The sequence below is a fragment of the Bos grunniens genome, chromosome X (assembly GCF_055505025.1).
Source record: "Bos grunniens cultivar Pamir isolate PY7600 chromosome X, Bosgru_T2T1.0, whole genome shotgun sequence".
Lineage (NCBI taxonomy): Eukaryota > Metazoa > Chordata > Mammalia > Artiodactyla > Bovidae > Bos > Bos grunniens.
In genome coordinates, this window is record NC_141194.1 from 107,524,216 (window position 1) to 107,592,124 (window position 67,909).

Consider the following 67,909-nt stretch of genomic DNA (forward strand, 5'->3'; position numbering starts at 1 on the left):
ACCATTATATTTACTACTGTGGGCAAGAATCCCTTAGAAGAAATGGAGTAGCCCTCATAGTCAACAAAAGAGTCTGAAATGCAGTACTTGTGTGCAACCTTAAAAATGACAGAATGATCTCAGTTCGTTTCCAAGTAAACCATTCAACATCACAGTAATCCAAGTCTGTACCCTAACCACTGATGCCAAGTAAGTTGAAGTTGACTAGTTCTATGAAGACCTACAACACCTTCTAGACCTAACACCAAAAAAAAAAAAAAAAAGATGTTCTTTTCATCACAGGGGATAGGAATGCAAAAGTAGAAACTCAAAAGACACCTGAAATAACAGGCAAATTTGGCCTTAGTGTACAAGATGAAGCAGGGCAAAAGCAAAGAGAGTTTTGCCAAAGGAACACACTGGTCATAGCAAACATCCTCTTCCAACAACACATGAGATGACTCTACACACTGACATCATCAGATGGTAAATACTGAAATTAAATTGATTATACTTTTTGCAGCTAATGATGCAGAAACTCTGCATAGTCAGCAAAAACAAGATGTGGAGCTGACTGTGGCTCAGATCATGAGCTCCTTGTTGCAAAGTTATGCATAAATTGAACAATGTAGGGAAAACCAATAGGACATTCAGATATGAAAAAAGTGAAAGTGAAAGTGAAGTCGCTAAGTCATGTTCAACTCTTTGCAACTCCATGGATTGTAGCCCAAGGAATTTTCCAGGCAAGAGTACTGCAGTGGGTTGCCATTTCCTTCTCCAGGGGATCTTCCTGACCCAGGGATCAAACATGGGTCTCCTGCACTGCAGGCAGAGGCTTTACCTCTGAGCCACCAGGGAAGCCCCTAACCTAAATCAAATCCCTTATGATTATACAGTGGAGGTGATGAATAAATTCAAGGGATTAGATGTGGTACACAGAGTGCCTGAAGGACTATGGACGGAGGATCATAACATTGTACAGTAGGTGGTAACCAAAACTATCCCCCCAAAAAAGGAATGCAAAAAGGTGAAGTGGTTGTCTGAGGAGGTTTTACAAACATCTGAGAAAAGAAGACAAACAAAAGGCAAAGGAGAAAGGGAAAGATATACCCAACTGAATGCAGAGTTCCAGAGAATAGCAAGAAGAAACAAGGAAGACTTATTAAATGAACAGTGCAAATAGAGGAAAACCACAGACTGTGTGGATCACAGCAAACTGTGGAAAATTCTTAAAGTGATGGGAACACTAGACCACCTTACCTGTCTCCTGAGAAACCTGTATATAGGTCAAGAAGCAAGAGTTAGAGCCAGACATGGAACAACAGACTGACTCAGAATTGGGAAAGGAATGTGACAAGAATGTATATTGTCATTCTGCTTATTTAACTTATACGCAGAGTACATCATGTGAAATGCCAGGCTTGATGAATCACAAGCTGGAATCAAGATTGCTGGGAGACATGTCAACAACCTCAAATATGCAACTGATACCACTCTAATGGCAGAAAGCAAAAAGGAACTGAAGAGCTTCTTGATGATGGTGAAAGAAGAGGGTGAAAAAGCTGGCTTAAAAACTGACTTTGTAGCATCTGCTCCCATAATTTCATGGCAAATAGAAGGTGAAAAATGTGTATGTAGTGACAGTTTTCCTCTTGTTGGGCTCCAAAATCACTGTGGATGGTGAGTGCAGCCATGAATTTAAGAGATGCTTGCTCCTTGAAAGAAGAGCCATGGTAAACTTAGTTCAGTTCAGCTCAGTTCAGTCACTTAGTCGTGTCTGACTCTTTGCAACCCCATGAACCGCAGCACTCCAGGCCTCCCTATCACCAACTGACAGAGTCTACCCAAACCTATGACCACTGAGTCAGTGATGCCATACAACCATCTCATCCTCTGTCATCCCCTTCTCCTGCCCTCAATCTTTCCCAGCATCAGGGTCTTTTCCAATGAGTCAGTTCTTCACATCAGGTGGCCAAAGTATTGGCGTTTCAGCTTCAACAACAGTCCTTCCAATGAACACCCAGGACTGATCTCCTTTAGGATGGACTGGTTGGATCTCCTTGCAGTCCAAGTGACTCTCAAGAGTCTTCTCCAACACCACAGTTCAAAAGCATCAATTCTTTGGCGCTCAGCTTTCTTTATAGTCCAACTCTCACATCCATACACGACTACTGGAAATACCATAGGCTTTGACTAGACTGACCTTTGTTGACAAAGTAATGTCTCTGCTTTTTAATGTGCTGTCCAGGTTGATCATAACTTTCCTTCCAAGGAGTAAGCATCTTTTAATTTCATGGCTGCAATCACCATCTGCAGTGACTTTGGAGCCCCCAAAAATAAAGTCTGACACTGTTTCTACTGTTTCCCCATCTATTTGCCGTGAAGTGATGGGACTACTTGCTGAATGTTGAGCTTTAAGCCAACTTTTTCACTCTCCACTTTCACTTTAATCAAGAGGCTCTTTAATTCTTCTTCACTTTCTGCCATAATGGTGGTGTCATCTGCATATCTGAGGTTATTGATATTTCTCCCAGAAATCTTGATTCCACCTTGTGCTTCCTCCACCCAGCGTTTCTCATGATGTACTCTTCATGTAAGTTAAATAAGCAGGGTAAATATATACAGCCTTGCCGTACTCCTTTTCCTATTTGGAACCAGTCTGTTGTTCCATGTCCAGTTCTAACTGTTGCTTCTTGTCCTGCATACAGGTTTCTCAAGAGGCATGTCAGGTGTCTGGTATTCCCATCTCCTTCAGAATTTTCCACAGTTTATTGTGATCCACACAGTCAAAGGCTTTGGCATAGTCAATAAAGCAGAAATAGATGTTTTTTCTGAAACTCTCTTGCTTTTTTGATGATCCAGCGGATGTTGGAAATTTGATCTCTGGTTCCTCTGCCTTTTCTAAAACCAGCTTGAGCATCTGAAAATTCATGGTTCACATATTGCTGAGACAGTGTATTAAAAAGCAGAGACATCACTTCGCTAAGGTGGGTATAGTCAAAGATATGGTTTTTCCAGTGGTCATGTACAGATGTGAGAGTTGGACCCCAAAGAAGGCTTAGTGCTGAAGAACTGATGCTTTCAAAATTTTGTTGATGGGGAAGACTCTTGAGAATGTTTTGGACTGCACGGAGATCAAACAATTGAATTCTACAGGAAATAAACCATGAATATTGATTAGACTGCAGCCGTGAAATTAAAAACGCTTGCTCCTTAGAAGAAAAGCTACGACCAACCTAGACAGCATATTAAAAAGCAGAGACATTACTTTGCCAACAAAAGTCCTTCTAGGCAAAGCTAGGGTTTTTCCAGTCATAGTCATAGTCACATATGGATGTGAGAGTTGGACTATAAAGAAAGCTGAGCTCCAAAGAATTGATGCTTTTGAAGTGCGGTGTTGGAGAAGACTCTTGAGAGTCCCTTGGACTGCAAGGAGATCCAACCAGTCCATCCTAAAAGAGATCAGTCCAGGGTGTTCATCAGAAGGACTGATGTTGAAGCTGAAACTCCAATACTTTAGCCACCTGATGCAAAGAACTGACTCATTGGAAAAGGCCCTGATCCTGGAAAAGATTGAAGGCAGGAGGAGAAGGGGTGAACAGAGGATGAGATGGTTGGATGGCATCACCGACTCAACGGACATGAGCTTGAGTAAACTGTGGGAGTTGGTGATGGACAGGGAGGCCTCATGTGCTGCAGTCCATGGGGTCACAAAGAGTCAGACACGACTGAGTGACTGAACTGAACTGAACTGAACTGATTCATTAGAACGACTGATGCTGAAGCTGAAACGCCAATGTTTTGGCCACCTGATGGGAAGAGCAAACTCACTAGAAGAGACCCTGGTGCTGGGAAAGGCTGAGGGCAGGAGAAGAGGGTGGCAGAGATGGTTAGGTAGTGCCGGAGCCAGCCGGCAAAGTCGATCAGGTCCCGAGAACGTGCACGGCGGGGCTAAGAAAGAAACTAAAGCAAGAGACTACAAAGATGGGGTCGAGAGGTTCAGACACGTCACCACGAAGGGACGCAGTCTGACACCAACTTTATTCAACATCTCATATTTATACAGAAAAGCGTGAGAGAGACAAAACAGTTGACATTTTTTCTTGGTTAGCCTATACATCTTACAAACAGTCACAAGAAATCTTGAGAGCATGGGAATGGCTCCCTGTTATTATTTCTTACACCAGATAACATTTCTCTGTGTGTGAGAAGTTTGCACAGAACTCCAGGTGCCTGCAGTAAATAAGCGCCTAATCTCTGGGGTGGCGGGACAGAGAGCTATGTTTGCAAGCAAACCCTCAAGGACTGAGGCAGCTCCCAGAGCTGTGTCCTTCGGACAAAGGACCCCGTTCTCACGGGCAGCTCCCCGCATCTCCCCCTTTCTTTTTATATAGGCACACGCTTATGTTCCTTTAACCGCAGACCATTTTCATAGATGGAAGCCTTTATGATCCATAGATCATCAATCAGTTTTTTAATTAAACAAGGTGCAAGAAATAAAACAGTTTTATTAGTGTATATGGGAATAGACCGACCCTCCCAGTCCACGGGTTGGAGAAGGGGAGGATCGGGAAAATAAGCCCAGTAAGCATTTGAATATTCTTCAGAGTGTGCAGTGTTAATCTGATTTAAGATAATTAATAAGGTTATCAGGAAGCTTAAAGGCGATATCGGATCGCCCTGCACCGCAACACGATTCTGTGCCTCTCGCATCAATGCCTGAAGTTGTTGCCGAGATGGTAATTCATCATGCTCTTGAATTGTCAATCTCCTCATCTGATTTGCTAGAGACTGTCTCCGCCGTGCGTACCAACCTTTCCGGCAGCCAGCGCGGCGCTTCGGCATCCTGTGGGAAAACACAAACATGCCCTCGTCCCCAGATTAGTACTGGATCTGGTCCATACCATTTTCCTACAAGTGGGTCTTTCCAAAAGACTTTAGGTCTTATTGTTTGTGCATCAAAGTTCCAAAATCGCTGTGCTGCTGAACGGCCACTTATATCCAATTGTAAAAAATTTAGAACAAATAAAGCATAGTTTAGAGAGTTGGAGGGGGTATTGGGATACAATTCCCCCTTCTTTAGTTTTTGCAATTGATGTTTGAGAGTTTGATGTGCCCATTCAGTAATTTTTTGACCTTGAGGATTATAAGGGATACCTGTTTTATGTGAGATAGACAATCGCGTACAAAATAATTGAAAAATTTTTTCAGTGTATCCTGGACCATTGTCTGTTTTTATGGTTTTAGGGGTTCCCATAACAGCAAAACATTTAATGCAATGAGCTATACAATGTTTGCTAGCTTCTCCGGATTGTAGAGAGGCATGTAAAAAGCCGGAGAAGATGTCAATAGTAACATGAACAAATTTTTGTTTACCAAATTCAGGAATATGGGTAACATCCATTTGCCATATATCGTTTGGCAACAATCCTCGAGGATTAACTCCATAGTGGGGGACGCTAAAAAATTGAGGACATGTTTGACATTGCTTAACAATCTGTCTGGCAGCTTCTCGAGTAATGCCAAATTGAAGTCTTAAGCTATTGTTGTTTTGATGGTGTAAGCTGTGGGAAGTTTTTGCCATTTGTTCCAGTGAAGGAAATATCATATGTGTAGCTTCATCAGCCAAAGCATTGCCTCGTGCTAAAGGTCCAGGAAGTCCAGAGTGAGCACGAATATGACCAAAATAGCATTTATTAACTCTGGAGCAAATTAAATGTTGTATATCACGAAAAAGAGTTTGGATAGTAGAATTCAGGGTACCAATAAATGGAACAGTCTCAATAGTGTTTAAGGCTCTTATGATATATTGACTGTCAGAATATAAATTAAATGGAGCAGAAATTTGTAATAAAGCCTGAAAAACGGCAAATAGTTCTACTTCTTGAGCAGACTTATAATTAGTATGCCAGGTGGTAGTATTGTCCTGTATAATCAAACTAGCTATTCCATTAGAAGAGCCATCAGTAAATACAGTTAGGACGTCAGCAAGGGGCTGAGAAACAATGATTTTTGGGAAGAGAAATTGGTGATAATGAGCAAATTGCAAAATTTTATCTGAGGGATAATGATTATCAAGCCGTCCACTAAAACCAGCTAAGGCAATAACCCTTGTAATGTCGTGGCCAAAGTTATGCCTTGAATGTACGAAGGGCTGATATCGGCACAAATTTGTACATAATCGGATAAGCCTCCTTTTTTCTTGTAAGGTCTCAGGGCAGCTTGACAAGCCGAATTGGCATTTTCATAAGCAAGCTGTTTAGTCAACACCATCTCCGCCTGCTCATCTTCTATCATTTTACCAATTGTCTCAAGCAGGCGGGCAACAAAATCCTGATATGGCTCATCTGGCCCCTGGCGAATTTTAGATAAATCTTCAGTCTTTTTATCAGAATTTGGAAGCTTTTTCCATGCTTGTAGAGCCGCAGCACTAATCTGAGGGTAGGCTCCAGGTAAATAATTAAGTTGACTATTAGTGTCTCGATATTCTCCCTCTCCCACCATCATTTCATAAGTGGTGTTCAGTCCCTGTCGCCGGTTGATATCGGCTGTGATCCCACATTGCTCAGCAAACTCAGATTTCCATAGTAAATAATCTCCTCCAGATAAACAAGCTCGAGCAACCTGTTTCCAATCATTAGGTGGCAGATTTTGATTTCCTAAAGCCTCTATAATAGCCTGAGTAAACGGCGCAGTCGGGCCATATTGTGCACAAGCCATTTTTAACTCTTTCAGTTGCTTAAAGGGCAGCGGCTCATAATACCTCTGCTGTTGAGCATTTTCAAACACTGGATAGATTCCTGAAAACCCGGGAATATGTTCTCCTTCTTCATTAGCTCGCTTAATTGCTTGTTGAAGAGGAGATAATAATATCTCACTTTTAATTTTTATGTTTTCACCGGGAAAAGAAGCAGGGATAGATATAAGCTCTCGCGGTTCTACGAAAGGCGGAGGTGGATCGAGTCCAGCAAGAACCGAGGGAGGATATGCTGGAGGCGCAGGCTGGCTGGAGTGGGAGTCTCCCTGTGCATCCTTTTTTACTGCTATAACAATCTTCTGAATTAAATTCTCCAGCTGTTCTTCAGAAAGCCCTGAATGCTTTAATTCCCCTTTTCCTGAGGGGGATTCCATGTTAACCATCATCTCCCAAGGCATATCCTCTCTATGGTTCTGAGCCGCTTGTTCATTTAACTCTTTCTGTTCATCAGAGCTTAACACATCATCACTCCCTCCAGCCTTATAAGCTGTTCCCTCAGGCACAGCATAAAGCGGCTCAGGTGATGGGGCAGAAGGCTCTGTAACTTCGGGTCCTGTGGAATCCCTGAGAGCCGTTTGAATTTTATGTCCCTCATGTTCAGGATCCAGGCAGTCTCTTATGAGAGTCCACAAAGAAAAAGCATCCACAGGAACACGATTGGGACCATGTAAGGAATAATATGTCTGCAATTGTTTTCCTACTTTTTTCCAAGTTTCCAGACTAACTGTTCCTTCCTCTGGAAACCAAGGACAAACCTCCTCAATAAAAAGTAAAAACTTTTCTAGCTGTAACTTATTTACATGAATTCCCCTACCTTTTAACATAGTTTTCAACATATGTACAAATAACTGGCGGCTATTGCCTTGTCCCATGATTTATTACTCTCGACAATCACCCTCTCTGCCCTTTACTTTTAATTACTTAGGAATTCCTCTTTACTTACCTCAATCTTGGCGGGCAGCGGCCGTCGTAGCACTCCGATTCTCGGGTCCCTGTTCGGGCGCCACCTGCCGGAGCCAGCCGGCAAAGTCGATCAGGTCCCGAGAACGGCTAAGAAAGAAACTAAAGCAAGAGACTACAAAGATGGGGTCGAGAGGTTCAGACACGTCACCACGAAGGGACGCAGTCTGACACCAACTTTATTCAACATCTCATATTTATACAGAAAAGCGTGAGAGAGACAAAACAGTTGACATTTTTTCTTGGTTAGCCTATACATCTTACAAACAGTCACAAGAAATCTTGAGAGCATGGGAATGGCTCCCTGTTATTATTTCTTACACCAGATAACATTTCTCTGTGCGTGAGAAGTTTGCACAGAACTCCAGGTGCCTGCAGTAAATAAGCGCCTAATCTCTGGGGTGGCGGGACAGAGAGCTATGTTTGCAAGCAAACCCTCAAGGACTGAGGCAGCTCCCAGAGCTGCGTCCTTCGGACAAAGGACCCCGTTCTCACGGGCAGCTCCCCGCAAGGTAGTATCACTGACTCAATGCCCATGAGTTTGAACAAACTCCTGGAGATAGTGGAAGACAGGGAAGTCGGGAATGCTGCAGCCTATGGGGTCACAAACAGTCGGGCACAACTTAGTGACTAAACAACAGCAACAACTACAGTGCTACCAGTATGGACCTACTTAGCTAACAAGTGCCTTTTTCTCCATCAGAGATCAGATCAGATCAGTCGCTCAGTCGTGTCCGACTCCTTGTGACCCCATGAATTGCAGCACGCCAGGCCTCCCTGGCCATCACCAACTCCCGGAGTTCACCCAGACTCAACGTCCATCGAGTCAGTGATGCTATCCAGCCATCTCATTCTCTGCCGTCCCCTTCTCCTCCTGCCCCCAATCCCTCCCAGCATCAGAGTCTTTTCCAATGAGTCAACTCTTTGCATGAGGTGGCCAAAGTACTGGAGTTTCAGCTTTAGCATCATTCCTTCCAAAGAAATCCCAGGGCTGATCTCCTTCAGAATGGACTGGCTGGATCTCCTTGCAGTCCAAGGGACTCTCAAGAGTTTTCTCCAACACCACAGTTTAAAAGCATCAATTCTTCGGCGCTCAGCCTTCTTCACAGTCCAACTCTCACATCCATACATGACCACAGGAAAAACCATAGCCTTGACTAGATGGACATTTGTTGGCAAAGTAATGGCTCTGCTTTTGAAGATGCTATCTAGGTTGGTCATAACTTTCCTTCCAAGGAGTAAGTGTTTTTAAATTTCATGGCTGCAGTCACCATCTGCAGTGATTTTGGAGCCCAGAAAAATAAAGTCTGACACTGTTTCCACTGTTTCCCCATCTATTTCCCATGAAGTGATGGGACCAGATGCCATGATCTTCGTTTTCTGAATGTTGAGCTTTAAGCCAACTTTTTCACTCTCCACTTTCACTTTCATCAAGAGGCTTTTTAGTTCCTCTTCACTTTCTGCCATAAGGGTGGCGTCATCTGCGTATCTGAGGTTATTGATATTTCTCCCGGTGATCTTGATTCCAGCTTGTGTTTCTTCCAGTCCAGCGTTTCTCATGATGTACTCTGCATGGAAGTTAAATAATCAGGGTGACAATATACAGCCTTGACCTACTCCTTTTCCTATTTGGAACGAGTCTGTTGTTCCATGTCCAGTTCTAACTGTTGCTTCCTGACCTGCATACAAATTTCTCAAGAGGCAGATCAGGTGGTCTGGTATTCCCATCTCTTTCAGAATTTTCCACAGTTGATTGTGATCCACACAGTCAAAGGCTTTGGCATAGTCAATAAAGCAGAAATAGATGTTTTTCTGGAACTCTCGTGCTTTTTCAATCATCCAGTGGATGTTGGCAATTTGATCTCTGGTTCCTCTGCCTTTTCTAAAACCAGCTTGAACTTCAGGAAGTTCACGGTTCACATATTGCTGAAGCCTGGCTTGGAGAATTTTGAGCATTACTTTACTAGTGTGTGAGATGAGTGTAATTGTGTGGTAGTTTGAGCATTCTTTGGCATTGCCTTTCTTTGGGATTGGAATGAAAACTGACCTTTTCCATTCCTGTGGCCACTGCTGAGTTTTGCAAATTTGCTGGCATATTGAGTGCAGCACTTTCACAGCATCATCTTTCAGGATTTGGACTAGCTCAACGGGAATTCTATCACCTCCACTGGCTTTGTTCGTAGTGATGTTTTCTAAGGCCCACTTGACTTCACATTCCAGGATGTCTGGCTCTAGGTCAGTGATCACACCATCGTGATTATCTGGGACGTGGAGATCTTTTTTGTACAGTTCTTCTGTGTATTCTTGCCACCTCTCCTTAATATCTTCTGCTTCTGTTAGGTCCATACCATTTCTGTCCTTTATCTAGCCCATCTTTGCACGAAATGTTCCTTTGGTATCTCTGACTTTCTTGAAGAGATCTCTAGTCTTTCCCATTCTGTTGTTTTCCTCTATTTCTTTGCATTGATCGCTGAAGAAGGCTTTCTTATCTCTTCTTGCTATTCTTTGGAACTCTGCATTCAGATGTTTATATCTTTCCTTTTCTCCTTTTCTTTTGGCTTCTCTTCTTTTCACAGCTATTTGTAAGGCCTCCCCAGACAGCCGTTTTGCTTTTTTGCATTTCTTTTCCATGGGGATGGTCTTGATCCCTGTCTCCTGTACAATGTCACGAACCTCAGTCCATAGTTCATCAGGCACTCTATCTATCAGATCTAGTCCCTTAAATCTATTTCTCACTTCCACTGTATAATCATAAGGGATTTGATTTAGGTAATACCTGAATGGTCTAGTGGTTTTCCCTACTGTCTTCAATTTCAGTCTGAATTTGGCAATAAAGAGTTCATGATCTGAGCCACAGTCAGCTCCTGGTCTTGTTTTTGCTGACTGTATAGAGCTTCTCCATCTTTGGCTGCAAAGAATATAATCAATCTGATTTCGGTGTTGACCATCTGGTGATGTCCATGTGTAGAGTCTTCTCTTGTGTTGTTGGAAGAGGGTGTTTGTTATGACCAGTGCATTTTCTTGGCAAAACTCTATTAGTCTTTGCCCTGCTTCATTCCGTTTTCCAAGGCCAAATTTGCCTGTTACTCCAGGTGTTTCTTGACTTCCTACTTTTGCATTCCAGTCCCCTATAATGAAAAGGACATCTTTTTTTAAATCTGTCCCTAAGTCCCACCACATGCAGTTTGTTTTCAGCTTGCACGAGCTGCAGTATACCTTCCTTAGGGATATATTATCTCTCCATCCCTACATCATCATTTAGTTAGCAACAATGTTGATCACCTTGTCCTTCCACGAGGAGGAATACATTATAATACATTGTTGACGTTATAATACATTGATGACGTTATGCTAATTGGACCTAGTGAGCAAGAAGTAGCATCTTCTCTGAAAGTGAAAGTGTTAGTTGCTCAGTTGTGCCTAACTCTTTTCAACCCCATGGACTGCAGCCCACCATGCTCCTCTGTCCATGGGATTTTCCAGGCAAGGATACTGGAGTGGATTGCCATTTCCTTCTCCAACTTTCATCGACTTACTGATAAGATATCTACATGCATGAGATGGGAATAAATCCAATTAAAGTTCAGGGCTCTTCTATCTTGGTGGAATAGCTAGGTGTCCCGTGTGGGGCATGTGGAGATATCCCTTCTAAGATGAGGAATACGTTGTTGCATCTGGCCACTACTACAACCACAAGAGAGGCACAACACCTAGTGGGCCACGTTGGAGTTTGGAGGTAACGTTCCTCATTTGGTTGGTTATTCTAGGCATTTCCGAGCGACTCAGAAACTGCTAATTTTGAGTAGCACTCAGAACCAGAGACGGCTTGGCAAGAGGTCCTTGAACATACAATTCAGCAGACCTAGTACTGCTTGAAAGTGTCAGTGGCACATGGGGCTGGTGTTTGGAGCCTTTGATAGGACAGTACTGGGTTTTGGAATAAGGCCTTGCCATCTTTTCTAGATGACTACTCTTCTTTTGAGAAACAGCTTTTGGCCAGATACCAGACCTTAGTAGAGGCTGAATGCTTAGCCATGGGCCACCAGGTTACCGTGTAACTTGAGCTGCCCATCATAAACTGGGTGACGTCTGACCCACCAAGCCAAAAATTTGGGGGTACACAGAGCACTCCATCATCCAAAGGAAGTGGTCCAAATTCTCATGGTCCCTACTTTTGTTATACTACCTTCTCTACCCCAGTTTGCACCTGTGGCCTTGTGCAGTGTTCTCTATGATCAGTTGTCAGACCAAGAAAAGACTTGGGCCTGGTTTATAGATGGTTCTGCATGATATACAGGCACCACCCACATATGGACAGCTGTAGCACAAGAGCCTCTCTCTGGAGCATCTATGAAGGAGATGGTGAAAGAAAATCCTCCCAGAACTTAAAGGAATGCACCTGGCTGTTTGCTTGGGAGGAGAACTGGCTAGATGTGTGGTTATATACCAGTCCATGGGCCCTGGCCAATGATTTAGCTGGACGATCAGGGACTTGGGAGGAATATGATTGGAAAATTGGCAACAAAGTAATTTGGGGAAGAGGTGTGTGGATAGACCTCTCTGAATGGGCAAAAACTGTGCAGATTTTTGTGTCCCATGTGACCATTCACCAAAGAGTAACTTCAGAGGAGGAGGACGTTAATAATCAAGTAGATAGGATGACCCGTTCTGTGGATTCCAATTGGCCTCTTTCCCCAGTCACAAAGTGTCCTGTTTGCTGCAGGAAGTGTTCATGGTAGCAGGTTTGGAGGTGGTACATGCTTGGGTGCCCACTCATCAAGTCCAACCCAGCTATGGTCACTGCTGAGTGCCCAGTCTGCCAGCAACAGAGACCAGTACTGACTCCCAACATGATACCAATCCCCTGATTGATCAGACAGCTCCCTGATGGCAGGTTAGTGTTAGGACCCCTTCCCTTGTGGAAAAGGCAGTGAAGAGTTTTGTCCTTACTGCAATGGACACTCAGTGTGGCCACAGATTTGCCTCCTCTGCACACAAGGCTTCTGCTCAAACTGCCCTCTGTGGCCTCACAGAGCACCTCGTCTGCCTTCACGGCCTTCCAGGCAGCACTGTTCTGACAAGGAAGTTGCTTCACAGCACAGGAGGTGCAGCAATGGGTCCCTGCCCATGGAATTGACTGGTGTTACCATCCAGCGTGAAGGAGCTGGCTTGGGGGGTAGAAGGGTGGCAGGCCCTCTTTCAGGCTCAGTTGTCATGTCAGCTGGGTGGTAGAAGGGTGGCAGGCCCTCTTTCAGGCTCAGTTGTCATGTCAGCTGGGTGGTGACACCTCTGAGGCGAGGCCAGGGTCTCTAGAAGGCTATGCACACAAGGTTGTGCACACAAGGCTGTATACGTTCTGACTCAGCGTTCGGTGTACGGAGCTGTTTCTCTAGCAGCCATGATTCGCGGATGCGGGCATCAGGGGCTGGAAATGGGGGTGGCACCAGTCTCCATTATCGCCAGTGGCCCACGAGAAAAAGCTCTGCTTCCTGTCTCCGCAGCATTCTGCTCCACTGGCTTTGAGGTCTTAGTTCCGAGGGGAGAGTGCTTCCACGAGGAAACACCACAATGATTCCATTGAACCGGAAGTAAAAATTGTCACTCAACTTCTTTGGGCTTCTCATGCCTCTGAATCAACAGGCAAGGGACAGAGTTCCTGCACTGGCTGGGGTGATAGCTCCTGACCACCAATGGGAAATTGAACTGCTGCTCCACACTGAAGGTAAGGAAGATGATGTCTGGATTATGGGACATCCCCTAGGGTGTCTCTGAGTATCACTTACCATGCCGTATGATTAAAGTCAAAGGAAAGCTATAATAACCCAATTCAGGCAGGACTACCAATGGCCCATATCCTAGAGGAATGAAGTCATCCTACCAGCTAAAGAACCACAGTCAGTTGACGTGCTTGATGAGGGCAAATGGAATATGGAAGAGATAATGAAAGAAAGTAAACATGAATACCAGCAATGAACATATGACCAGTTACAGAAGCAAGGATTATAATTGTCACAAGTATTTCCTCCTCATTTTGTTATGAATATGTTTGTGTGTATATATGCATATATTCAGAAAATATCTTTATTTTTATTACTCTTCTATTGCTTTATTATGTAACCTGTATCATATAGAGGTTATTGAGTTTATATCATAGTATTTTAGTATCATTAACTTTCCATCATATTATTCAAGTTAAGGATACCAGGGGAAGAGTTAACATTACTTGAAGGCTTTACATCCTCTTCTAGGGAAGAGTGTGTTTTAGTTTGCATTGCAGAATACTTATATCATGTTATTAATAGATGGAATTAAGATCTGTTGTTGTCTTTACTTGGAGATTAAGTATGATCTAAGGTAATTGTGTATAAGTGGGAGGGAGGCTCAGGATGGGGAACACGTGTACACCCGTGGCAGATTCATGTTGATGTATGGCAAAACCAATACAATATTGAAAAAAAAATCATTTAATCCAAACAAACAAAAAAGAAAACAAACAAACAAAAAAGTGCCAAGTAGAAAAGGGGTGGAATTGTGATGGATAATTTTATGTGTCAAGTTGACGGGGATAAGGGACACCAAAGAAGTGGTAAACCATTATTTCTGGGTGTCACTATGAAAATGTTTTGGTTGTATTTGAATGGCAAACTGAGTAAAGATTTGCCCTCACCAACATGGTGGGCATCATTCAATCCTTTAAGTGCCCAAATAGAATAAAAAGTCAAAAAAAGGACCAATTTCCTTTCTTTTTGAGCAGGGACGCCTATCTTTGCCTGTGTTTGTATATTGGAGGTCATGGTTCTAGGGCCTTCAGCCTCTGATGGTTTTACCAGTCAGGACCTTCTACTTCAGTGAAGTGAAGTGAAAGTCACTCAGTCATGTCCAACTCTTTGAGACCCAATGGACTATACAGTCCATGGAATTCTCCAGGCCAGACCACTGGAGTGGGTAGCCTTTCCCATCTCCAGGGGATCTTCCCAACCCAGGATCGAATCCAGGTCTCTCACATTGCAGGAGGATTCTTTACCAGCTGAGCCACAGGGGAATTGTACCACCAGCTTTGCTGGTTCTCCAGCTTGCAGATGGTAGTTTGTGGAATTTCTCAGCCTCAATAAACTATGTGAGCAAATATCTGTATTTATCTAATTGTGTTTGTTTTTTTCTGGAGAACCCTGAAAAATACACTTGTTTTGAGGTGCTGTTAAGCTTCTCCACTGTAAAGTTACTCCCCTCCACCCCGACTTTCATACTCTTTGGAAGCAATTCACTCTAGGACTGGGGAGTTAAGCTCCACTTCCTTGAGAGGGGACTAGCTCATAAATTATTTGGAATTCTTCTGTATGGGAGATCTGCCTCTTCTCTATGTATTTATTTATTTGTATCCATATGGAATCATGTATATTTATTTTATACTTTGGGTTATAATCCAATACAATAACGTTTGTGTTGCTCAAATTGTTCCAACTTTGGGAGTTCTTTCACATTGACTCCTCTGTCCATTTGCCGTGCACTCATATTTTGTTTTTTTGAGCACTTCCTCACTTTCTGATTCTACAGAATGCTCCAGGCTCATTTTGTATTTGTCCCTGCCCCAACACTTCTCCAATGAATCCTGGTTCTTTTCTTTGGAGAATAATGTGAAACCAGTATCTTGCTACTGGGTGTATTTGTTACTATTGGGGTACCATTGCTCCTGGACAGAGCTAGGAAAGTTACTCGTGTATATACACCTATCTAATTTTTGTATTTATTCATCTTTCTATGTATTAATCTAAATATAAGTACATACTGATGTCTCTGAATCTAATCCAGTGCCACATGGTACATTGTAGCCTCCCCCCTTTTTTATTTGTAACTTTTCTCAGACAATGAGAAACTTGGCTTGTTTCATCCAGCATCCATTTCCTTATTTTTCAGTCCTAGTATACGTATATTGGAGAAGGCAATGGCACCCCACTCCAGTACTCTTGCCTGGAGAATCCCATGGACCGAGGAGCCTGGTGGGCTGCAGTCCATCGGGTCGCAAAGAGTCGGACACGACTGAGCAACTTCACTTTCACTTTTCACTTTCATGCATTGGAGAAGGAAGTGGCAACCCACTTCAGTGTTTTTGCCTGGAGAATCCCAGGGACAGGGAAACCTGGTGGGCTGCCATCTATGGGGTCGCACAGGGTCAGACACGACTGATGTGACTTAGCAGCAACAGCAGCAGCAGTATACATATATGGCTGTTTCAATATTGCTTAACCATATTCCCTTGAGAAACAAATTTGCCAACTAGATACAGTGTTTACATAGTTTCTTTTGTCTTTAGTTTTATATTTTCCAGTGAAAGCAAGATTTTCCAGAGTTACTGTTGCCAATTCCTTTCTTCCTTCACCTTGTTTGGCCAACAAATGAGCCACTGGCTAGTTTATTTTGATTTTGGCCTTTTTCAATTTTTGTGATGAAATTATGTTGTTATATTTCAATTTAAATCTAAGTTTTCTGACTGTTGCTTTCCCGCGAGTTAAGAATATTGAGACAAGTGCTTAGTCTGATGATGTCCGTGTATGTTGGACTTGTTTAGCACAGCTATAGTCTCAGGAGATAATAAGCACACTACTTTGCCATCTATTTTGATAACAAATTAATCCACACTATACTGTGCTTGGAGAAGGAAATGGCAACCCACTCCAGTATTCATGCCTGGAAAATCCCATGGACCGAGGAGCCTGGTGGGCTACAATCCATGGGGTCGCAAAGAGTCAGACATGACTGAGCAACTTCTGTGTGTATACTGTGCTTTAAGTGTGCAACATTTGAACTCAACTTTTCTGCTTTCATTTTGTTTTGATATGATGGATATGCACTAGTGTTAATAAATACAATTAAATGGCCTGCTATAGAGTGTGCCACACACATGGCATGTGTGGCACTGAAAATGCTATAGAATTATAACTGTGTCACTGTGCTTTGTAGTGTGCTGTGCTGCAGTGCAAAGTAGTAAGAGCATCAAATCTGGTCTCTGTTACAGCTACTCAAATCTGCTATTGTAGCATGAAAGCACCTGTAGGCAAAATGTAAACATATCAGTGTGGTTATGTTCCAATAAAACTTTATTTATGGGTATTGAAATTTTAATTTTGTATAGTTTTCACATTTCACAAAATATTCTTTTATTTTTATTTTTTCCAACTATTAAAAGATGCAAAAGTAGGCAGTGGGTGAATTTGGCTTGTGGGCCCAGTTTTCTGACCCCTACTCTACAATTTTAAAGATATACTCTCATATCATATGTAAACAGAGGTCATTTTACTTCTTTTCTAGTTCTTATGCCTTTTATTTCTCTTGAATAATTTCTACCTAGAAGTTTAATAGTAGTAGTAGTTAGAGAATATTGATGCCTGTTGCTCATCTTAGTGAAAAGATTTATAGTCATTCCCCGTTAAGTAAGATGCTTGTTTTAGGACTGAAGTACAGTTGATCCTTGAACAACACAGGTTTCCACTGCATGGGTCCACTTTTTTGGAGATTTGCAACAACTTGTAAAAATTTATAGACAAACCACATAGCCTAGAAATAATAGAAAAATTAAGAAAAAGTTAGGTATATCCTGAATTCATAAAATATATGTGGAAACTAGTCTATTTTGTCATTTACTACCATGTAACCAAATGGAAAAGAAAGTGTTAGTCACTCAGTCATGTCTGACTCTTTGTGACAACATGGACTGTAGCCCACCAGGCTCCTCTGTCCATGAGATTCTCCAGGCAAGAATACTGGAGTGGGTTGCCATTCCCTTCTCCAGGGGATCTTCCTGACCCAAGGACTGAACCCATGTCTCCTGAATTGCAGGCAGGTTCTTTACCACTGAGCTACCAGGGAATCCATAAAATGTATTCATAAACTATATGTAGATACTAGTCTATTTTGTCATTTACCACCATATAACATACACGAATCTACTACAAAATGTTAAAATTCATCAAAACTTATACATACAGACACTAAGAGAACATATGTGGTACCATTCACAGTCCTGAGAAATGTAAACAAGTGTATATATGCAATATTAAGTTCATAAATGCATAAATTAACTGTATCACATACTGTGCTGCTCTAATAATTTCATAGCAACTGTTGCTGTTGCGGTGAGCTCTAGTGTTGTGAATATCCACTTAAAACACTGTGCAACACGGATCATCTCCACATTAACAGTTCATCTCTACGGTAACTTTCATATCACAGTAAAAAGTGATAGCTCTGGTTTTCAGGTTTTTTTCATGTTTAGTGCAACATGATAAACCCTGAATAACACCATGAGGCTCATACATACAGTGTGCCACTGGTGATGCTGGAAGTGCTCCTAAGAAGCAGAGAAAAGTCATACTGTTACAAGGAAAAGTTGAATTGCTTGATATGTACTGTAGATTGAGGTCTGCAGCTGTAGTAGTCTTCCATTTCAAGATAAATGAATCCAGCATAAGGACTGTTGTAAAAAAAAAAAAGAAAAAAAGAAAAGGAAATTCGTGAAGCTATCACTGCAGCTATGCCAGCAGGCATGAAAACCTTGCACTTTTTGCAAAATACCCTGTCATCTTTTTTGAAAATGCAGCTTTTTAAGTCGGTGTAGGATTGCTATAAGAAAAGCATACCTATGGACTCTAATATGATTCAAGAAAAAGCAAAGTCATTATATGACAACTTAAAGCAAATGGAAGGTGAAGACTTTAATGCCAGCAAAGAATGGTTTGATAATTTTAGAAAGATTTATTAATAAAAAGGTCATGGTAACAGGAGAAGCAACTTCTACCGAGATAGACTAACTCTACTGTTTGGAGCAGGTGCAGTTGGCTTTCTGACCAGGACTTCCCTTATACATAAAGCTGGTAACTGCTGAGCCTAAAAAAAGATAAGTACCAGCTGCCAGTCTTTTGGTTGTACAACAAGGAGGCCTGGACAATAACACTTTTTCTGGAAAAATTCTACTGATGCTTTTTTTTTTAAATTTAATTTTATTTTTAAACTTTACATAATTGTATTAGTTTTGCCAAATATCAAAATGAATCCACCACAGGTATACATGTGTTCCCCATTCTGAACCCTCCTCCCTCCTCCCTCCCCATACCATCCCTCTGGGTCTTCCCAGTGCACTAGGCCCAAGCATCCAGTATCGTCCACTGATGCTTTGTCCCTGAAGTCAGGAAGTACTTTACCAGTAGAGGACTGCCTTTTAAAGTTCTCTTGCTATTTGACAATGTCTCTGACCAACCAGAACCCCATGAGTTCAATACTGAAGGTGTCAGAGTGGTATGCTTGGCCCCAGACACAATGTCTCTAATTCAGCCTTTAGATGAGGGAATTATAAGAACCTTTAAGGCCCATTATACATAGTACTCTATGGACAGAATTGTCAATATTATGGAAGAGAACTCTGGCAGAGAGACCATCATGAAAGTCTGGAAGGATTACACCATTGTAGATGCCACTGTCGCTATAGAAAAAGCTGTGAAAGCCATCAAGCCTGGAATAGCAAATTCCTGTGGGAGAAAACTGACCAGATGTTGTGCATGACATCACAGGATTTACAACAGAGCCAGTCAAGGAAATCATGATAGAGTTTGTGGATGTGGCAAAACAAAACAGAAGAAAAATAACACTGGGGAATGAAGGGTTTTAAGATACAGATCTTGGAGAGATTAGAAAGCTAATTGATACCACCCCAGAGGAATTCACAAGAGGAATTCATGGAGATGAGTACCTCTGAACCAGTGACAGACAGTGAAGAAGAAGACGAAATAAAAATGGTGCCAGAAAACAAATTGACATCAGACAGTCTTGCAGAAGGGTTCCAATTATGCAGCATTGCTTTTGACTGTTTTTACATTATGAATACTTCTATGATACGGGCCCTGAAACTAAAGTAATCAGTGAAACGATGATGATATACAAACATTATTCAATAAATGAGAAGACAAGAATATCAGAATCTATAATGTATTTCCATAAGGTTACACCAAGTATGCCTGCCTCTCACCAGTAATTCTTCTGGTGTGGTGTCAATTAGCTTTTGAATCTCTCCAAGATCCTTCCTTTCCAACTTCTGTGCCACCCAAGATGGCAAGAGCAAGGGCCTCCTCCTCCGCCCCAGTGTGGAGACGTGAGAATGAAGATAAATTTGCATTTAATGAATAATAAATAATCATTATGCCATACACTTAATAAACTTATCTGCTGGGGGCACATGTCTTCATATGAAAATCTAATTACTGTATGACAAGAACTGTGTAGACTTTTTTCTATCATCATTGCCCAGTGGTTCATTGTGTAGAACATTATATGCAAGACTTGTACTGAAGTGGGCAGCCCATCCTGACATAAGTGTGAAGTGACTGATATTTAATATAAATTTTTTTTCATGTTTCTCATTGCCTCTTTGTTCAGGTCTTTATTCAAAATTAGCTGTCCAAAATGATTTGGCATTTATGGAATAAACAAATTTAAGTTTATGCAGCAGCCTTCTTTTCCTCTGAGGTGGGTTTCTTTTCTACGGGCTTCTTTTCAGCTGCTGGTTTCTTGGTCCTTGCAGCCTCTTTTCCTACCACAGGCTTCTTCAGCTTCTTATCACCAACAGCCTTCTTTTCTTTGTTTCCCACCACATGCTTCTTGCCCTGAACCCCCTTCTGATCTGATTTGGCTTCTAGTGCTGCTGCTGCATTATCCATGCAGATTTTGTGGTTATTGGCCTGTCGAAGAATGGTGTTCCAGTGCATGGTCTTTGCATATGGGTTAAGCTTCAACATGATTCTCAGGTTTTTCAGTGGATTCTTCTTCAGGACTCTGCAATGAATCTTCTTGTGTGATGCTCGGAGTGCTCTTTGGATTTCTGGGCTTTTCAAGATTCTGCTAAGGTCTGTATTGAGCATCTTGTGCATGAGGAGGTTGTAGTTACTCTTGAGGGAGGCTGCTTTATGCCAAGTGCCATACAGCTCATCTAACTTTTGGAAAGCACTTTCAGTCCAAATGCAGAAACGTCCCACATGACCACCAGGAGCAAGTTTCAAAATGTTCAGCTTGCTTACTAAATTAAGCAGAGTAATTCCAGGGATGTTTCTGAAGGCCTTGATGATACCATTGTCCTCATTATAGGTGATACAGGGTCCCCTGTGCTGGATATGGCGATGGTTTCTCATTTTGCCTTTGCCAGGTCTCATTTGCTGAGAGGCATAGACCTTTTTAATATCATTCCAGGCCTTAAGTTTCTTCAGAAGCAAAACAGCCTCCTTGGTCTTCTTGTAGCCTTCAACTTTATCTTCCACCACCAAAGGAAGTTCAGGAACTTCCTCTATATGATGACCTTTAGACATGACCAGCACTGGTAAGGCTGAGGCAGCCAGTGCAGAGCAGATGGCGTATCGCTTCTGCGTTGTATTCACTCTGCGGTGCCAAAGTCGCCAGGTCTTGGTTGGTGCAAACATGCGGCCCCCACGACACATATTTCCAAAAACACCCTGACCAGAACGGTGAGTCCCACCACCTTGAACCCTGGGAATTCGAGCCACAGCTCTGCTGGTACCTCAAGACTCAGCACTGGTTTGATGACCTGCTAATTCACTGACAGCATAGGGCTGTCTGTTGTTTTTGCACAAGTTGATGTGAACACAGTTAACAATATCGGGTCGAATGGGAGCCTTGAACACAGCAGGCAAAGTGACATTTTTGCCAGAGGACTCCCCCTTTTCAGAGTACACTGATATCAGTGGACGAGCACACGCCATGGTGGGGAGAGGAGAAGGCCATGCTCCTCTCAACCCGGCGACTCCCACAGGAAAAGCTTAATATAAAATTAATGTGCTAGTTGGCTTACTATTTTATAACTTTGCTTTCAAAGAATTATATTACTGTACAGTATAGCTTTCTTGCAACTGGAGAAAGTTGTGTATAAGCCTATAATAACAGGGAAGTGATCTTTATTTATTTTTTTATTGAATGATTTTTTTAATTTTTTAAAATATAAATTTATTTATTTTCACTGGAGGCCAATTACTTTATAATATTGTATTGGTTTTGCCATACATCAACATGAATCTGCCACGGGTGTACATGTGTTCTCCATCCTGAACCCCTCTCCCACCTCCCTCCCCATACCATACCTCTGGGTCATCCCAGTGCATCAGCCCCGAGCATCCTGTATCAGGTATCGAACCTGGACTGGCAATGCGTTTCACATAGGATATTATACATGTTTCAATGCCATTCTCCAAAATCATCCCATCCTTGCCCTCTCCCACAGAGACCAAAAGACTGTTCTATACATCTGTGTCTCTTTTGCTGTCTCGCATTCAGGGTTATAGTTACCATCTTTCTAAATTCCATATTTATGCATTAAGTTCAGTTCAGTTCAGTCGCTCAGTTCTGTCTGACTCTTTGTGACCCCATGAATCGCAGCATACCAGGCCTCCCTGGCCATCACCAACTCCTGGAGTTCACTCAGACTCACGTCCATCGAGTCAGTGATGCTATCCAGCCATCTCATCCTCTGTTGTCCCCTTCTCCTTCTGCCCCCAATCCCTCCCAGCATCAGAGTCTTTTCCAATGAGTCAACTCATCGCATGAGGTGGCCAAAGTACTGGAGTTTCAGCTTCAGCATCATTCCTTCCAAAGAAATCCCAGGGCTGATCTCCTTCAGAATGGACTGGTTGGATCTCCTTGCAGTCCAAGGGACTCTCAAGAGTTTTCTCCAACACCACAGTTTAAAAGCATCAATTCTTTGGCGCTCAGCCTTCTTCACAGTCCAACTCTCACATCCATACATGACCACAGGAAAAAACATAGCCTTGACTAGATGGACCTTTGTTGGCAAAGTAATGTCTCTGCTTTTGAAGATGCTATCTAGGTTGGTCATAACTTTCCTTCCAAGGAGTAAGTGTCTTTTAATTTCATGGCTGCAGTCACCATCTGCAGTGATTTTGGAGCCCAAAAAACAAAGTCTGACACTGTTTCCCCATCTATTTCCCATGAAGTGATGGGACCGGATGCCATGATCTTCGTTTTCTGAATGTTGAGCTTTAAGCCAACTTTTTCACTCTCCACTTTCACTTTCATCAAGAGGCTTTTGAGTTCCTCTTCACTTTCTGCCATAAGGGTGGTGTCATCTGCATATCTGAGGTTATTGATATTTCTCCCGGCAATCTTGATTCCAGCTTGTGTTTCTTCCAGTCCAGCATTTCTCATGATGTACTCTGCATATAAGTTAAATAATCAGGGTGACAATATACAGCCTTGACCTACTCCTTTTCCTATTTGGAACCAGTCTGTTGTTCCATGTCCAGTTCTAACTGTTGCTTCCTGACTAGCATACAGATTTCTCAAGAGGCAGGTCAGGTGGTCTGGTATTCCCATCTCTTTCAGAATTTTCCACAGTTGATTGTGATCCACACAGTCAAAGGCTTTGGCATAGTCAATAAAGCAGAAATGGATGTTTTTCTGGAACTCTTTTGCTTTTTCCATGATCCTTGTGGCAATTTGATCTCTGGTTCCCCTGCCTTTTCTGAAACCAGCTTGAACATCTGGAAGTTCACGGTTCATGTATTGCTGAAGCCAGGCTTGGAGAATTTTGAGCATTACTTTACTAGCATATGAGATGAGTGCAATTGTGCGGTAGTTTGAGCATTCTTCGGCATTGCCTTTCTTTGGGATTGGAATGAAAACTGACCTTTTCCATTCCTGTGGCCACTGCTGAGTTTTGCAGATTTGCTGGCATATTGAGTGCAGCACTTTCACAGCATCATCTTTCAGGATTTGAAATAGGTCAACTGGAATTCCATCACCTCCACTAGCTTTGTTTGTAGTGATGCTTTCTAAGGCCCACTTGACTTCACATTCCAGGATGTCTGGCTCTAGGTCAGTGATCACAGCATCATGATTAGCTGGGTTGTGAAGATCTTTTTTGTACAGTTCTTCTGTGTATTCTTGCCACCTCTCCTTAATATCTTTTGCTTCTGTTAGGTCCATACCATTTCTGTCCTTTATCTAGCCCATCTTTGCAGGAAATATTCCCTTGGTATCTCTAATTTTCTTGAAGAGATCTCTAGTCTTTCCCATTATGTTGTTTTCCTCTATTTCTTTGCATTGATCACTGAAGAAGGCTTTCTTATCTCTTCTTGCTATTCTTTGGAACTCTGCATTCAGATGCCTATATCTTTCCTTTTCTCCTTTGCTTTTGGCTTCTCTTCTTTTCACAGCTATTTGTAAGGCCTCCCCAGACAGCCATTTTGCTTTTTTGCATTTCTTTTCCATGGGGATGGTCTTGATCCCTGTCTCCTGTACAATGTCACGAACCTCAGTCCATAGTTCATCAGGCACTCTATCTATCAGATCTAGTCCCTTAAATCTATTTCTCACTTCCACTGTATAATCATAAGGGATTTGATTTAGGTAATACCTGAATGGTCTAGTGGTTTTCCCTACTTTCTTCAATTTCAGTCTGAATTTGGCAATAAGGAGTTAGTATACTGTATTGGTGTTTTTCTTTCTGGCTTACTTCACTCTGTATAATAGGCTCCAGTTTCATCCACCTCATTAGAACTGATTCAAATGTATTATTTTTAATGGCTGAGTAATATTCCATTGTGTATATGTACCACAGCTTTCTTATCCATTTATCTGCTTATGGACATCTTGGTTGCTTCCACATTCTGGCTATTATAAACAGTGCTGCAATGAACGTTGGGGTACACCTGTCTCTTTCAATTCTGGTTTCCTCAGTGTGTATGCCCAGCAGTAGGATTGTTTGGTCATAAGGCAGTTCTATTTCCAGTTTTTTAAAGGGATCTCCACACTGTTCTCCATAGTGGCTGTACTAGTTTGCATTCCCACCAACAATGTAAGAGGGTTCCCCTTTGTCCACACCCTCTCCAGAATTTATTGCTTGTAGACTTTTGGATAGCAGCCATTCTGACTGGCGTGAAATGGTACCTCATTGTCGTTTTGATTTGCATTTCTCTGATAATGAGTGATGTTGAGCATCTTTTCATGTGTTTGTTAGCCATCTGTATGTCTTCTTTGGAGAAATGTCTGTTTAGTTCTTTGGCCCATTTTTTTGATTGGGTCGTTTATTTTTCTGGAATTGAGCTGCAGGAGTTGCTTGTGTATTTTTGAGATTAGTTGTTTGTCAGTTGCTTCATTTGCTATTATTTTCTCCCATTCTGAAGGCTGTCTTTTCACCTTGCTTATAGTTTCCTTTGTTGTGAAGAAACTTTTAATTTTAATTAGGTCCCATTTGTTTATTTTTGCTTTTATTTCCAATATTCTGGGAGGTGGATCACAGAAGATCCTGCTGTGATGTATGTTGGAGAGTGTTTTGCCTATGTTCTCCTCTAAGAGTTTTATAGTTTCTGGTCTTACATTTAGATCTTTAATCCATTTTCAGTTTATTTTTGTGTATGGTGTTAGAAAGTATTCTAGTTTCATTCTTTTCCAAGTGGTTGACCAGTTTTCCCAGCACCACTTGTTAAAGAGATTGTCTTTTCTCCATAGTATATTCCTTCCTCCCTTGTCAAAGATAAGGTGTCCATAGGTGCGTGGCTTTATCTCTGGGCTTTCTATTTTGTTCCAGTGATCTATATTTCTGTCTTTGTGCCAGTACCATACTGTCTTGATGACGGTGGCTTTGTAGGAGAGCCTGAAGTCAGGCAGATTGAGTCAAGAAGTTCCATTCTTCTTTCTCAAGATTGCTTTGGTATTCGAGTTTTTTTGTATTTCCATACAAATTGTGAAATTATTTGTTCTAGCTCTGTGAAGAATACCATTGGTAGCTTGATAGGTATTGCATTGAATCTATAGATTGCTTTGGGTAATATACTCATTTTCACTATATTGATTCTTGCGATCCATGAACATGGTATATTTCTCCATCTATTAGTGTCCTCTTTGATTTCTTTCACCAGTGTTTTATAGTTTTCTATATATAGGTCTTTAGTTTCTTTAGGTAGATATATTCCTAAGTAGTTTATTCTTTTCGTTGCAATGGTTGAGAGGGTAACAGGCAGGAAGGCCAGGGGTCTCCAAATAGAGGAAATAGCCTGCAAGTGTCAGACATTTTTATCTCTCTTAAGGGGCTGGAGGAAACAAACTAGCAATATTTTTTCCTTCTCTATACAAATTTAAAGGGAGGTTTCTCTTAAAATACTGTGTTGCCATAATGACACCTGGTTTCACCTGAAGTTAGCTATTCTTGAGCCTAGAGATAACCAATGCCTTTTTCTTATGGAAATGTTTGTCTTAAGCTATGCTAATGTACTACGCTTTTACCCCAAACTCTGTCTCCAAGTCGGTTCCGCCTCTTGGCCCAGAACCTACTTGACAAACCAGTATGTTATACTCAGATATTGTTCCCCTAATCTATGTAAATGAAACTATTTGTATGGTGATCTGCCCTTCTTCAAGATTCAAGTTAATCGTTTTATGGCCCAGGATAAACCATTTGGTGCCAAGATTATCCCAAAATGCATCTTATGGGTGAGGGGCTTGGTGCCATTCTGAATTTTAAGACATTCCTTTCTTTCATTAACAGACTGCTAGTGACTATATAACATCCAGCTAAAGACTAGCAGGGGGGTACTCTTTCTACCCCCTTCTGATGCCTATGTCAGAAGCTTTCTCTGTCTCCTTTATACTTTAATAAAACTTTATTACACAAAAGCTCTGAGCGATCAAGCCTCGTCTCTGGCCCCGGATTGAATTCTTCTCCTTCGGGGGCCAAGAATCCTGGTGTATTCACGTGATTCAACTGGTGAACAGAATTGTTTCTTTAATTTCTCTTTCTATTTTCTCATTATTAGTGTATAGGAATGCAAGGGATTTCTGTGTGTTGATTTTATATCCTACAAATTTACTATGTTCATTGATTAGCTCTATTAATTTTCTGCTGGAGTCTTTAGGGTTTTCTATGTAGAAGATCATGTCATCTGCAAACAATGTGAGTTTTACTTCTTCTTTTCCAGTTTGGATTCCTTTTATTTCTTTTTCTGCTCTGATTGCTGTGGCCAAAACTTCCAAAATTATGTTGAATAGTAGTGGTCAGAGTGGGCACCCTTGTCTTGTTCCTGACTTTAGGGGAAATGCTTTCAATTTTTCACCATTGAGGATAATGTTTGCTGTGGGTTTTTCATATACAGCTTTTATAATGTTGAGGTATGTTCCTTCTATTCCTTCTTTCTGGAGACTTTTTATCATAAATGGATGTTGAATTTTGTCAAAGGCTTTCTCTGCATCTATTGAGATAATCATATGGCTTTTATTTTTCAGTTTGTTCAGTTCAGTTCAGTTCAGTTGCTCAGTCGTGTCCAACTCTTTGCAACCCCATGAATTGCAGCACGCCAGGCCTCCCTGTCCATCACCAACTCCCGGAGTTCACTCAGACTCACGTCCATCGAGTCAGTGATGCCATCCAGCCATCTCATCCTCTGTCGTCCCCTTCTCCTCCTGCCCCCAATCCCTCCCAGCATCAGAGTCTTTTCCATTGAGTCAACTCTTTGCATGAGGTGGCCAAAGTACTGAAGTTTCAGCTTTAGCATCATTCTTTCCAAAGAAATTCCAGGGCTGATCTCCTTTAGAATGGACTGGTTGGATCTCCTTGCAGTCCAATGGACTCCCAAAAGTCTTCTCCAACCCCACAGTTCAAAATGTTTGTTAATGTGGTGTATTACATTGATTGATTTGCGGATATTGAAGAATCCTTGCATCCCCGGGATAAAGCCCACTTGATCATGATGTATGATCTTTTAATGTGTTGTTGGATTCTGATTCCTATAATTTTGTTAAGGATTTTTACATCTATGTTCATCAGTGATATTGGCCTGTAGTTTGCTTTTTTTTTTTTTTTTTGAATCTTTGTCAGGTTTTGGTATTAGGGTGATGGTGGCCTCATAGAATGAGTTTGGAAGTTTACCTTCCTCTGCAACTTTCTGGAAGAGTTTGAGTAGGATAGGTGTTAGCTCTTTTCTAACTTTTTGGTAGAATTCAGCTGTGAAGCTGTCTGGTCCTGGGCTTTTGTTTGCTAGAAGATTTCTGATTACAGTTTCAATTTATGTGCTTTTGATGGATCTGTTAAGATTTTCCATTTCTTCCTGGTTAGTTTTGGAAAGTTGTACTTTTCTAAGAATTTGTCCATTTCTTCCAAGTTGTCCATTTTATTGGCATATAGTTGCTGATAGTAATCTCTTAGGATCCTTTGTATTTCTGTATTGTCTGTTGTGATCTCTCCATTTTCATTTCTAATTTTATTGATTGGATTTTTCTCCCTTTGTTTCTTCATGAGTCTGGCTAATGGTTTGTCAATTTTATTTATCTTCTCAAAGAACCAGCTTTTGGCTTTGTTGATTTTTGCTATGGTCTCTTTTGTTTCTTTTGCATTTATTTCTGCCCTAATTTTTAAGATTTCTTTCCTTCTACTAACCCTGGGGTTCTTCATTTCTTCCTTTTCTAGTTGCTTTAGGTGTAGAGTTAGGTTATTTATTTGATTTTTCTCTTGTTTCTTGAGGTATGCCTGTATTGCTATGAACCTTCCCCTTAGCACTGCTTTTACAGTATTCCACAGGCTTTGGATTGTTGTGTTTTCATTTTCATTCGTTTCTATGCATATTTTGATTTCTTTTTTGATTTCTTCTGTGATTTGTTGGTTATTCAGCAGCGTGTTGTTCAGCCTCCATATGTTGGAATTTTTAATAGTTTTTCTCCTGTAATTGAGATCTAATCTTACTGCATTGTGGTCAGAAAAGATGCTTGGAATGATTTCAATTTTTTTGAATTTACCAAGGCTAGATTTATGGCCCAGGATGTGATCTACCCTGGAGAAGGTTCTGTGTGTGCTTGAGAAAAAGGTGAAGTTCATTGTTGTTGGGTGAAATGTCCTATAGATATCAATTAGGTCTAATTGGTCTATTGTATAATTTAAAGTTTGTGTTTCCTTCTTAATTTTCTGTTTAGTTGATCTATCCATAGGTGTGAATGGGGTATTAAAGTCTCCCACTATTATTGTGTTATTGTTAATTTCCCCTTTCATACTTCTTAGCATTTTTCTTACACATTGCGGTGCTCTTATGTTGGGTGCATATATATTTATAATTGTTATATCTTCTTCTTGGATTGATCCTTTGATCATTATGTAGTGTCCTTCTTTGACTCTTTTCACAGCCTTTCTTTTAAAGTCTATTTTATCTGATATGAGTATTGCTACTCCTGCTTTCTTTTGGTCTCTATTTGCATGGAATATCTTTTTCCAGCCCTTCACTTTCAGTCTGTATGTGTCCCTTGTTTTGAGGTAGGTCTCCTGTAGACAACATATATAGGGGTCTTGTTTTTGTATCCATTCATCCAGTCTTCGTCTATTGGTTGAGGCATTCAACCCATTTACGTTTAAGGTAATTACTGATAAGTATGATCCCGCTGCCATTTACTTTATTGTTTTGGGTTCGAGTTTATACACCCTTTTTGTGTTTCCTGTCTAGAGAAGATCCTTTAGCATTTGTTGGAGAGCTGATTTGGTGGTGTTTGAGACCTAAGTCAAATCCCTTATGATTATACAGTGGAAGTGAGAAATAGATTTAAGGGCCTAGATCTGACAGATAGAGTGCCTGATGAACTATGAACTGAGGTTCGTGACATTGTACAGGAGACAGGGATCAAGACCATCCCCATGGAAAAGAAATGCAAAAAAGCAAAATGGCTGTCTGGGGAGGCCTTACAAATAGCTGTGAAAAGAAGAGAAGCCAAAAGCAAAGGAGAAAAGGAAAGATATAGGCATCTGAATGCAGAGTTCCAAAGAATAGCTAGAAGAGATAAGAAAGCCTTCTTCAGCAATCAATGCAAAGAAATAGAGGAAAACAACAGAATGGGAAAGACTAGGGATCTCTTCAAGAAAATCAGAGATACCAAAGGAACATTTCATGCAAAGATGGGCTCGATAAAGGACAGAAATGGTGTGGACCTAACAGAAGCAGAAGATATTAAGAAGAGATGGCAAGAATACACAGAAGAACTGTACAAAAAAGATCTTCACGACCGAGCTAATCATGATCATTGACCTAGAGCCAGACATCCTGGAATGTGAAGTCAAGTGGGCCTTAGGAAGCATCATTACGAACAAAGCTAGTGAAGGTGATGGAATTCCAGTTGAGCTATTCCAAATCCCGAAAGATGATGCTGTGAAAGTGCTGCACTCAATATGCCAGCAAATTTGGAAAACTCAGCAGTGGCCACAGGACTGGAAAAGGTCAGTTTTCATTCCAATCCCAAAGAAAGGCAATGCCAAAGAATGCTCAAACTACCGCACAATTGCACTCATCTCATATGCTAGTAAAGTAATGCTCAAAATTCTCCAAGCCAGGCTTCAGCAATTTGTGAACCGTGAACTTCCTGATGTCCAAGCTGGTTTTAGAAAAGGCAGAGGAACCAGAGATCAAGTTGCCAACATCCACTGGATCATACAAAAAGCAAGAGAATTCCAGAAAAACATCCATTTCTGCTTTATTGACTATGCCAAAGCCTTTGACTGTGTGGATCACAATAAACTTTGGAAAATTCTGAAAGAGATGGGAATACCAGACCACCTGACCTGCCTCTTGAGAAATCTGTATGCAGGTCAGGAAGCAACAGTTAGAACTGGACATGGAACAACAGACTGGTTCCAAATAGGAAAATGAGTTCGTCAAGGCTGTATATTGTCACGCTGTTTATTTAACTTCTATGCAGAGTACATCATGAGAAAGGCTGGGCTGGAAGAAACACAAACTGGAATCCAGATTGCCGGGAGAAATATCAATAGACTCAGATATGCAGATGACACCACCCTTATGGCAGAAAGTGAAGAGGAACTCAAAAGCCTCTTGATGAAAGTGAAAGTGGAGAGTGAAAAAGTTGGCTTGAAGCTCAACATTCAGAAAACGAAGATTATGGTATCCGGTCCCATCACTTCATGGGAAATAGATGGGTAAACAGTGGAAACAGTGTCAGACTTTATTTTTCTGGGCTCCAAAATCACTGCAGATGGTGACTGCAGCCATGAAATTAAAAGACACTTACTCCTTTGAAGGAAGGTTATGACCAACCTAGATAGCATCTTCAAAAGCAGAGACATTACTTTGCCAACAAAGATTCGTCTAGTCAAGGCTATGGTTTTTCCTGTGGTCATGTATGGATGTGAGAGTTGGACTGTGAAGAAGGCTGAGCACCGAAGAATTGATGCTTTTGAACTGTGGTGTTGGAGAAGACTCTTGAGAGTCCCTTGGACTGCAAGGAGATCCAACCAGTCCATTCTGAAGGAGATCAGCCCTGGGATTTCTTTGGAAGGAATGATGCTAAAGCTGAAACTCCAGTACTTTGGCCACTTCATGCGAAGAGTTGACTCACTGGAAAAAACTCTGATGCTGGGAGGGATTAGGGGCAGGAGGAGAAAGGGACGACAGAGGATAAGATGGCTGGATGGCATCACTGACTCGATGGACGTGAGTCTGAGTGAACTCTGGGAGTTGGTGATGGGCAGGGAGGCCTGGGGTGCTGCAATTCATGGGGTCACAAAGCGTTGGACACGACTGAACTACTGATCTGATCTGGGTACAGTAATCTGGGGTGTAGATTATTTTCTTTCATCACTTTAAGTATGTCCTGCCATTCCATCCTGGCCTGAAGAGTTTCTGTTGAAAGATCAGCTGTTATCCTTATGGGAATCCCCTTGTGTGTTATTTGTTGTTTTTCCCTTGCTGCTTTTGATATATGTTCTTTGTGTTTGATCTTTGTTAATGTGATTAATATGTGTCTTGGGGTGTTTCACCTTGGGTTTATCCTGTTTGGGACTTTCTTGGTTTCTTGGACTTGGGTGATTATTTCCTTCCTCATTTTAGGGACGTTTTCAACTATTATCTCCTCAAATATTTTCTCATGGTGTTTCTTTTTGTCTTCTTCTTCTGGGACTCCTATGATTCGAATGTTGGGGCGTTTAATATTGTCCCAGAGGTCTCTGAGATTGTCCTCATTTCTTTTAATTCGTTTTTCTTTTTTCCTCTCTTCTTCATTTATTTCTACCATTCTATCTTCTATCTCACTTATCCTATCTTCTGCCTCCATTATTCTACTGTTGTTTCCCTCCAGAGTGTTTTTGATATCATTTATTGCATTATTTATTATGTATTGACTCTTTTTTATTTCTTCTAGGTACTTATTAAACCTTTCTTGCCTCTTCTCAGTCCTTGCCTCCAGGCTATTTATCTGTGATTCCATTTTGTTTTCAAGATTTTGGATCATTTTCACTATCATTATTCAGAATTATTTATCAGGTAGATGCCCTATCCCTTCCTCTTTTGTTTGGTTTGATGGGCATTTATCCTGTTCCTTTACCTGTTGGCTATTCCTCTGTCTCTTCATCTTGTTTATATTGCTGTGTTTGGGGTGGCCTTTCGGTATTCTGGCAGTTTGTGGAGTTCTTTTATTGTGGAGGTTCCTCACTGTGGGTGGGGTTGTATGGGTGGCTTGTCAAGGTTTCCTGGTTAGGGAAGCTTGTGTCGGTGTTCTGGTGGGTGGAGCTGGATTTCTTCTCTCTGGAGTGCAATGAAGTGTCCAGTAATGAGTTATGAGATGTCAATGGGTTTGGGGTGACTTTTGGCAGCCTGTATATTGAAGCTCAGGGCTATGTTGCTGTGTTGCTGGAGAATTTGCGTGGTATGTCTTGCTCTAGAACTTGTTGGCCCTTGGGTGGTGCTTGGTTTCAGATGAGCTCCTGTGGATTAATGTTCCCTTGAGTCAGGAGTTCTCTGGTGTTCTCAGGATTTGTACTTAAGCCTCCTGCTTCTGGTTTTCAGTTGTATTTTCACAGTAACCTCAAGACTTCTCCATCTCCTTTCGAAGACAATGGGCTGCTTTTCTGGGTGCCTGATGTCCTCTGCTGGCATTCAGACGTTGTTTTGTGGAATTTACTCAGCATTCAAATGTTCTTTTGATGAATTTGTGGGGGAGAAAGTGGTCTCCCCGCCCTATTCCTCCGCCATCTTAGGACCACAGGAAGTGATCTTTTAAAAAATGTATCAGTGTTTCTAATACTGGCTGTAATCTTTTACACCATAGAATTTTTATAATGATTCATTCCTTAGTGTATAGATAGGCTAAGTTACCATAAAGCAATCATATTACTGCTTCTACATTATCAAAGCATGAATTGTTATAGCTGTAAATAAATGTGTATTTCTCTTTAACATTGTCTTTCTTTTTAAATTACTTTTTATTGGGGAATAGTTGCTTTATGAGGTTGTGTTAGTTTTTTGCTGTACAGCAAAGTGAGTCAGTGCTGCTGCTGCTGCTTAATCACTTCAGTCATGTCTGACTCTGTGCGACCCTGTGCACTGCAGCCCACCAGGCTCCTCTCTCCAGGCAAGAATACTGGAGTGGGTTGCCATGCCCTCCTCCAGGGGATCTTCCTGACCCAGGGGTTGAACTGGGATCTCCTGCATTACAGGCAGATTCTATACTGCTGAGCCACCAGGGAAGCCTGAATCAGTGATATATATATATAAATATATAATCTCCACTCTTTTCTGGATTTCCTTCCCATTTAGATCACCACAGAGGATTGAATAGAGTTCCCTGTGCTCTACAGTAGATTCTAATTAGTTATCCTATTTTACATATAGTATCAATAGTGTATATATGTCAATCCCAGCCTCCCAATTCATCCCACCCCTCCTTTTGTCTCCATGGTAACTGTAAGCTTGTTTTCTACAGTCTATGTTTCTATTTCTGCTTTACAAATAAGTTAATCTCTACCATTACACCATCTTTCATTTTTATGTCTAGTGTTAGTAATACAAATAACATTTATAGTGTTATATCAGATAATGCAATATTGATGTAGATACTGACATGCAGATGATTCATGTTATAAACAGACGATGTACACCGATGGTATTGATAAATGCAGTACAGTACTGTAAATGTATTTCCCCTTCATTATGGCTTTCTTAACAACATTTTGTTTTCTCTAACTCACTTTATTCTAAGAGCACTTTATGTATAAGTATGTAATACATATAACATACAAAATATGTGTTGATCAGCTTTTTATGTTATTGGTAAGGATTCCAGGCAAAAGTATTGCTATTTGGGGGAGTCAAAAGTTATACATGAATTATTAACTCCATGGGAGGTTGGATGCCTTAACCCCCATAATGCTATATGTTTATATATATATATATATATATATATATATATATATATATATATATATAACAGTAGAAAACAAACTAAAGAGCCTCTTGATAAAAGTGAAAGAGGAGAGTGAAAAAGTTGGCTTAAAACTCAACATTCAGAAAACTGAGATCATGGCATCTGGTTCCATCACTTCATGTCAAATAGATAGGGAAACAATGGAAACAGAGACTTTATTTTCTTGGGCTCCAAAATCACTGCAGATGGTGACTGCAGCAATGAAATTAAGAGACAGTTTCTCCTTGGAAGAAAAGCTATGACCTACCTAGACAGCATATTAAAAAGCAGAGACATTACTTTGCCAAAAAAGGTCCCTCTAGTCAAGGCTATGGTTTTTCCAGTAGTCATGTACCGATGTAAGAGTTGTACTATAAAGAAAGCCGAGGGCTGAAGAATTGATGCTTTTACACTGTGGTGTTGGAGAAGACTATTGAGAGTCCCTTGGACTGCAAGGAGACCCAACCAGTCCATCCTAAAGGAGATCAGTCCTGAATATTCATTGGAAAGACTGATGCTGAAGCTGAATACTTTGGCCACCTGATCCAAAGAACTGACTCATTGGAAAAACCCTGATACCGGGAAAGATTGAAGGCAGGAGGAGAAGGGGACGACAGAGGATGAGATGGTTGGATGGCATCACCGACTCAATGGATATGAGTTTGGATAAACTCTGGGAGTTGGTGATGGACAGGGAAGCTTGGCATGCTGCAGTCCATGGGGCAGCAGAGTCGTGCACGATTGAGCGACTGAACTGATATATAATTTATTATGATAAGAATATAACCATTGACTTCTTCTTCCTTAACTGTTTGTACCAGGTATTGTATGTGTCTAAGGCTTTTTCAGGATTTGTGATGATAATCATATATGTGTTAATATTATATACCATATTAATAAGTAATATATGCATATATTTACTATTATTACTATTACTATTATTATCTGTTATGTATTATTATCACTAATATTAAAACAACCTTTTATTCTTGGAATAAATTCTACTTGTGATTGGATGCTGATAATATTTTATTTAGTACTTTTATATCAACACTTAAAGGTAATATTGGTCTCTATTTCTTCTGTGAGATGGTCTTTAAATTTTTTTTTAATCTATAATGGAGTTATTTTTGGTAATCTTTGCTTACCTAGGAAATTATTCCTATCATCTAGGTTTTGAAGTTTATTTGCATGAGGTCTGCAAAGTAGTCTGTTTTTTAATAATTAATTTTTATTGGAGTATATTTAGTATACAATGATTTGTTAGTTTCAGGTGTACAGCAAAGTGAATCAGTTATACATATATTCACTCTTTTTTTGGATTCTTTCCCCATATAGGTCTTTACTGAGTATTAAGTTGAGTTTCTTGTACAGTAGGTCTTTATAGTTATTTTATATATAGTAGTGTGCATGTGTCAAGGCCATCCCATGTGGCACTACTGGTAAAGAACCCACCTGCCAATGCAAGAAACATAAAAGAGTCATGTTCGATTCCTGGGTCGGGAAGACCCCCCGGAGGAGGGCATGACAACCCACTCCAGTATTCTTGCCTGGAGAATCCCATGGCGTGAGAAGCCTGGCAGGCTACAGTCCGTAGGGTCACAAAGGGTCAGACACGACTGAAGCAACTTAGCATACCACACACACACACACACACACACACATCATATCTTCTTTATCCATTCATCTGTTGATGGACATTTAGGCTGTTTCAGTGTCTTGGCTATTGTAAATAATGCTGCTATGAACATATGGGTGGATGTATCTTTTCAAATTATAGTTCTAAATATATGCCCAGGAATTGGATTGCAGGGTCATATGGTAGCTCCACTTTTAGTTTTTTGAGGAACCTCCATACTGTTCTCTGTAGTGGCTACACAAGTTTACATTCCCACCAGCAGTGTAGGAGGGTTCTCTTTTCTCCACACCCTATCCAGCATTTGTTATTTGTAGACTTTTAAATGATGGTCATTCTGACCAGTGTGGGCTGGTACCTCACTGCAGTTTTGATTTGTATTTCTCTAATAATTGGCGATAGTGAGCATCTTTTCATGTGCCTATTTCATGTACCTGTTAACTCTGTACTCATTGCCTTACTTTTGTTTGAACCTATTAAAACACTGCTTCATTGAGATTTTTTTCTAGGGAATTCCCTAGTGGTGAAGACTCAGCGCTTCCACTGTAAGGGGCATGGTTTCCATCCCTGGTTGGGGAACTGAACTGAGATCCCACATGCCCTGGGGTTGGCCATAAATAAATAAATTTTATCTAACTCCCACCAAGACATATAATAGCACCTGTATTTCTTTTTTGAAGCTGAACTTTGTTTCTTCTCTGAAGGACCATGAGTAAAGTTCAGTTTTTGTTTTCAGATTTGAGTGATTTGATTGCATTTTAAGGTGGACATCTGAGTACATTTAATAATGGAACAGTTTAAAATTCTGTAGAAAAATTTATGATTATTCTCTAAGAATGGTTTACTTTACCCTTTAGTGAATAGCAAGAAGACCTTTTGGTCAGTCAGATGTCTTAGTAAAATTGTTTTAATGATTTAGGTGGAAATGTCTCTAAGGGACAGTTTGAAACCATGACTATATGTCATTTGTAACTTTAGCCATCGGTTGAGCTTGCACACATGATACCTTCTAGGATTTCAGTCAAATGGTAAAAGATATTGACACTTTTCATATAATTTAAAATTGCAGTGGTTGTGCCATGGGAATTAAAAAATGAAATATGAAGACCTGTAAAATACACAGTAAGCAGATAGTTTGGATTAACTAGGTACAGAAAATACAGTATTCTTTTTCATAAGAAAGTTGAATAGAGGAAACAGCATTTTCCATATTCTTATTTCTAAAAGACTTTCTAGTATGATAGCAAGTGAAAAGAGAGATTTTTCTACTGAAAGGGCTGTCCTAACTCTTCTGTTTAGCCACACTTGCATAGGTATTTTCAATTTCTTTGTCTTCTGGACATGTGTGGGTAAATTCTTCACGGGCATAGGCATTGTGGAGATAGCGCCAGACTCCTGAGAATTCTACTGGAATGTCAAAGTCACGGTATTTCTTTGCAGCAACCTAGGGTTTTGGGAAAAAAAAAAAAAAAGAGGAAAAGCAGTTGGTAGTGAGGGGCATCAGTAACATGCCAACTGTGTAAAAATATATCTCAAAGGTCCAGATCATTGAGGACATATTATCTACACAAAAAGTACAAAATAAACTTAAAGAATCTTGGATTTACTACTTTAATGTTCTTTTTCTACATATGTAAACAAAACGTCATGTTTGTAATTATTTTTATATTTATGCTATATTTAATTATAAATATATTTAGAAGAAGGAAGCACAGATAAAGAGCTTGTATCTCTTTACTGGACTAAGAGTTTGTTTAGGGTTCCAACAGTGTCTTACTCCTCAACAATTCTGTGCAATATGTACCCTTGTTTTATAGACAAGACAGTAGGAAAACACCTTCTGATTTAGGAAGAAAGAAGCAAGAAGTGTTTATGTTTTCCAGTGGAGATCATTATGGATTTTTCCTCTGAGGAGGAAAGGAGACATACACTATGCATAACAATGATGAAAAATCAATAATATAAAAACCTCACACTGAATGGTCACTGTGCTTCCTGCTGGCGACTCCCCAGACCCTTCTCAATCATTCAGCCCACCCCGTAAAGACTTACTTTAATAATGTGCAGTTTGGGTAACAAACTACAGTCAGCCAGGGTCAGTTGATTGCCATCCAAGAACAATCTTCTGGAGACTGTGAGTTCCTCAGTACTGTCTGGATCAATTTCATCCAGAAGTGGGGTGTTCAAATAGTCATCCAGACGCTTAAATTCCTTAAGCAGAGATTTTTCAAAGGCTGAGGCAATGAAATAATAGGGTTACATATACATTTGTTGTCTTCATGACTGAATACATTCTCAATACACTTTTCACACATTTAGATATCTCTGTCTTTTCATATTGCTTACACTGACTCTTCAAAATCTATATATTTAACCAAAATGCTCAACTACACACTGATAAGACAGAGGCAGATGTTTAATCAAATGGCAAGTGGAAATATTTTTGGACTTTTCTTGAGGAAGTACATTGGGAGGAGAGTCAAAGAAAGAAAGGTGATGCATATTATCACTAAAGGAGAGTCAGAAAGTGGGAAAAGAGACTCATAGCTCTTCTGATTCAGAGAATAGTAAACCTGTTCAAGAGTGTTTGTGGGAAATGGTAGCTGCTATGGTTTAAGAAACCTTAAAGGTACACACAGCTGGGAGAGTTGGAGGGTTAAGAAATACAATCCTGTAGTTAGTTCACATCTGGCATGCCAATGTTCGAGTTGAGCTAAGTTGGTGATTACTATATTGAATATTAGGTTCTAAATCCAATAAAACTTCATTCAAGGGAATTTCGGAAGAGAGAAAAGAGAACAAGATGAAGAGTATTTCCCAATATATATTATATATTCAGGAAAACCCTATTTTAGTTGAGTCAGAATGTGATTGTGACAATGTGAGAAAAACAAAAAGATTTAAATAAAGATGTCTTACTCTTATTGGCCTCCTTTTGTGTATTCTTAATGTATGCAGAAAACTTGGCAAAGAGATTACAGCCCACATCAAAGGACTCCTTGTTCCTGGGACTCAAGTGAGGATACCTTAAAAAGAAATATCACTGCACATGACATTCACATATAACAAGGCATACACCAGGTGTCCTAGCTTGCACTCTACTGAGAATAGAAGTTTTGGAAAATCGTGCTGGAAACTGAAGGTCCTGAGAAACCTTTCATTGAAAATGTGTCTTTTTTCCAGTCTGAGAATACTTTAGTGGTTAAAATTCACTGGGAAACCAGCTATTTGGAATTTAAAGTTCCTTTATCTGTGAAAACAATGTTTCAAATGACTGTTGGGTCCCCATGGTGGTGGTTTAGTCACTAAGTCATGTCCAACTATTGTGACCCCATGGACTGTAGCCCACCAGGCTCCTCTGTCCATGGGATTTTTTCCAGGCAGGAATACTGGAGTGGATTTCCATTTCCTTCTCCAGGGGATCTTCCTGACCCAGGAATCGAACCCAGGTTTCCTGCATTTCAGGCAAATTCTTTACCGCCTGAGCTATGAGGGAAACCCCACATACTTGATCTTAAAAACCTGTTTGGCAGAAGATAAGTAGTACAAAAAACATGGATTCAAATAACAAAACACATAAAAGTGTAGAGGAGAGGGTGGGGAAAAGAAGCGAAGATGTCTTCCTCTTAGTAATACAAAGTTAACTTAGCATAATACAATAAAATAATGTAATTCACCACATTAACAAATGAACAAAAGCTGTATGATCATGAACAGATGCCTGAAAAGTGTCCAATCAATAAATCAATTCCTATTCAGAAAACCCTGCACTAGCAACTAGAAATGGTTGGGTCCAACATTTAACCATCTTCCTTGATTCCTCTTTGTCTCTATCCCTGCATTTTATCCATTAGCAAGTCCAGCCAGCCTACCTTTAAAAATGTATCTATAATCTGTCCACAACTTGCCACATCCATTGCTTCCTGCCTGGTCCCAAGCCTATATTACTGCAACCATTTTTGATTACAGTAATTCCCCAACATACGAATCTTCAAGGTTCAAACTTTAAAAGATATGAGCTAGATCTGCAGGAGGATGACTTCATTGAACTCCTTGCTGTGCAACACAAGGAGCTCACTAATGAAGACCTGATGGAAGGCCAGAGAAAGGACAGAGAGGCCAGAGGAATAAGTAAGTGAAGAACGGGTGAGGTTTACAACACAGCAAATGGCAAGGGGATTTTCTTTATTTGAGGAGGCACTGTCAGCTTTTGAAACCCAGGACCTGAACCTAGAATGGTACATGAATGTTGCAGCAGGTGTTCAGAATGCAATCCACTGCTACTGTGTCATCTATGGCGAGATATAGAGTAACTACCCTGATATCACTGGACTGTTTCTTCAAGAGGGTGGGTGGAATTGAGTCCATCAAGGAGCCAGACACTGTGCCATCAATGCAGGCATGAGTGACATTGCAGCGCACCCTCTGTCTCTTACTGCTCTTGAGACCTTTCAGCTCTACTATCTCCCACCTTGTCTCCCTCCTCTAGTCAGTAACCCTTCTTGCCTGTTTACTGGATGCCAGCTCCTGGATGCCAGCTGTTGTACTGCAGTACTGCACTTTTCAAGGTGCTGTGCTGTAGATTAAAAATGTTTCCTTTGTTTTTTTGTGCTTGTTTACATTTTATGTATTATTTGTGTGATAAGTATTAAAAACCTATTACAATACAGTACTATATAGCTGATTGTGTCATTGGGGGTTGGTGCGTGCTCAGTGGTGTCTGACTCTGTGACCTGTGGACTGTAGCCTGCAAGGCTCCTCTGACCATGGGATTTTCTAGGTTATTGGGTACATAGCTCAGGTGGTAAAGAATCTGCCTGCATTGCAGGAGACCTGGGTTGGATTGCTGGGTGGGGAAGATCCTCTGGAGAAGGAAATGGCAACCCACTCCAGTATTCTCACCTGGAGAATCCCATAGACAGAGGAGCCTGGCAGGCTACAGTCCATGGGATTGCAAGAGTCGGACACGACTTAGCGACTAAACCACCACCACCAGGCTAACTTCACTGGACTCACAAACAAATTGGACTTATGAACATGCTCTCAGAATAGAAGTTGTTTGTATGTAGGGAACTTCCTGTATCCTCCCTGTCCCATGCTTGTCCCTCACACTCTCAGAATATTCTGCACCTGCTGCCAGAGCCCAAGTCTTCACAGTGGTGTGATCTGATCCCACCTTACCTCTCTGCTTTCATCTCTTCCACTCTCTGCCTTATTCCCATTGACTGCCTTGCTTTTCTTCAAATAGGCCTGACAAGGCAAGGTCCCAGCACAGGTCTTTTCACTTGATCTCCTTTTACATAAAGAGCTTTCCCTCGTATATGCACATGGCCTGCTTCCCTCTTCTTTCAGGTCTTTAAATCTGATATCTCCTCCTAAGTGAGGCCTTTCACTGGCCACCTTATCTGACGTTGCAACCTCTCCCTTGTCCCAAATACCCACTACTTCCCTCCCTTGCTTTACTTTTTCTTCATATTTATCATCATCTAAAATAGTTCATAGTTTGCTTTTTCTCTTGCTTATTTGCTGTCTTCCCTAACTAAAATGTAAGTTCTGCTAGGGCAGAGAGACTTTGCCCGTTTTATTCACTGATGTGTCCCAAGTGCCTAGAATAGTACCTGACACATAATAAATATTCAGTAAACATTTGTTAAATGATGACATGAGTCAATTAATTTCTTTAACTTGGTCAAATGTATCCATCAACAACTTTCAGAAAGTATTTTAAATGGTGAAATGTCACAACTATTCCCTTTAAAGTCAGTAAAGGATGAGGATAATCATGATAACTATGGCTCTTCAATATTGTGCTGAATGTACTAACTTGTGAGACAAGGAAAAATACCATTCTGGGGGTGACTACATTTTGTACATAAAGTTTAGGCAACAAGACAGAAATGCCTATGATTGCTATTATAGTTGACATTTTCTGAGGTTTTAGCAAGTGGAGAAAAACAACAACATAAAGCAATCAGTATAATTATTGGAAGAGAAGTAATAATATAACTGTATACCTATAAAATGCAAGACAAGATTGCCTTTTCTAGCCAAAATAATTGCTAGAATTAATGAGATATTTTGATAAGGTGGCTAAATACAAATCAAACATTAAAGAAATAGCCATAACAAAATGGATATTAGTAACATATTCCACTTACAAAAGTGACAGATATAAAAAATATTTAGAAATAATTTAATATGAAAGGTATAGAACCAAAATAAAAACAGAAATCTACAAAATTTCACCAAATAACACCAGACACTTAAGACAACCTGAGTGTCCATCAGTGGATGGATGAATAAATGTGGTTTTATTCACACACACACACACACAATGGATATTAGCCATGAAAAAGGAGGAAATCCTGCCATTTGTGCCCACATGAATGGATCTTGTGAACATTATGGTAAGTCGGACAGAGAAAGACAAATACTATATGATATCACTTACATATGGAACCTTAAAAAGCCAAACTCATAAAAATAGAGAGTAGAATGGTGGTCACAAGAGACAGGATGGGGAATGGAAGAATTGGGAAGATGTTATTTAAAAGTAAAAACTTGCAACTAGTATATAAATAAGTTCAGGAAATTGAATCCACTGCCTAGAGATTATAGTCAATAATACTGTATTATAAATTTCAAAGTTGCTAATACAGTAGATCTTAACCATTATTACCACTAAAAATAAATGATAATTATGTGATGGAATAGAGGTATTAGCTAATACTAGGTTGGTAAACATACTGTAATATGTAAACGTATTTAATCAACATGTTGTATACCTTAAACTTACACAATGTTATATGACAACTATACTTCAGTACTTTTCAGACACATTTTTCAATGACTGTATGGTATTCCATTGTATGGAGGCATGAAAATTCATTGCTAATTCTGAAGTTTTGAAGTTTAACAAAAGATACAGAGAATAGCATACAAAAAAGAAATGCCCATGTACCCACCATCCATATTTACTAAAAGCCAACATTTTGCCTTTAAAAAAGACTTGAAGGAGCTTTCCACTGGGCATGTGGGCCATGGGTCCTGAAGGATCTCTCAGAGACAGCTGAGATCTTCTGAAAAGACATCAGCGGGGACCCAAGCTATTATACATTGGGAACCAGAAGTTTACTCGAGATCACATGTTAGAAGAAATGCAAACTGATGTATCAGTGAGCTATCACTAAACCCATCTGGGTGACACAGATGTTAAAAGAATGATAATGCATAGTATTAAAGATACTTTGAAAAAGTGTATCCTTGTGGATAAAGCAGTAAAAATTTTTAAAAGATATATGCCATTTGAATTTTGTTCCTGTGAATCTATTCCACAGGAATAAAAACACCAGTACATAAGGACACATGAGAAAGGATGTTATTTATAGCAGTTTGTAGTGATAAAAAAACTGAAAGGAAAGGGAATGTCCATCAGTAGAGGAATCATTTGGCAACTTGCAGCACAATTATAGTAAGCATAAATCTACACTAGTGGAGTTGATGTATATTAAAAAATGCTTTCTGAAGCCAGATAAGCAAGACGCATAAATTATGCTTACTATTATTGTGTTTATATGAGCATAAGAAGGGTATAGAAACATACATCATAGATTATTTTTCATTAGTTACCTTTGGGATCACGAAAAGGTTGGGGAGCAGGTGGTTTGAGGGGATTCAGTAGTAGAGGAAGATGGATGAGGAGAAAATAACAAAATAAGACTCCATACTTAAAGGACAAACTTGGAACAAGTGCTTAAAATACAGGAAGCCATCACTAATGGATGAAAGAGACATAGTATAGGAACACAGAAAAGAATCTTAAATATTATCCCTAGTTTCTTAGGTAGGAAGAATTTTGTACTGATAGACCCTTTTATTTATAATGTATACATAAACATTAAGACTTTACTTTTTTAGAGCAGTTTTAAGCTTACAGCCAGACTTCTGACTGATGAAAACTGTGAGATAATAAATGAGTGATATTTTAAGACACTGAGTTTGTTGAACAACAATTTAAAATGAATACAGTAGTCTTATTATTTTCAGACACTATTCTGGGTGGGCAGAGACGTAGAGCTGTCATTCAAGTGTAGACATTGCAGTTATGGCCTCTAGCTAATTGAGAGATACCTGTTGCCTGGTTTTCTTGTGTTAGGTATGTTCTCTTTTCATGCCATCAGTGATATAATGAGCTAGTCTTCATCAGTCCTCATGGACTTTACACTGCTATTATCCCATACCCTCACTCCCAACCCTCCAATGGTTTCTTCTCTATTTCTAGACTACAGAGAATTTACTTTTTTTAATTTAAGTAAGTTATGCATTTTAAAAATAATTTTAAATGTTATATTGATGGTCTTTGTGTCTTTGAAGTCAAAGGGGGAAGTTTATGCATGATAGACATAATATTTCTCCCCTGCAGAACTAAGAGATCAGACTGAATTAAAGGCTATTTCAAAATTGTAGATCTTCTGAGGGCTATACAATAAAATAAATCTGATTTCTGCTAGTATAAGTGTCCCCAAACCTCATTATGGATTAGACAATGTGGCTAAAATTAAATTAAAATTTTAACACACTACTTGCATCTCATAAAGTTTTAATATATGTAAAAGTTTTCTAATCATATATGGGGTGATCAGGGTGAATCTTTGCAAACTTTTCTAGAAAGAACAAAATAGAGGTCTAAAAATAGGCCATTCAGGTATGACCTAAGTCAAATCCCTTATGATTATACAGTGGAGATGATGAATAGATTCAAGGAATTAGATCTGATAGAGTGCCTATAGAACAATGGACGGAAGTTCGTAACTTTGTACAGGAGGCAGTGACCAAAACCATTGCAAAGAAAAAGAAATGCAAAAAGGTAAAGTGGTTGGGTGAGGAACACTTACAAATAGCTTGAAAAGAAGAGAGGCAAAAAACAAGGGAGAAAGGGAAACATATACCTAACTGAATGAAGAGTTCCAGACAATAGCAAGGAGAGATAACAAGGCCTTGTTAAATGAACAATGCAAATAGAGGAAAACAACAGAAAGGGAAAGACCAGAGATCTCTTCAAGAAAGTTAGAGATATCGAGGGAACATTTCGTGCAAATATGGGCATGATAAAGGACAGAAACTGTATGGACCTAACAGAAGCAGAAGAGATTAAGAAAAGGTGGGAAGAATACACAGAGGAACTATACAAAAAAGGTCTTAATGACCCAGATAACCACGATGGTGTGGTCACTCACCTAGAGCCAGACATCCTGGAATGTGAAGTCAAGTGGGCCTTAGGAAGCATTACTACAAACAAAGCTAGTGGAGGTGGTGGAATTCCAGTTGAGCTATTTCAAATCCTTAAAGATGATGCTGTTAAAGTGCTGCACTCAATATGCCAGCAAATTTGGAAAACTCAGCAGTGGCCACAGGACTGGCAAAGGTTAGTTTTCATTCCAATCCCAAAGAAGGGCAATGCCAAGGAATGCTCAAACTACCACATAATTGCACTCACCTCACATGCTAAAGTAATGGTCAAAATTCTCCAAGCCAGGCTTCAACACTACGTGAGCCATGAACTTCCAGATGTTCAAGCTGGTTTTAGAAAAGGCACAGAACCAGAGATCAAATTGCCAACATCCGGTGTAGCATTGGAAAACCAGGAGAATTCCAGAAAAACATCTACTTCTGCTTCATTGACTACACTAAAGCCTTTGACTGTGTGAGTCACAACAAACTGTGTAAAATTCTTCAAGAGGTGGGAATACTAGACCACCTTACCTGCCTCCTGAGAAACCCGTATGTGAGTCAAGAAGCTACAGTTAGAACTGAACATGGAACAACTGACTGGCTTAAAACTGGGCAAAAAGTTTGACAAGTCTGTATATTTTCACCCTGCTCATTTAACTTATAGGCAGAGTACATCATATGAAATGCTGGGCTGGATGAATCACAAGCTGGAATAAAAATTGCCAGGAAAAATATAAACAACTCACTGGAAAAGACCCTGATTCTGGGAAAGACTTAAGGCAAAATTGGAGAAAAGGGTGGCAAAGGATGAGGTGGTTAAATAACATCACTGACTCAATGGACATAAATCTGAGCAAACTCTGGGAGACAGTGAAGGACAGGGGAGCCTGGCGTGTTGCAGTCCATCAGGTTGCAAAGTGTCAGACACGACTTAGCAACTGAATAACAACAACAAAACAAAAGTTTTCTAATCATATATGGAGTGATCGGGGGGATCTTTGCAAACTTTTCTAGAAAGAGCAAAACTGAAAAGGAAATGTCTAGAAAAATCCTCAACCTGCAATAAATAAGCTGATAAAATAGATCATCTCAAACAATAATATCCTGTAAAAATGCTGTACCTTGGAGGAGCCAGTGTCTGCTCTAGAAACTCCTCAATTTTAATGAAGTCTGTTTTCAACTCCTTGTTATATACCAGGAAGGGCGGATTGGTGCCTGGGGCTAAGTCCTTCAGCTCTTCGGGCTTTCTATGATTATTGAAAATAAGCAGAGTTAGGCTTCTAGATAAAGTACATATTATGCAAACACCAAGATTGTATTGGTGTCTACTGATTTTAACCCCCAGAATAAAACATGTCCTGATTTCTCTTACCTGGCCATGTCAACAGTAGTCACATTGAATTTAACTCCTTTAAGCCAGAGGATCATAAAAAGGCGTTGACTAAAGGGACAATTTCCAATACTCTCCCCATCACTTCCAGCCTATTAAGATAAAGAAAGGCTTCCTTCATTCATTTGCTCAACAAATATTTACTGAATGCTTACTGTGAAATGAGCAAGTTGTTAGAGACAAAGTTGGAAGTCCTTAATCTCAAGGATTCTACAATCTGTGGGCAGAGAGTGCTAATGAAGCAAATAATTTTATTGTATATAAAATATGTGATGAGTTTATAATAATGATAAATTTTATACATTACCAATATTTATATAACCATTTCAGATATTCCAAAATTTTGTTACTCTAAATACTTCAGTAACAAATGTTTCCAAGCATACAACTTGTTCCATTTCTAAGATTATATATTTAGAATTCATCTTTAAAATCAGAATGCTGACTAAACATTAACTGCATTTTCCATTTTGATAATCCTGCCAAATTTCTTTCTTGAAATATGTGTTCCATATTTTCATTGGATATTTGATTTCCTTATTCTGTGAACTGTTTGCTCATGACAATTTTATATTTTTTATTAAGATTATGACTTTTTCCTTATTAGTTTGGAAAAATTATTTGTCTACTAAAGACACTAACTCTTTTTGATACATTACATGTAATTTTTTGAAGTCTCATGTAAAATTAAAATTTTAAATAAAATCTTACACTGTTTTGCTTTGTAAAATCTGTTTTTTTCTGATATGTGTATACAGCTGTTATATACATCAGAATTGCAAAGAAAAAATATTTTCTTATTTTGTTTTACTATAAACATGTCCTCTTGTGTTTTTTTCTACTACCTTTAGGGTTTTCTTTTTACATTTGTTTCATCTATTAATATTTAGAATTTATTTTCACATAAGTAGTGTGTTGGGACTCCAGCTTTATTATTGTTATTATTTTACAAATAGATACATGCACCTGTATGTTCATTGCAGCCTTATTATGATTGCCAAGATATGGAGTCAACTTAAATGTACATTGACAGATGAATGGATTAAGAAGATATGGTGTGTATATACAATGGAATACTACTCAACCATAAAAAGAAGGAAACAACACCATTTGCAGCAACAAGAATGAACCTAGAGATTATCATCCTAAGTGAAGTAAGCCAGACAAAGATAAATATAGATATCACTCATATGTGGAAACTAAAATATGACACAAATGAACTTATCTGTAAAACAGAAAAAGGCTTACAGATGTAGAGAAGGGACTGTGGTTGCCAAGGAGGGTGTCGAGGGAGGGATGGAGTGGGAGTTTGGGATTAGCAGATGCAAATTATTATTAGATGAAGTCATTAAGGTCGAACCCTTATGATGGGATTAATGGCCATATAAGAAGGGATCAGAGAGCTCCCTCCCCTGCATTGCTCTTTCTTCACTTTCCCCTACAACCATGCATACAAGTTTGAAGCAAAGAAGGCACTTATCTATCATAAAACAGGAACAGCGTTTTCACCTGAAACTGACCATTCTGCAACCTTGATCTTGGACATAATTCTTATATTTTGGTAAGTTTTCTTTTTCTTGGCAGTGACTGCAACAGAGGAAATAGCATTCATTGTTGCTCTTTGTGGCGTCTGAGAGTGAAGAGATATGGGAAGAGACAACCAGTCTTGGCAGTCTGAACTTCTTTTGTAACAGAAGTCAGACTAAAGATCCAATCATAAATGGGGTTAGTGAATGGAATCTTGATTACCGGTGGGAGGCAGGAAGAACAATAAAGTCTGATAATAGTTACAGCAGGAAGGGCGGGTTGCTTTTGGTAAAAGGAAAGGCAGAACACTGAGGTGTGGGGGAAATGCAGTACAATTTTACAGGAAAACTGAAACTTTTTCTGTTGTTTATAATAATGCTGATTTAAAGTGCCATTACACAAAATGTATGAATATACAATAGAGAAAAAGACAGTCTCCTTTCAATAAGTGGTGCTGTGAAAACTGGACAGCTACGTGTAAAATAATGAAATTAAAATATTCTCTAAAACCATAAACAAAAATAAACTAAAAATGGATTAAAGACCTAAATGTAAGACCAGATACTATAAATCTCTTAGAGGAAAACTTAAGCAAAACACTTTATGACATAAATAGGAGCAAGATCTTTTTGGATCCACCTCCTAGAGTAATGAAAATAAAAGCAAAAATAAACAAATGGGATATAATTAAATATAAAAACTTTTGCACAGCAGAGGAAACCATAAACCAGAGAAAAATACAACCCATAGAATGGGAGGAAATACTTGCAAATGAAGCAACTGACAAGGGATTAATTTCCAAAATATACAAATAGCCCAAACAGCTCAGTATAAAAAAACCAAACAGCCCAATCAAAAAGTGGGCATAAGGTCTAAATAGACATTTGTCCAAAGAAAATATACAGGTGGCTTATAATCACATGAAAAGATGTTCAACATCTCTCATTATTAGAGAAATGCAAATCAAAACTACAACAAGGTATTATCTCACACTGGCCAGAAAGGCCATCACCAATCTACAGACAATAAATGCTGGAGAGGATATGAAGAAAAGGGAACCCTCCTATATTCCCTGGTGGCTCAGACGGTAAAGTGTCTGCCTGCAATGCGGGAGACCCAGGTTCGATTCCTGGGTCGGGAAGATCCCCTGGAGAAGGAAATGGCAATCCACTCCAGCACTCTTGCCTGGAAAATCCCATGGACGGAGGAGCCTGATAGGCTACAGTCCATGGGGTTGCAAAGAGTCAGACACGACTGAGCGACTTCACTTTCCTATATTGTTGGTGGGAATGTAAGTTTGTGCATTTACTATGGAGAACAGTATGGAAGTTCCTGAAAAAACTGAAAATAGAACTACCATATGACCCAGCAATCCCAGACCTTAGCATATATTCAGAGAAGACTATAATCTGAAAAGGTACATGCACTTCAATGTTCATTACAGCATTGTTTACAATAGCCAATACATGGAACCAACCTAATTGTGCATTGACAGATGAACGGATAAAGAAGATGTGGTATATATACACAAAGGAATATTACTCAGCCATAAAAAGGAATGAAATAATGCCATTTGCAGCAACACGAATGGACCTAGAGATTGTCATACTGGGTGAAGTAAGCCAAATATCATATGATATTACTTATATGTGGAATCTAAATATGATGGAAATTAACTTATTTACCAAACAGAAACAGACTTAGACTTAGAAAATAAACTTATGGTTACCAAGGGGGAAGGTGGGAGGAGGGATAAATTGGGAAATTGGGATGGACACTGACACACTGCTATATTTCAAATGGATAACCCAAACTTTAAATGATACAATCAAACAGTTCGACCTAATTGATATCTATAGGACATTTCACTCCAAAACAATGAATTTCAGCTTTTTCTCAAGTGCACATGGAACATTCTCCAGTATAGATCACATCCTGGGCTATAAATCTATCCTTGGTAAATTCAAAAACATTGAAATCATTTCAAGAATCTTTTCTGATTGCAATGGTAAGATTAGATGTCAACTACAGGGAAAAAACTATTCAAAATACAAACATATGGAGGCTAAACAACAAATTTCTGAATAACCAACAAATCACAGAAGAAATAAAAAAGGAAATCAAAATATGCATAGAGACAAATGAAAGTGAAAACATGACAACCCCAAACCTATGGGATTCAGTAAAAGCAGTGCTAAGGGGATGGTCAAACTTACCTCAAGAAAGAAGAAAAAAATAAAATAAATAACCTAACTTTACACCTAAAGCAACTAGGAAAAGAAGATATGAGAACCCCAGGGTTAGTAGAAGGAAAGAAATCATAAAAATTAGGACAAAAATAAGTAAAAAAGAAACAAAGAGACTATAACAAAAATCAACAAAACTAAAAGCTGGTTTTTCAAGAAGATAAATAACATAGACAAACCATTAGCCAGACTCATCAGGAAAAAAAGGCAGAAGAATCAAATCAACAAAAATGAAAATGCAGAAATTACAGCAGACAACATAGAAATACAAAGGATCATAAGAGACTACTATCAACAACTATATGACAATAAGATGGACAACTTGGAAGAAATGGACGAATTCTTAGAAAAGTATAACCTTCCAAAACTGAACCAGGAAGAAATAGAAAATCGTAACAGACCCATCATAAGCACAGAAATTGAAACTGTAATCAAAAAATTCCAGCAAACAAAAGCCCAGGTCCAGACGGCTTCACAGCTGAATTCTACCAAAAATTTAGAGAAAAGCTAACACCTATCCTATTCAAACTCTTCCAGAAAATTGCAGAGGAAGGCAAACTTCCAAAATCATTCTATGAGGCCACCTTCACCCGGATACCAAAACCAGACAAAGATGACACCAAAAAAGAAAACTACAGACCAATATCACTGATGAACATAGATGCAAAAATCCTCAACAAAATTCTAGCAAACAGAATCCAACAACACATTAAAAGATCATACATCATGACCACGTGGGCTTTATCCAGGGATGCAAGGATTCTTCAATATTCACAAATCAATTAATGTAATACACCACATTAACAAATTGAAAAATAAAAACCATATGATTTTCTCAATAGATGCAGGGAAAGCCTTTGACAAGATTCAACACCCATTTAAGATAAACCTTCTCAGAAAACACACATAGAAGGAATATACCTCAACACAATAAAAGCCATATATGACAAACCCACAGCAAACATTATCCTCAATGGTGAAAAATTGAAAGCATTTCCCCTAAAGTCAGGAACAAGACAAGGGTGCCCACTCTCACCACTACTATTCAACATAGTTTTGGAAGTTTTAGCAACAGCAATCAATGAAGAAAAAAGAAATAAAAGGAATCCAGATTGGAAAAGAAGAAGTAAAACTCTCACTGTTTGCAAATGACATGATCCTCTACATAGAAAACCCTAAGATACCACCAGAAAATTATTAGAGCTAATCAATGAATATAGTAAAGTTGAAGGATATAAAATTAATACACAGAAATCCCTTGCATCCTATACACTAACAGTGAGAAAACAGAAATTAAAGAAACAATCCCACTCACCATTGTGACAAAAAGAATGAAATATTTAGGAATAAATCTACCTAAAGAAACAAAAGACCCATATATAGAACACTATAAAACGCTGATGAAAGAAATCAAAGAGAACACAAATAGATAGAGAAATATACCATGTTCATGGATTGGAAGAATCAATATGGTGAAAATGAGTATACTACCCAAAGCAATCTATAGATTCAATGCAATCCCTATCAAGCTGCCAACGGTATTTCTTACAGAACTAGAACAAATAATCTCACAATTTGTATGGAAATACAAAAAACCTCAAATAGCCAAAGCAATCTTGGGAAAGAAGAATGGAACTGGAGGAATCAACCTGCCTGACTTCAGACTATACAACAAGGGTACAGTCATCGAGACAGTATGGTACTGGCACAAAGACAGAAATATAGATCACTGGAACAAAATAGAAAGCCCAGAGATAAATCCATGCACCTATGGACACCTTATCTTTGACAAAGGAGGCAAGAATATACAATGGAGAAAAGAGAATCTCTTTAACAAGTGGTGCTGGGAAAACTGGTCAACCACTTGTAAAAGAATGAAACTAGAACACTTTCTAACACCATACACAAAAATAAACTCAAAATGGATTAAAGATCTAAATGTAATACCAGAAACTATACAACTCCTAGAGGAAAACATAGGCAAAACACTCTCCGACATAAAACACAGCAGGATCCTCTATGACCCACCTCCCAGAATATTGGAAATAAAAGCAAAATTAAACAAACCAGGCCTAATTAAACTTAAAACCTTTTGCACAACAAAGGAAACTATAAGCAAGGTGAAAAGACAGCCTTCAGAATGGGAGAAAATAATAGCAAATGAAGCAACTGACAAAGAATTAATCTCAAAAATATACAAACAGCTCCTGCAGCTCAATTCCAGAAAAATAAATGACCCAATCAGAAAATGGGCCAAAGAACTAAACAGACATTTCTCCAAAGAAAACATACAGATGGCTAACAAACACGTGAAAGATGCTCAGCATCACTCATTATCAGAGAAATGCAAATCAAAACCAAAACGAGGTACCATCTCACACCAGTCAGAATGTCTGCTTTCAAAAAGTCTACAAACAATAAATGCTGGAGAAGGTGTGGAGAAAAGGGCTCCCTCTTACACTGTTGGTGGGAATGTAAACTAGTACAGCCTCTATGGAGAACAGTGTGGAGATTCCTTAAAAAACTGGAAATAGAACTGCCATATGACCCAGCAATCCCACTGCTGGGCATACACACCGAGGAAACCAGAATTGAAAGAGACATGTGTATCCCAATGTTCATCGCAGCACTGTATACAATAGCTAGGACATAGAAGCAACCTAGATGTCCATCAGCAGACAAATGGATAAGAAAGCCATGGTACATAAACACAATGGAATATTACTCAGCTGTTAAAAAGCATTTGAATTAGTTCTAATGAGGTGGATGAAACTGGAGCCTATTACACAGAGTAAGGTATGTCAGAAAGAATAACACCAATACAGTATATTAATGCATATATACAGAATTTAGAAAGATGGTAACGGTGACCCTATATGCTAGACAGCAAAAGAGACATAGATATAAAGAACAGACTTTTGGACTCTGAGGGAGATGGCGAGGGCTTCCCTTGTAGCTCAGTTGGTAAAGAATCCACCTATAATGCAGGAAACCCGGGTTTGATTCCTGGGTTGGAAAGATCACCTGGAGAAGGAAATGGCTACCCACTCCAGTATTCCTGCCTGGAGAATCCCATGAACTGTAGCCTGCCAGGCTCCTCTGTCCATGGGGTCATAAGAGTTGGACACAACTTAGCGACTAAATCACCACCAGGTGAAGGCCAGGGTGGGATGATTTGAGAGAATAGCATTGAATCATGTATATACTATATGTAAAATAGATGACCAGTCCCAGTTCGATGAAACAGGGCACTCAAAACCAATGCACTGGTACAACCCTGAGGGATAAGATGCAGAGGGAGGTGGGAGGGGAGTTTGGCACAGGGGGACACATGTACACCCATGGCTGATTCATGTCAATGTATGTCAAAAACCACCACAATATTGTAAAGTAATTAGCCTCCAATTATAATAAATAAATTAATTTCAAAATTAAAATGGATAACCAGTAAGGACCTACTGTATAGCACAGGAAACACTGGTCAAAATTATATAAACAACCTAAATGGGAAAAGAATCTGAAAAAAATGAATATGTGTATATGTATAACTGATTCACTTTGCTGTATACCTGAAACTAAATCAACTCTACTCCAATATAAAATAAAAATTAAATAAAAAATAAAGTGCCATTACACAAAATGTTGGGCTTTCCAGGTGGCACTAGTGGTAAAGAACCCACTTGTCAATGCAAGAGACACAAGAGACCCAGGTTAGATCCCTGCATCCAGAAGATCCACTGGAGGAGGGCATGTCAACTCACTTGAGTATTCTTGCCTGGAGAATCCTATGGATAGAGGAGCCTGGCGGGCTGAAGTCCATGGGGTCACAAAGAGTTGGGCATGACTAAGTGAGTGAGCACATACACACACAAATTGTGAAGCCTGATTGATAAATTACCTACTTCCAGCTGGCAAAGACAGGATGTGGTCATTCACCAGAACATTTTCTCTTTGTGTTTGTGATCTAAGTTTCTAAGTGTAAAAAATAACAACAACTGCAACATCTGACATTTATTGTTTACTATGTTAAAAACTATGGTGTCTTACGTATTTATTTGATTTAATCCTTACAGTGAAGATGGTTCTGTGAGGGAGGTTCTATCATTACTCCATACAGATACGGAAAGAGGCTCAGAGAAGCTGACTTGCTCAAGTACTCTCACCTAGACAAGAGTTGAACACATATACTCTTCTCATGTAGCAAATCCATTACTATCTACTGCAGAACCCACACTCCTTAAACCCTGCTTTCTCCAAATTAATATTTTTATTGGATTTGTTATTAATCAGAAAAGGCAGAGGAACCAGAGATCAAATTGCAAACATCCTTTGAATCATAGAAAAAGCAAGAAAATCCCAGAAAAAAACATCTACTTCTGCTTCATTGACTATGCTAAAGCCTTTGACTGTGTGGATGACAAGAAACTGTGGAAAATTCTTAGAGATGGAAATACCAAACCACCTTACCTGCTTCCTGAGAAACCTGTATGCAGGTCAAGAAGAACTGGACATGGAACAATAGACTGGTTCAAAATTGGGAAAGGAGTATGCCAAGGTTGTATATTGTCACCCTGCTTATTTATCTTCTATGCAGAGTACATCATGTGAAATGCCAGGCTGGATGAATCACAAGCTGGAATCAATGTTTCTGGGAGAATTATCAATAACCTCAGATAAGAAATGACACCACCCTTTTGGCAGAAAGCGAAGAGGAACTAAAGAGCATCTTGATGAAGGTAAAAGAAGAGAGGGGAAAAGCTTGCTTAAAACTCAACAGTCCAAAAACTAAGATCATGGCATCCAGTCCAATCATTTCATGGCAAATAGATGGGGAAACAATGAAACAGTGAAAGATTTTATTTTCTTGGGCTCCAAAATCACTGCAGACACTGACTGCAGCCATGAAATTAAAATGCTTCTTCCTTGAAGAAAAGCTATGACAAACCTAGGCAGCATATTAAAAAGCAGAGACATTACTTTGCTGACAAATGTTTGTAGAGTCAAATCTGTGGTTTTTCCTGTAGTCATGTATGGATGTGAGAGTTGGACCCTAAAGAAGGCTGAGTACCGAAGAATTGATGCTTTCAAGCTGTGGTGTTGGAGAAGACTCTTGACAGTCGCTTGGACAGTAAGGAGATTGAACCAGTCAAACCTAAAGGAAATCAACCCTGAATTTTCACTGGAAGGACTAATGCTGAAGCTGAAGCTCCAAAAGTTTGGCCACCTGATGGCCAGCTGACTCATTAGGAAAGACTCTGGTGCTGGTAAAGGTTGAAGGCATGAGGTAAAAGGGATGACAGAGGATGAAATGGTTGGATGGCATTACCGAGTCAATGGACATGAGTTTGAGCAAACTCCAGGAGATGGTGAAGGACAGGGAAGCTTGGCGTGCTGCAGTCTATGGGGGTTGCAAAGAGTCAGACATGACTGAGCAACTGAACAACAACAACAACAACAACAACAAAGTCTTTATGATTGTCTTTATAATAGTTCTAATTTGAAAACAGTCTGGTTAGAGAATAGTATCATTTTCTATCTCAAATTTATCAATAAAGACAAAAATATTTTATTCAGGATTTTGGCCCAAATGTTAAAGTCTATAATGTTATGGGCTTCCCTCGTGGCTCAGATGGTAAAGAATCTGCCTGCAATGCAGGAGACCTCGGTTCAGTTCCTGGGTTGGGAAGATCCTCTGGAGAAGGGATAGGCTACCCACTTCAGTAGTCTTGGGCTTTGCTGGTGGTTCAGATGGTAAAGAATCTGCCTGCAATGTGGGATACCTGGGTTTGATCTCTGGGTTGGAAAGATCTCCTGGAGAAAGGCATGGTAACCCATTCCAGTATTCTTGCCTGGACAATCTCTATGAACAGAAGAGCCTGGAGGGCTATAGTCCATGGGGTTGCAAAGAGTCAGACATGACTGAGTGATTAAGCATAGCACACATGTTATCTACAAATCTGTGAAAACTTAATTTTAGACTGGTAGCTGCTGCTGCTGCTACTAAGTTGCTTCAGTCGTGTCCAACTCTGTGTGACCCCATGGACAGCAGTCCAACAGGCTCCTCTATTCATGGGATTCTCTAGGCAAGAATACTGGAGTGGGTTGCCATTTCCTTCTCCATTAGACCAGTAGAGTAGAGAACACAAAAACTCCATTTATCAGTGAACAGCAAACAAATAAGACAACCTCTGCATCTAGAAAAAATAAAATGTGTTCTTTTAGAAAATCCTTTCTTAGTTCCCAGATATAAATCTTGCCCAAGTCATTCAGAGGTGAAAGGCAATGTTTTCACTAGCTACATGGAACACACGGGTGTGTGTGATATGAATTCTTAATTGTGATAGGAAAAAACTTACTTTCTTTTAGGGATCCCATCAATGCTATTGGGAAATTGTGGTAGGTTTCCTAGAGGTAGCTGGGAAAATTGCAGTTATTTAATCCTGGGAAAGACACCACAGTATAAATGAGATACAGTTGCTTTTTAAGCTTTGTCATTAACATTTTCACTTCTCTCAATCCCTATTCTCCCTCATAGTATCTTCTACAGAATTTCTAGAGATCTTTGGAATCAATCTTGCATGTGTGCATGCTAAGTCACTCAGTCATGTCCAACTCTGCGACCCTATGGACTGTAGCCTGCTGGGCTTCTCTGTCCACGGGATTTTCCAGGCCAGAATACTGGAGTGGGTTGCCATTCCCTTCTCCAGGGGATGTTCCCGACCCAGGGATTGAACCCACCTCTCTAATGTCTCCTGCATTACAGGCAGATTCTTTACCACTGGCACCACTTGTAAAGCAAAGCAAAACAAAAACCCAGACCAGATGATAGTCAAGGTTCTTTCAGAAAATCTGTGACTTGTGTCAACATCATTAGATAAGCTTACATCTAGAGGATTTCATCTAATGAAATTCTGAGAAATTTTACTAAAAAGTGTGCCCAAGTGAAAATAATTAAGATTATGCACAGCTATTTTAATTTCCCAGGTGGTACAGTGGTAAAGAATCTGCCTGCAAATGCATGAGATGCAAGAGACGTGGGTTTGATCTCTGGGTCTGGAAGATCCCCTAGAGAAGGAAATGGCAACCCACTCCAGTAGGCTACAGTCCATGGGGTTGCAAAGAGTTGGACATGACTTAGCCACTGAAAATGCACACACAAAACAGCTATTTAAAAGGACTGGAATTTTAACCCAGCCATTTATTAGCTATGTAACCTTAGGCAAAACCACCTAGCTACTCTTTTATTTAATTTCTGTACCCATAAAATAGAGTTAATAATAAACCACTTAGCACAGGCCCTGACATATAGTAAGTACTCAGTAAGTTATCAGTTTTTAACCTGAAAGTTATTGTTTAATTTAACATTTGCTCCTCCAACGTGTGACTTCCTAACTTCTACTGTCTAGATAACCATGCAAATCATAGGAAGTCTATGAAGATAAACACACAGATCAGTGCCAGCAATGGGTTAGAGGAATTTTGTTGGATTGAATAAATAAGTTTAGACAAAAGACACTAGTTACCCTATGAAGAGACTTATTACCTCTGGTTTGAAATTGGTAGGTATAAAAAGCCAGTTAGGAAGTTAAGGCTTATTTAGATTTGCTGGAATCTAGAGGTAGGAGATGGAGAAGGAAATGGCAATCCATTCCAGTACTCTAGGCTCTAGCCTGGGAAATCCCATGGACAGAGGAGACTGGCAGGCTATATTCCATGGGGTTGCAAAGAGTTGGACACAACTGAGTGACTAAACAGCAATAACAAGAGGTAGGAGAAGTGGCTCTTATGCCCCACAGTCCAGCAAACACTTAGTTGCATTCTTTTTCTGTGTAGGAATTCAAGAGTCTCTCTCTCCCCCATAATTTTGAAAAGGCAGATTAACTATGTACTTGGTGTATATATGTTAAAAAAAAAAGTGAAAGTAGAAGTGTTAGTCTCTCAGTCGTGTCTGACTCTTTGTGACGCCATGGACTATAGCCCACCAGGCTCCTCTGTCCGTGGAATTCTCCAAGCAAGAAGAATGGAGTGGGTTGCCATTCCCTCCTCCAAGGTATCTTCCTGACCCAGGGATCTAATGTGCGTCTCTTATGTCTCCTGCATTGCAGACAGATTCTTTACTGTCTGAGTCACCAGGGTATAAAAGTATTACTTTGGCTAACAGGTGTTTAATCTAATATTTGGTAAGCACGCCTTACTTGTGTCTTTGTAGGCCATCAAGAGGAGATGTAGTTTTAGAGGCAAATTACTTAACCTTTGTTTCCTTAGCTTACTTATCTAGAAATCATGAGAACGATATTACTACCAATACTACGTATAATACTACTTTACTTTTATTAACCTATCCTCCTAAACTAAAGGATATAATATATGTAAAGTGTTTAGAAAAGGGTCAAGCATAATATGAATTTGTTATTATTATCATCATCCTGAATACTTCCAATAGTAAATGAAAATATATAGAAAATAGTTAATATAGGCAAAGATTTAGGAAACTATGTAGTTTCTACTTGGAATAACCCATACAAATTGTTTCTTTTTCTTGATGAGCTAATTTAGAAACACATGTTCCTTTCTCCTGCTTTAGGGGTTTTCCAAAGGGCTTTTCTTAAAAGTTAAGATGTTTAAAAAAAACCAAGGCAAAATGCCTGCTGCTCACATAACAGGCACATAAACACTCCTGGCTTTTCCCTCCTATGGTGTTCATGTGACACTGCTGTGATGTTCATCCATTGTAAGAGAATTTTAGAAAGCTCTATTTGGATCATGGGTGGGAATGAGGCTATTGGGCCATTTTTGGCCCTCTCCTCACATTCAGGCCTTCGAAAATCTATCCAATAAAACATAGATTGTGAGACCTGGAAAGAATTAAGGATCATTTTGTCAGGATACTTCATTGTATAGATAGAGAAACAAAGAGGTCCACGGTTACAAAGGAAGCCACTGAGAATACAATTTAGTTGTTCTGACTACTAACCAGTCTAGTTGTCTTTCCACCATATCTTCTTGCTTTTTTCAGATGGGATGTTTTTCTATTGCTATCTAAGAGCAGCCAAACACCCAAGCATTTTTCAAGGACTCAGAGTAGGTACATAATCGCAAATTTATTTCCTATCTCTAGCTGAAATGTTGACTTTTTAAAAAGGAGCTGAGGTCCAGTGTCAAGAAAAAATACATTCTGTATGCTGTCATTAGAGCTAGAAACTTACCTTCACAAAAAGCTCAATTTCAGGGTCTGCTTCACTGCTGGGCCTTGGGCCTGCCATCTGTCTGTTTTTAGTGGCAGTTGTCAGCCCTCTGCCTTCTGCACAGTCCACAGTACTCACAGATTGGTTTCTTCCAATTTTATCCAAAGGCTTAAATGCAGGTTGTGCTTTAAGAGGGAAATCCAGCTTCTAATAGTCAGAACTGGGCTAGTCTCTCTTCAAGAGGAGGGGTGCAGAAAATTCTAGATGGTTGAGAGCGGCTCTTGAATTTGTTTTCCTTCTTCCTCTTGACCTAACATTTGAATCAAGGAGGAGCCAACTGGGTGTGTATAAACTGGCTGGCTAGAAGGGTGGGGGTGTTTCCAGAGACGCTTCAGTGCTATGAGTCAGCATAGAGAAACACATACACACAAATACACAAGCATTTTCAATATATCAAGCAGACCAGATGTTCTCTAGAGCTTCCCTTTGAATCCTGGGCTTCATGCCCAGAAAATGGCCCCTTATGCTGTTCTGTAACCTGACAGCAGCAAAAAGCTCTTCCAGGAAAAGGTCCAGAAATCATTCAGGTTTTAACATTGAAAAGGATGTTTATCTAATGACACTGCCTTTGGTTTGAAAAGAAGTATACTTCATCAAAAGTCTCCAACCTCAATTCTACTGCTGACACAGCCAGATTTCCCCTCTGGGGTGCAAATTTCACTTCTCTTCTATAATCGGGGAATGTTCAACGGAAGGGTTGAGTCTGGGGGCGTCTTTTGCATGTTTCTCTGTTTCTGGGAATAGTGGACTCATTCTCTGTTTCTGGGAATGGTGGACTAGAAGGGATCACTTCCTGGTTTTAGTATCTGTATGAGGAACCACAAGCAGCTCTGTATCTCTGCTTGTCAACTTTGGAAACAGCAGTAAAATATCCTAACTGATCACTCATTCTCTGCAGTGTTTCTGGCAGCTGTGTTTTCTGCCTGTCAGGATGAGGTGGGGTGGGGTGGACTCAGGCCCTGGGTGAATACACCCTTCTGATGGAAAGAGTCTCTTTCTACTTGGAGCCAAAGTGAACATGGATCCACAAGCTGGGCACCATTGCGACCCTCTCTACAACACCACATGTCCCCCATGCTCATATGGGCTGTACATGCACCTGCTGTTGCCCACATGTAAATAATTTGCAGGACAATTTACAGGCTTTGGGCAAAATCTGGTCTCTGCCACGCCCGCAGGGTTTAAACAAGGAGTGGCCGCTGGTTATAAATTTGAATGTCCTTTAGGATGGGGGACCTGATGATTTCCCAAGTGATCAACAGGGTGAGAGGGAACTTCTGCTAGACATCTGCTGAGCTGACCTCGTGGGTGAACATAGGACTGGCTGTTTGGCAGGACCCCGTGGAGGCTTTGGTCAAATTTTTCCTCTGTTCATTCACACTGTCACTCGGAAGACAATCAGTGAATACTTCCTCTGTGCCAGGATGCTGATCCACTCTGAGATGAGCAGCACAGGAGGACAGTAATTTTGAGAGGACAACAGAAATTCAACTTGAAGCATGCTAAGTCCGCGGCATCCTCACTCTTCCTCATTCCTAATATCTGATCAGTGCAAAATCTTGCCACTTCTGCGTCCTGAATATTTTTTTGTAAACCCACTCACTTCTCTTTCCTCCCCTGTTACTCAGAATTTCAACCCAGCAACACTCTTTCTTTTTCTGTTAATTACAAAACTGTATTAAAGGACCCAAGTCTTTGCTTGACCCTCAGTCCTCAGGGGAAAAATCTCCACTCCTACCATAACCACAGCAATAGCAGCAACATCAACAACACACAGCAGCTCAATGAGGCGTATATGACCCCTAATGAATAATCAAACACACGAACTTTCTGTTTTTCTCTCCTTCCCAAAGTGTTTTTAAAATTTTGTATTGAGATATAATTTACACACCATAAATTTGATTCCTTTTACTTGTACCTTCAAGGATTTTTAGTAAATTTATCAAGTGGTGCAACCATCACTGCATCCAACGTTAGCTATTTCTATCACCTCAATAGCATCTCTCTTGCCCATGTGCACTTAGTCCCCATTACCACCCCAATCAATAGTCTACTTCTTGTCTCTATGGATTTGCCTACCTTGAACATTTCATATAAATGGAATCACATGTATGTGGTCTTTTGTGACTTGCTTCTTTTACTTAGCATGACATTTTCAAGGTTCATCCATATTGTAGTATGGATACTTCATTACTTCTTATGGCCAAATAATGGTAGATAACATGTATATATCACCTTATTTTTATGGACATTTGGGTTATTTCCACCTTTTTGCTATTGTGAATAAGGCAGGTATGGACATTCATGCACACGATTTTGGGTGCACATATGTTTTCAGTTCTCTTGGGTAGCAGCAGTAGAATTGCTGGTCATGTGGTAACTCTATGTTGAATTCTTTGAGTAACTGCAAAACTTTTCCACAGTGGCTGCACCATTTTATATTCCTACCAGCAGCATATGACAATTTTAATTTTTCCAAAATACTTATTTTCTTTTTTAATTCATTTTTATTTTTTAAATTTTTATTGGAGTACAATTGATTTACAATGTGTTAGTTTCAAATGCACAGAAAAGTGAAATGTTTATACATATACATATATCCACTCTTTTTTAGATTATTTTACTATATTAGCCATTACAGAATATTGAGTAGAGTTCCACGTGCTATGCAGTAGGTGCTTATTTGTTGTCTATTTTATACATAGTAGTGTGTATATGTCAATCCCGATCTCCCAACTTATCCCTCTCCCTCCCTTATCCCCCAGTAACCATTATCTTCTTTTCTATATCTGTGACTCTATTTCTGTTCTGCAAATAAGTTCATTTGTACCCCCTATTTTTAGATTACACAAGTAAGTGATACCATATGATATTTGTCTTTCTCTGTCTGACTTAGTATGATAATTTCTAGGTTCATCCATGTTGCTGCAAATGGTATTATTTTGTTTTTTATTGCTGCATAGTATTCCATTGTATATATGTATCACTCTTTTTTATCCATTCCACTGTCAATGGATGTTTAGGCTGCTTCCATGTTGAGGCTACTGTAAATTGTGCTGTAGTGAGCATTGAAGTGCATGTCCCTTTTCAAATTATGGACTTCTCCAGATAGATATATGACCAGGGCTGAGATTGCTGGATCATATGGCAGTTCTATTTTTAGTTTTTTCAAAAACTTCCATACTGTTCATAGTGAGTGCACCAATTTACATTCCCATCAGCAGTGTAGGAGGGTTTCCTTTTCTCCACACTCTCTCTGGCCCTTATTGTTTGTAGATCTTCTGATGATGGCCATTCTGACTCATGTGAGGTGATACGACATTCTAGTTTTTACTTGAATTTCTATAATAATGAGCAAGATTGAGCATCTTTTCATGTGTTTATTAGGAATCTGTATGTCTTATTTGGAGAAATGTCTATTAAGGTCTTCTGCCCAGTTCTTGATTGGGTTGTTTGTTTTTCTGGTATTGAGCCACATGAGCTACTTGTATATTTTGGAGATTAATCCTTTGTCAGCTGCTTCATTTGCAATTATTTTCTCCCATTCTGAGGGTAGTCTTTTCATCTTGTTCATAATTTTCTTTGCTGTGAAAAAGCTTTTAAGTTTAATTAGGTCTCATTTGTTTATTTTGGTTTTTATTTCCATTATGCTAGGAGGTGGATCAAAAAGGGTCTTGCTGCAATTCGTGTCAGAAAGTGTTCTGCTTATATTTCCTCTAAGAGTTTTATAGTTTCTGGCTTTACATTTAGGTCTTTAATCCATTTCTGACTTTATTTTTGTGTATGGTCTTAGGGAGTATTCTAATTTCCTTCTTTTGCATGTAGCATGTCCAGTTTTCCCAGCACCACATACTGAAGAGTCTGTCTTTTGTCCATTGTATATTCTTGTCTCCTTTGTCATAAATTAGGTGACCATAGGTATGTGGGCTTATCGCTGGGCTTTCAAAAAGCCTGTTCCAGATTAAAGGCAGGAGGAGAAGGGGACGACAGAGGATGAGATGGCATCACCGACTTGATGGACATGAGTTTGAGCAAGCTTCGGGAGTTGGTGATGGACAGGGAAGCTTGACATGCTGCAGTCCATGGGGTCACAAAGAGCTGGACACGACTGAGCAACTGAACTGAGCTGATCCTGTTCCAATTATAGTTTTGTTTTTGTGCCAGTACCATACTCTCTAGATTACTGTAGCTTTGTCATATAGTTTGAAGTCAGGGAGCCTGCTTCCTCCAGCTCTGTTTTTCTTTCCCAGGATTGCTTTGGCTATTTGGGGTATTTTGTGTTTCCATACAAATTGTAAAGTTTTCATCCTAATTCTGTGAAAAATGCCACTGGTACTTTGATAGGGATTGCATTGAATCTGTAGATTGCTTTGGATAGTACAGTCATTTTCACAATATTGATTCTTCCAATCCAAGAAGATGGTATATTTCTCCATTTGTTCGTGTTGTCTTTGATTTCTTTCATCAGTATCTTATTGTTTTTTGAGTACAGGTCTTTTGTCTCTTTAGGCAGATTTATTTCTAGGTATCTTATTCTTTTTGTTGTGATGGTAAATGGGATTGTTTCTTTAGTTTCTTTCCGACATTTCATTGTTAGGATTCATTGTATAGGATTTCTGTGCATTAATTTTGCAACTTTACTAGATTCACTGATTAGCTTTAGTAGTTTTCTGGTAGCATCTTTAGTATTATCTATGTATGGTATTGTATCATCTGCAACCACTGACAATTTTACTTCTTTTTTTGTAATTTGCATTCCTTTTATTTCTTTTTCTTCTCTGATTGCCCTGGCTAGAACTTCTAAAACTATGCTGAATAATAGTGGTGAGAATGGACATCCTTGTCTTGTTCCTAATCTTAAGGGGAATGCTTTGTTTTTCACCACTGAGAATGATATTTGCTATTGGTTTTTCATATATGGCCTTTGTTACGTTGAGGTAGGTTTCCTCTATGCCCACTTTCTGGAGAGTTTTTTTTTTTTTATCATAAGTGGGTTTTAAATTTTGTCAAAAACTTTCTCTGCATCTATTGATGTGATCATCTGGTTTGTATTGTTCTTTAATATGGTAAACCATGTTGATTGATTTGCATATATTGAAGGATCCTTGCATCCCTGGGATAAATTCCACTTGATCAGAGTGTATGATCCTTTTACTGTGTTGTTGGATTCTGTTTGCTAGTATTTTGTTGAGGAATTTTGTGCGTATGTTCATCAGTGATATTGGCCTGTAATTTTCTTTTTTTGTGATATCTTTGTCTGGTTTTGGTATCAGGTGATGGTGGCCTCATAGAGTGAGCTTGGGAGTGTTCCTTATGCTGCAGTTTTTTGGAAGAGCTTGAGAAGCATACGTGTTAGCTGTTCTCTAAATTTTTGACAGAATTTGCCTGTGAAGCCATCTGGTTCTGGACTTTGGTTTGTTGAAAGAGTTTTAATCACTGTTTCATTACTTGTGATTGGTCTGTTGATATTTTCTATTTCATCCTGGTTCATTCTTAGAAGCTTGTACCTTTTAAAGAATCTATCCATTTCTTCCAGGTTGTCCATTTCATTGGCATATAGTTGCTTGGAGTATTCTTTTATGATCATTTGAATTTTGCAGTATCAGTTGTAACTTCTCCTTTTTCATTTCTAACTTTATTTATTTGAGTCCTCTCCTGTTTTTTCTTGATGAGTTTGGATAAACGTTTATCAATTTTGTTTCTCAAAGAAACAGCTTTTAGTTTCATTAATCTTTGCAACTGTTTTTTAAATTTTTATTTCACTTATTTCTGCTCTGATCTTTATGATTTCTTACCTTCTGCTAACTTTGGGTTTTGTTTGGTCCTCTTACTCTAATTGTGTTAGGTGTAAGGTTAGGCTGTTTATTTGAAATTTTAAACTTAAACTTCCTTCTTAGAACTGCTTTTGCTGCATCCCACAGGTTTTGGCTTGTCTCATTTTCATTCACTTGTTTCTAGATATTTTCTTTATTTCCTCTTTGATTTCTTCAGTATTCTGTTGGTTATTTAGTAGGGTATAGTTTAGCCTCCATGTGTTAATGTTTTTTTACAATCTTTTTTTTCCTGTAATTGATTTGTAACCTCAGAAAAAAATGCTTGATGTGATCTTATTTTTCTCAAATTTACAGAGGCTTGATTTATGACACAAGATATGGTCTATCATGGAGAATATTCTGTGTGCACCTGAGAAGAAGTTGTATTCTGCTGCTTTTGGATGGAATGGCATATAAATACCAATTAATTCTATCTGGTCAAATATATCATTTAGGGCTTGTGTTTTCTTATTGATTTTCTGTCTGGATGATCTACTGGTGTAAGTGGGGTGTTAAAGTCTCCTACTACTATTGTGTTAATGTTGATTTCCCCCTTTATGGCTGATAGCAATTTCCTTATCATGGAGGTGCTCCTATGATGGGTGCATAAATAATTACAATTGTTATGTCTTCTTACTGGATTGAACTCTTGATCTTTAGTTTTTTAAAAAAAATATAGTCATTACAGTGGACGTAGCAGTGGTGTTATCTCATCTTGATTTTGGCTTCCATTTCTCTAATGACTAATTAATTAATGACTAATATTAATTAATTGAGATTGGGTGCAATCTAAAAAATGACAGAATGATCTCTATTTGTTTCCAAGGCAAACCATTCAATATCACAGTAATCCAAGTCTATGCCCCAACTACTAATGCCAAAGAAGCTGAAGTTGAGCTGTTCTATAACGACCTGGAAGACCTTTTAGAACTAACACCAAAAAATATGTCCTTTTCACCATAGGGAACTGGAATGCAGAAGTGAGAAGTCAAGAGATACCTGGAGTAACAGGCAAGTTTGGCCTTGAAGTACAAAATGAAGCAGGGCAAAGGCTAACAGAGTTTTACCAAGACAATGCACTGGTCATAGCAAACACCCTCTTCCAACAACACAAGAGAAGATTCTACACATGGACATCACCAGATGGTCAACACTGAAATCAGATGGATTATATTCTTTGCAGCCAAAGATGGAGAAGCTCTATACAGTCAGTAAAAACAAGACCAAGAGCTGATTGTGTCTCAGATCATGAACTCCTTATTACCAAATTCAGACTTAAATTGAAGAAAGTAGGGGAAACCAGTAAACCATTCAGGTATGACCTAAATCAAATCCCTTACGACTATACAGTGGAAGTGAGAAATAGATTCAAGGGACTAGATGTGATAGAGTGCCTAATGAACTATGGATGGAGGTTCATGACATTGTACAGGAGACAGGGATCAAGACCATCCCCAAGAAAAATAAATGCAAAAAAGCAAAATGGCTGTCTGAGGAAGCCTTACAAATAGCTGTGAAAAGAAGAGAAGCGAAAAGCAAACGAGAAAAGGAAAGATATACCCATTTGAATGCAGAGTTTCAAAGAATAGCAAGGAGAGATAAGAAAGCCTTCCTTAGTGATCAATGCAAAGAAATAGAGTAAAACAATAGAATGGGAAAGACTAGATATCTCTTCAAGAAAATTAGAGATACCAAGGGAACAAATAAAAGACAGAAATGGTATGGACCCAACAGAAGCAGAAGATATTAAGAAGAGATGGCAAGAATACACAGAAGAACTGTACAAAAAAGAGCTTCACGACCCAGATCATCACGATGGTGTGATCACTCACCTAGAGCCAGACATCCTGAAATGTGAAGTCAAGTGGGCCTTAGGAAACATCACTACGAACAAAGCTAGTGGAGGTGATGGAATTTGAGCCATTCCAAATCCTGAAAGATGATGCTGTGAAAGTGCTGCACTCAATATGCCAGCAAATGTGGAAAACTCAGCAGTACCCAAGGACTGGAAAAGGTCAGTTTTCATTCCAATCCCAAAGAAAGGCAATGCCAAAGAATGCACAAACTACTGCACAATTGCACTCATCTGACACTCTAGTAAAGTAATACTCAAAATTCTCCAAGCCAGGCTTCAGCAGTACATGAACCATGAACTTCCTGATGTTCAAGCTGGTTTTAGAAAAGGCAGAGGAACCAGAGATCAAATTGCCAACATCCGCTGGATTATCGAAAAAACAAGAGTTCCAGAAAAACATCTATTTCTGCTTTATTGACTATGTCACAGCCTTTGACTGTGTGGATCACCACAAACTGTGGAAAATTGTTAGAGATGGAAATACCAGACCACCTTAACCTGCCTGTTAAGAGGTATAAATCTGTATGCAGGTGGAGAAGCAATAGTTAGAACTGGACATGGAACAAAGGATTGGTTTAAAATTGGGAAAGGAGTGTGTCAAGGCTGTATATTTTCACCCTGCTTACTTAACTTATAGGCAGAGTACATCATGTGAAATGCCAGGTGGATGAAGCACAAACTGGAATCAAGATTTCTGAGAAATATCAACAACCTCAGATATGCAGATAATACCACCTTTATGGCAGAAAGTGAAGAGGAACTAAAGAGCTTGTTGATGAGGGTGAAAGAGGAGAGTGAAAAAGCTATCTTAAAACTCGACATTTAGAAAACTAAGATCATGGCATTCAGTCCCATCATTTCATGGCAAATAGCAGAAAAATGGAAACAGTGACAGACTTTATTTTCTTCTGCTCCAAAATCACAGGATTTTTTTTTTCCATAGGGGAGTGGCCAAGACGGTGGAGTGAGAAGGCTCTGAGCTCACCTCTCCCATTGACACACCAAAATTACTACTATTTACAGAGCAACTGTTGGTAAGAA

At 39.5% G+C, this 67,909-nt stretch overlaps 2 protein-coding genes and 1 pseudogene across 2 annotated transcripts; all 3 read right to left on the minus strand.

Moving 5' to 3' along the window:
* Window positions 1-3,964: 3,964 nt before the first annotated feature.
* LOC147341100 (endogenous retrovirus group K member 7 Gag polyprotein-like) lies at window positions 3,965-8,154 on the minus strand. Its single transcript, XM_086385918.1, has one exon. It carries the CDS (start codon window positions 7,606-7,608, stop codon window positions 6,076-6,078), a length of 1,533 nt encoding a protein of 510 aa, XP_086242044.1. The 5' UTR covers window positions 7,609-8,154; the 3' UTR covers window positions 3,965-6,075.
* Window positions 8,155-20,112: 11,958 nt separating this feature from the next.
* On the minus strand, window positions 20,113-21,504 carry LOC147341101 (large ribosomal subunit protein uL4 pseudogene; annotated as a pseudogene).
* A 13,630-nt stretch (window positions 21,505-35,134) lies between these two features.
* Window positions 35,135-59,770, minus strand: CLIC2 (CLIC family member 2). Its single transcript, XM_086385919.1, has 6 exons — window positions 59,162-59,770; window positions 46,165-46,274; window positions 45,914-46,039; window positions 38,481-38,587; window positions 37,614-37,795; window positions 35,135-37,005 (listed from the first exon to the last, which is right to left on the minus strand). The coding sequence occupies exons 1-6, from the start codon at window positions 59,216-59,218 to the stop codon at window positions 36,844-36,846; spliced, it is 744 nt and encodes a 247-aa protein (XP_086242045.1). The 5' UTR covers window positions 59,219-59,770; the 3' UTR covers window positions 35,135-36,843.
* Between the last annotated feature and the right edge of the window lie 8,139 nt (window positions 59,771-67,909).

Bases quoted from the DNA above. Each gene is read 5' to 3' on its own strand.
- LOC147341100 (XM_086385918.1), bottom strand. From the start codon at position 7,608: ATGGGACAAGGCAATAGCCGCCAGTTATTTGTACATATGTTGAAAACT.
- CLIC2 (XM_086385919.1), bottom strand. From the start codon at position 59,218: ATGGCAGGCCCAAGGCCCAGCAGTGAAGCAGACCCTGAAATTGAGCTT. The intron at 46,040-46,164 runs GTAAGAGAAATC...CAATAATCATAG, and splicing joins ACTACTGTTGACATGGCCAG to AAAGCCCGAAGAGCTGAAGG. The intron at 37,796-38,480 runs GTAAGACATCTT...TCATTGCCTCAG, and splicing joins ACAAAAGGAGGCCAATAAGA to CCTTTGAAAAATCTCTGCTT.